A 72089-nucleotide genomic window follows, 5' to 3' on the forward strand; every position below is an offset into this window, starting at 1 on the left:
AAACTGAAATATTCGTCCGTACAGGGTGTCTTTTTCAAGCTTGGATGTACATAAGGAAGATAGGAACGTTCCCTTAAAAATGTGGTGTCGCAGTTGCCACCATGCTCGGATTTTTTAATTATTTATTTAACGGTGTTATAACTCCGTCTATAAATTAGCCATTTGCTTAAAATACATTTTTAATCCTACACTTGTAACCGTATTCCACCCCTCTGCTTTTGAGCCACCAATTTCCAATCGCTGTTTGCTAACTTCCACAGCAGATTCATTCACATGAACATTGTTATCTCTAAACCTATATGGCATCAGGAAGGATGACTGTGCCTGCATTGACATCCGCATGGATACGATCACGTTCGAGTATAAGATGTTCAAATGTTTCTAGAGTTACCACATACTGCTCATGTGTCTTCTTTTTTAAACTGCTTTTCGTAAATTTCGTAAGAATCGGGCTTACTACTTAACTGTAACGCCCTCTATAATGTATTTAGGAGATTTCTATTCTTGCCCACCTATGTGCCCACCTCATAATGATCAAGAGGGAAACTCAGTGCCTGAGATCCCTTTTATTCTTTTTCATAAGGTCTGTGACTGCCACTTCAAGGGTTCGAATCGAAAGCACCGCTTGACAGATATGCACGAAGAGTGAAGTAACTTCTGAAAGGACAGATTGTTGCCTGGGTAATCGTTGTGTCTGATTAGAAGCCGGTTAACGCAGCGATGCGATTCTCCATTGGCTTCCCTTACGTAGCAGATCCCAGCTTAGCGTCCCACATAGTGAATCCCTGTTTTCTTCCGAGTATTGGGAGAGTTAGGTGCTTCTAACTGAAATTTCGTGTCTCCGCACGACGAGTTTGGTTCGCCTTAGTACGGCCGATTCGGCACGTAGAACTTGTTTTTTTTTTTTTTGCGATGGGTCCGAGGCACTTCAGGTACTTTCTTGCATCGAATGTGCCTGCTTTCAGACCCATATTGAAGACCCAGGCACTACCCTACAAGCACAAAATAACATAGGGCTGAGAAAATAAAGGAATAATAAAACACTGAAATAGTTCGATAGAATCATCCCTTGATGATCGAGGAAAGTCTAAAGCGTCTGTTGGCCGCGTAGAACTTGCACTATACAACAGTAGTGGCTTTTCATTGACACATGCGGAACTAAGACTAAAGATTAATGGGGAAAAGTCAGTAACACCTGCGTGCTTCCCGCAGTTAGTTATTATTTGTTTTTTTTTCACCTATACCATGTGCAGACACACAGGACAATAGGCTCAGTTCTTTGAGTAATCCATATGCTAGCGGCAGGTTGCTCTTAACGAGTGCTTCGGTGCAGCCGTTGCCGCTAGAGCTCGCCTTCGCAACCGGCGCTCGCCGCTGCACTGACCTACAAGCACAGTCAAGAAAGGAATTGCGCAAGGACTCTTTGTATGTATAGTATACGCTTGAAGGCCGCTCGCATCGGCGTCGGTGGTTCAGTGGTAGAATACTCGCCTGCCACGCGGGTGGCCCGGGTTCGATTCCCGGCCGACGCAGTTTTTTTTATTTCGTCACGCTTGAGAATGGTGCTTCTAACGACTGGCGGGAATTACTCTCACGTATTCGAAACATGAGAATTCGAGGTCGAAGGGGGCTGAAATTACTTCGAACTGTGCGGATATAGTGCCTAGAATATCACTATAGTGCGGAGTTCGAATTAAAGGGACGCCATTCAGCAGCAGCAGCAGCAGCTGATGAATTACGTAGCGCTAGTAGACGCATTAGAGCAGAGGCGAGGCAGGTAAGTTGAAGCCCCTGAGGTTTGAAGCGCTTTAGAGGAAGTAGGCAAGCCATGAATGCTGGGCAACGTGCGTACAGAACACTGGGAAGCGAGTGCACTGCCATCTATAGGCGGTTCCCGCTTGGAAAGGTTGATCACGGGCGATAACAGCACGCGGCTCGTGCACACGGAACCATCCCAGTCTGATAACACTGCGCTCAAGACAATCAACTGAAAGGTAGCCGTAGGGATAGTGGCATAGAGTAAATATGCCAATTCTAGGAACAAAGCGAGCGCCTATCGTACTCCGCGAAGCACGCCCCTTTCACTAACCGGGGTGCAAACCATGTTGGCTACGTCTTCTGACAGCGAACCACTACTCTGAGAACAAAATACAGGGGAGTTTTAATCAGGCAGCATTAATCTCCTCAGATCACATGATCCTTGAATTAGATGTGGGCTGCACGCATTCAGAACGACTCAGCGTCCATTTTAGATTTATTTCTTTTATCCGATGGACTGCTTCGTCGTGGTCCAGAACAGCAAATCGTGGAAGGTATATCAGATCACAAGATGATAAGATTAGTCTTCAAACTAAACATTGTTCTTAAATGCAGGAAGCATAAACGTGCATTTCCAAATTTTTCACATGCTGATGACGTTGGCATTTTGGATGCGTTGGACGGCTTCTTTTCTAACTTCCTCTCTCTTTCCGAGACATGTCGGGTGGACCGCTTATGGCTAATCTTTAAGAGTTTGGTGTTAAAGTGTATAAATGATTTCGTACCATGTACTCAAAAAATTGTACACAACACAAATCCCTGGATGTCCAAAGAGATTGTGCGCTTAAAGCGGAAAACAAAAAGACTTAGAAAACAAACCCGGAAGTTTCCCTCTCATTCTAATATGGCGGGTTCGATCCCGGCCGCGGCGGCTGAATTTCTTTGGAGGAGAAATTCTAGAGGTCTGTGTACTGTGCGATGTCAGTGCACGTTAAAGAACCCCAGGTGGTCGAAATTTCCGGAGCCCTCCACTACGGCGTCTCTCATAGCCTTAGTCGCTTTGGGACGTTAAACCCCATAAACCAAACCAAACTAAACCTTCTAATATGCTGAAGCTTTCAGACATGCGCCTTCAGCTGAAGGGCTGCATAAGAAAAGCAAAATATAATTATCATAATGTAACCATGAAAACTTTCCTTGTCTCATCCCCTGCCAAGTTCTGGCGGCATTTTAAACCCAGAAAAGACCAATTCTGTAGTATGTGTATCGACGGTGCGACTGTGACTGACAAGTCCCATATTGCGAATGCATTCAACAAATTTTTCTGTTCTATATATTTACGTTTGATGACGGCAAAAGACCACATTTTGCATGCCATGGTAACAACTCCGCTATCAGTGATTTATCCATATCAGAACAAGGCGTCTTATCGCTTTTACTGAACATCGATACAAAAAAGGCACATGGAACTGACGGGATCCCAAACGCCTTCCTGTACAGGTACGCAGAGTGGTGCTCCAAATACTTATCTGTTATTTTTAGAATGTCCCTATCTCAAGCAGCGCTTCCAGTTGACTGGAAGTATGCGAAAATTGTATTATTATGATTGTATTATTTATCAAGAAATTAAAAACTCGAATGACTAATCTCAACTAAATTCTTCACTAGCTCAAATAGAAAACTGGTGCTCAACGTGGCAAATGAAAATAAACAGGAAGAAAACGGTAACAATGACAGTAACACGCAAAAGAAAACCCCTCCTATTTCCCTATTCCGTCAATGGACACCCGTTATCTTCCGTTAAAAGCTGTAAATACTTAGGTGTAATCCTCACCTCAGATCTCAGATGGAATGAACATGTTTCATACATTACAAAAAAAGGCTATGCAGAAACTAGGTTGCATGAGAAGAACCCTGCGCAATTCTACACAAGAGATAAAACTCCTTGCCTTCAAAACTTTTATCAGACCCGTTCTTGAATACGCTTCTGTAGTCTGGGATCCGTGCACTCAATTAAACATTACCAAACTCGAAAGCATCCAAAAAAAGGCAGCTCGATTCATCTATAGCTCATATAGTTGGCGTACCTCAGCAACTGCACTTGTGGAAAAAGCTACCTTAGAACCACTACAGTTGCGACGGTATTATGAACGAATGAAATACATGCATCTACTGTACAATAGTAAGCTAGGTATAGAAAGTAGCATTTATATCGAACCTGTTATACGGTGATGTACACGGTCAAATAATTCCAAAAAATTAAAAGAATATATGTGCCGAACAGATACCTTTCAAAATTCCTTTTTTCCGAGAACCCTCCGTCAGTGGAACGCTTTGCCTTCTGAAGCTGTGGAATGCCCGACTGTCGAATCTTTCTTATCAAAATTGAAGTGCATCAGTTAGCTCAACCTAAGCGTTTTTGGTTCCCGCTATTGATATTGCTTTGTGGTTGGCATTATTGTGATTGCTGACGGATCAGCGTATGTCTACCGTTAGTGTTTATTTCCTAAAGCGTTCTATGTGTTCTTGTGTTATGTGCCAGTGTTGTTTCTATATGCCTGAACAGCGCGAGCTTGTACAAAGCATTTTTCTTTCTTATTTTTTTCTTTTTTTTTTCTTCTCGGTGTCAATCTGCTCAAGCAGGCGGATGACACCACTGTTATCATTATCATGTCTTGTAGCGCTTTTTGGTACTTTCTTCACCATGTATGCTCACTCCTGCCAAAGGCCTTCTGCGAAGGCTGGCAGTACCTCTGAAAAAAAAAAATACCGTAATGGCCGCTATTACTGTGAAAACGCAGGTTACCGAGAACATTTCTGCCTCTTTTTTCTTTTATGATTACGGCGCCTAGAGGTATAAAAATAACTTTGTTGCGATAGATTTCTGTTCAATCTTCGATCTACCTTCAAATAACAAATTTATGCTTTAGTACATAAGCTCCTGCTTTCATCCCGATCGTGCATGATGAGCGTATGAACGTTAAAATAGTAAGCCTTTGCTGCCCTTCAATTCAGCCCATTTAAAACGTGTCGAAAGAGCGACTGTCATTGTTTTGCTTTTCTGCCTAGTGGACTCGAAAAGAAACATGGACTTTAATTTCTTGACTAAAAAGAAGGTGCTGCGTAGCCAGAAATGTATTCTGTACGAAAAAAAAAAAAACTCTTAGAACGCTCCGAGTTTGCGCCGACGCAGAGCGCGCAACTGCATGGCCTCAGTACAGTCGCCTCGTTGCAACCTGGAGTAGCATGCCAGACTCTCAACCAGGGCGACCTCTCCTGTATTCATTAAAGTCTCTCTCTCTCTCTTTCTCAGCGCAACTTGAGCAGGTATAAAGCATACAGGGATGATAAAATATTTATGGCTACCACGCACTTGGATAGTCAAATATATCCAATGGACTCTCATTCTTTCAAGCGCGTCCGTGGACTCATAAATCTGAGCCACAGTACTGCTGCTTGAGGGCATACACTTGGTCCAAAGTAACAATGCACCGACTATGCACTTTGGTCAAAGTGCCGGACAGCCATACCGTTCCGCCAAATGCTATGAAGTCCAACAACTGGTCGCATTTCATTACTTCATTACATCTGGTTCAACTGCTAGGAAACGAATTCTCCGTGCTGTCAACGGTACGTCTTTCTCCAGCAGAATGTCCCACTAGAGTGCAGTATCTCAGCAATCGTAAAAGAGGTGCTCTGCTATAACTGGCTTTCTAGAAAGCGGACATTTCGATCACGCCGGGACGAAAATACCATGATACTCTAGCCAAGTATTGGCCGGTAAGAGTTCAGCTTGTAAATTAAAGAAGAATGTATTAAAAACTTTTGAAATAAAGTGCGAGAGGTGCATCTGAAGTTTTTGTCCTTTGCGTGGCGAACGGGACGCAATCTTGCAAAGAATCGCGTCGCTATTATAGAGTCTACTCTTTGTTTATTAACTGCTCGCGCTTTTTTTTTAGAAGCTTCCTATTCATTAAGATCTCTATTTATTCAGTACAGTGCAATAATGCCTGTGCAAGGACACCAATCACGAATTTAGGAGAAAATTTTTCTGTAGCGTCCTGTGCAGCACATCCCAAAACAAAATCTCGTCTTTGCAGTCTATAAAATCATGTTCAGTTGTTTCCGGCACATTGCACAAGCGGCAGTTTACAAAAGACATAAAAATGTTTTTCCTATTGAGCCACGTGTTGACAGGTAGAATTTCAGTGTGTTTTATTTTGCAGAAAAATGTTTTGGTGCAAGGATAAATTGACATTTTACGCACTCGCCTTAAAACATCTTCAACCATGAGCCCGAAGTAGACATGCTGAGCGATACAGTGGCGGCGGGAAGTGGTCTCGCTGAGCGGCCTTTAAAGGGGATCTGTTTGCGCAGCCACGGGTTCGACTCCCAATCATTGATATTGATTCAATTAATTTTCCTCTTTTTCATGCTTTGACCTCTACCTCAGCTGCGGCTCAAGTTTACACGTTCCGCGATTGAAGGCCCAGGTCCCGTAGGGAAGCTTTCGCTTCAATATCAGCATGACAGTGTTTGCTGACAGCCTGACAAAACTCTGCCATACTTACAGAAGACAAAAACCCAGACACAAGACTTTTAATGGCGCATGAATATTCAGCAAGACCATATGCCTATTACTCACCGGATAGATGAGAATTTTACCGCCGTCATAAGGAGTCGTCCTGACCAGGAAAACAGATTTTTTTATTTTTCAGATTTTTTAATTAACGATTATGTATTAACTAACTTTTTATCGCTAACTTCATATCAAGATCTTCAATGTAAAAGTTGTGGGGCAAGTTGAGAAATTCGAGTTTTACTTTTTTTCTTCAAAGTAAATTTGCATTGACTCTTTTTTTTAGTTTGAAATAATACCAGCTGGTTTTAAAAAAATATCACGTTATTGTGGCCTTGCTTCGCGACGTTAGCTCCCTCGAACGATCTTAAAGACCTCGCGCCAGATTGAAGGAACTCGATAACGCAAAGCAACCGCGTATAACCATTTCACCTGTAACAGCGATGTTTCTGCGGTGAGAGTGGGCACTTCGCTTCGTTAAAACCACGACGTTGAACCATGGGCGCGACCACGATGGACATCAAGAAGTTATCTCAACTATGTGGTCGAACGGCGGGCGAGTTCACGCTTCCGCTGCAGTATCATGATTACATCAAAGCGAAGTGTCTGTGCTCATCAAAGGATGGTCGCAGGGAGTGGTGGCGTCTTAAGTATACGCCTCTAAAAAAGAGACGACGCCAAAGCTACTTTAAGAAAGCAGGTGAAATAGACATTTATCAACATGCCATACAAATTTGACATTGAAAATCTTGCTTTAAAGTATAATTGTTCTGAATGGCTAATTTGCCTTGGTTAAATAACCTGCCAGTAATCGCTTAAAAAGAAAGTTTACCAGGTCCAGAACACTGCTTACAACCCTGCACTAAAGTGAAATATCCGTTCGTACAGGGCGTCTTTTTCAAGCTTGGGTTGGATATAAGGAAGATATTAGTCGCTGTTGCAACCATGCTCGGCTTTTTTTATTATTTATTTAATGGTGTTAGAACCAAGTCTATAAATGGGCCATTTGCTTAATATACATTTTTAACCCTACACTTCTAACCTTATGTCACTCCTATGCTTTTGAGCCACCAATCTTCCAATGGCTTTCCTCTGACTTCCACTGCAGATTCAGTCACATGAACATTGTTATCTCTAAACCTATATGGCCTCAGGAAGAGTGACTGTGCATGCATCAATATCCGGATGGATACCATCACATTCGAGTATAAGATGTTCAATTGTTTCTACAGAGTTACCACAGACTGCTCATGAGTCATCGTCTTTTTTAAATTGCTTTTCGTAACTTTTCGCAAGAATCGGGCTTACTACTTATTTGTAACGCCCTCTATAATGTATCTAAGTGATTTCTATTCTTGCCCACCTCATAATGATCAAGAGCGAAACTCAGTGCCTGAGATCCCTTTTATTCTTTTTTATAAGGTCAGTGACTGCAACTTCAAGGGTTCGAATCGATAGCACCGCTTGACAGATATGCACGAGCAGTAACCTCTGAAAGGACAGATTGTTGCATGGGTAATCGTTGTGTCTTATTAGAAGCCGGTTAAAACAGCGATGCGATTCTCCATTGGCTTCCCTTACGTAGCATACCCCAGCTTAGCGTGCCCACATGGTCAATAAGTTCTTCTGAGTGTTTGGAGAGTTAGGTGCTTCTAACTGAAATTTCGTGTCTCCGCACGACGAGATTGGTTCGCCACGGCATATTCGGCACGTGGAACTTTTGTTTTTTTTGCGAATGGTTAGAGGCACTTCAGGTACTTTCTTGCATCGAATGTGCCTGCTCTCAGACCCATATTGAAGACCCAGCTGCTACCCTGCAAGCACAAAATAACGTAATGGTTGTGAAAAAAGCGAAAAAGTAAAATACTGAAATAATGCGATAAAATCATCCCTAGGAGATCCAGGAAAGTCTAAAGCGTCTGTTGGCCGCGTAGAACTTGCACTGTACAACAGTGGTGGCTTTTCATTCGCACATACGGAACTAAGGCTAAAGATTAATGGGGAAAAGTCAGTAACACCGGCGTGCTTCCCGCAGTTAGTTATTATTTGTTTTTTTACCTATACCATGTGCAGACACACAGGACAATGGGCTCAGTTCTTTGAGTAATCCGTATACGGTAGCGGCAGGCTGCGCTGAACGAGCGCTTCGGTGCAGCCGTTGCCGCTAGAGCTCACCTCCGCAGCCGGCGCTCGCCGCTGCACTGACCTACATGCACAATCAAGAAAGGGATTGCGCAAGAACTATTTCTATGTATGGTACACGTTTGAAGGCCGCTCACATCGGCGTCGGCGGTTCAGTGGTAGAATACTCGCCTGCCACGCGGGTGGCCCGGGTTCGATTCCCGGCCGACGCATTGCCTTTTTTTTTATTTCGTCACGCTTGAGAGTGGTGCTTCTAACGACTGGCGGGAATTACTCTCACGTATTCGAAACATGAGAATTAGAGGTCGAAGGGGGCTGAAATTATTTCTAACTGTGCGGACATAGTGCCTAGAACAACACGTTTTGGCGGGCTAGTTGGTCAAGCATCTTGAACAAACAGCGCAAACAAAGATGATCACAAAAGACAAGAAAACGGACGACACGGCGCTGACACTGCGCTGACATCAGCGCCGTGTCGTCCGTTTTCTTGTCTTTTGTGCTCGTCTTCGTTCGCGCTGTTTGATCAAGATGCCTAGAATATCACTATAGTGCGGAGTTCGAATTAAAGGGACGCCATTCGGCAGCAGCAGCTGATGAATTACGTAGCGCTAGTACGAATTGCGTTCTATGAATTACGTAGCGCTAGAGCAGAGGCGAGGCAGGGAAGTTGAAGCCCCTGAGGTTTGAAGCGCTTTAGAGGAAGTAGGCAAGCCACGAATGCTGGGCAACGTGCGTACAGAACTCTGGGAAGCGAGTGCACTGCCATCTATAGGCGGTTTACGCTTGGAACGGTTGATCACGGGCGATAACAGCAAGCGGCTCGAGCACACGGCACTATCCCCGTCTGGTAACACTACGCTCAAGGCAATCAACTGAAAGGTAGCCGTAGGGATAGTGGCATACGCCTGTCGTACTCAAGAAGCACGCGCCTTTCACTAACGATGGTGCAAACCATATTGGCTACGTCTTCTGACAGCGAACCACTGCTCTGAGAACAAAATACAGGGGAATTTTAACCAGGCAGCATTAATCTCCTCAGATCACATGATCCTTGAATTAGATACGGTAGTGGCCGCTATTAATGTGAAAACGCAGGTTACCGAGTACATTTCTTCCTCGTTTTTTTTTTTATGAATATGGCGCGTACAGGTATAAAAATAACTGTTGCGATAGATTTCTGTTCCTTTTGCACATTTCTTTGTGCAAGCGTTGTGGCATTGTCGTGATACAAAGAGGGGGGAGAGAAGATTGAGATCAATCTTTTTAAGCTTATGGTTTGGTTTAGCTCCGAAAATTTCGACCACCTGGTGTTCTTTAACGTGCACTGACATCGCACAGTACACGGGCCTCTAGAATTTCTCCTCCAAAGAAATTCTAGCCGCCGCGGCCGGGATTGAACCCGCGTCTTTCGGGACAGCAGCCGAGCACCATAACCACTGAGCCACCGCGGCGGCTTTTTAAGCTAATGACTTAAGTGAAGTTCTGGGCCTTGTGCACTCTGGCAACATTGATCGCCTGCGTGAGCTGTCGATTGATGTTGAAAACATCTATTAATTACTGCCTTGTAGTTTGTTACTAAGCTGCGTTGAACTTATTGACCTGTTTGGAAGTTTGGCATTTGAAAACTCAGCAGGGATCACAGCTAGCAGTTTTCTAGATCTTTTTATCATATTACCTAATAACTACGTATATTCTGGTAAGTGATATGTGCCTGCTCTTGTGTCGCCCCGATACCAAGTGACCTCTTTTTAGTAAAACCAGATCAGTCGGTCAAGAAATACTTAGACAATATGCAGGTAGCGACATTTAGATACGAAGTTGGCTCACTGATTTTTATTGACAGTCTCCAACGTTCATTTGAATCCAGGAATTTTAAAATATTTTCACTGCTCCGACTAAGGCTTAAATTGCTTGTTTTAATCTTCGATCTACCTTCAAATAACAAGTTTATGCTTTATTACAAAAGCTCCTGCTTTCACCCCGGTCATGCATGTTGAGCGTATGAACGTTAAAATAGTAATCCTCTGGTGCCCTTCAATTCAGCCCATTTGAAACGTGTCGACAGAGGAACTGGCATTGTTTTGCTTTTTTTGCGTAGTGGGCGCGGAAAGACACATGGACTTCAGTGGCTTGGCTGAAAAGAAGGTGCTGCGTATCCAGAAATGTATTCTCTACGAAAAAAACCAAAAAAACTTACGTTCCGAGTTTGCGCCGACGCAGAGCGCGCAACTGGCCTCAGTACAGTCGCCTCGTTGCAACCTGGAGTAGCATATGCTATTCTCATAACCAGGCATACCTCTCCTGTATTCATTAAAGTCTCTTTCTCTCAACGCAACTTGAGCAGGTACAAAGGATACAGGGATGATTAAATATTTATGGCTACCACGCACTTGGATAGTCAACCATATCTAATGGACTCTCATTCTTTCAAGCGTGTCCTTGGACTCATAGTTCTGCGCCACAGTCCTGCTGCCTCAGGACATACACTTGGTCCAAAGTAACAATGCACCGACTGTGCACTTTGGTCACAGTACCGGGCAGCCATACCGTTCCGCCAAATGCTATGAAGTCCAACAACTGGTTGCACTTGATTACTTCATTACATCTGGTTCAACTGCTAGGAAACGAATTCTCCGCGCTGTCAACGGTACGTCTTTCTCCAGCAAAATGTCCGACTAGAGCGCAGTATCTCAGCAATCATGAAAGACGTTCTCTACTACAGCTGTCTTTCTAGAAAGCGGGCAGTTCGATCACGACGGGACGGAAGCACCATGATACTCTAGCCAAGTTTTGGCCGCTAAGGTTTCAGCTTGTAAATTAGATAAGAATGTATTAAGAACTTTTGAAATAAAGTGCGAGAGGTGCATTTGAAGTTTGTCCTTTGCGGGGCGAACGGGACGCAATCTTGCAAAGAATCGCGTCGCTATTGTAGAGTCTACTCTTTGTTTATTAACTGCTCGCGCTTTTTTTTTTGAGAAGCTTCCTATTCATTAAGATCTCTATTTATTCAGTACAGTGCAATAATGCCTGTACAAAGACACCAATTACGAATTTAGGAGAAAATTTTTCTGCAGCGTCCTGTGCAGCACATCCCAAAACAAAATCGCGTCATTGCAGTCTATAAAATCATGTTCAATCGTTTCAGGCACATTGCACAAGCGGCAATTTACAAAAGACATAAAAATGTTTTTCCTATTGAGCCACGTGTTGACAGGTAGAGTTTCAGTGTGTTTTATTTTGTACAAAAATGTTTTGGTGCAAGGATAAATTGGCATTTTACGCACTCGCTTTAAAACATCTTCACCCGTGAGCCCAAAGTAGACACAACGATGCAGTGGGGCGGGAAGTGGTCTCGCTGAGCGGCCTTTAATGGGGATCTGTTCGCGAAGCCGCGGGTTCGACTCCCAGTCATTGATATTGATTCAATTAATTTTTCACTTTTTCATGCTTTCACCTCTAGCTCAGCTGTGGGTCATATTTACACGTTCCGCGATTGAAGGCCGAGGTCCCGGTAGAAAAGCTTTTGTTTCAATATCAGCATGAGAGTTGCTGCTGACAGCCTGAGCAAAATGAGCCATACTTACAGAAGACAAAAACCCAGATACAAGACTTTTAATGGCGCATCAATATTCAGCAAGACCAGACCTATTACTAACCGGATAGATGAGAATTATGCCGCCGTCATAAGGAGTCGTCCTGACAGGGAAAACAGATTTTATGCGAAGCATATTGCTAGAGCTACCACTCACGCCGTCGCCGTGGGACCCCCACGTGACATCGGATGAGAGAGCCGGCCTCCACCTCGCGCCGTCGCCGTGGGACCCCTAGCCGTCACGCCACGTGACACCATGACGTGACACCACGTGACATCGGATGAGAGAGCCGGCCTCCACCTCGCGCCGTCGCCGTGGGACCCCTAGCCGTCACACCCGCGCATTCCCGCGCATTTCGAACGCGCGTTCACACTCGGTGTAGGTGAAACGCTCGCTCCACCGGGCAGGCAGACGCGGCTTCCGTGGCAATCCAGGCGCTCACCCAACGCGCGTCTCGGGGTTAGTCGGCGTTCCGCTGTAGCCATGCCGTTGTCTTCCCCCACGACGCAGGCTTCTAGTGGTTGTATTAAAATGACCAAGTATTAAACCAAGGAAAGCCATGTATTACCAAGCCTAGCCACTAATATGCTTCGCATTCCCCAGGCTTAGCCAAGCTGAGCCTCACAATTTTTTAATTCATGATTATATGTTAGCTAACTTTTTATCGCTAGCTTCAAATCAAGATTTTCAATGTAAATTTGTGGGGCAAGTTGAGAAATTCAATTTTTACTTTTTTTTCTTCAAAGAAAATTTGCCACGTTTCTTTTTTTAAGTTTCAAATAATACCAGCCGGTTTTAAAAAATGTCACGTTACTGTGGCCTTGTTTCACGATGTTAGCTCCTCGAACGACCGTCGCGCCAGATGAAGGAACTCGATAGCGCAAAGCAACCGCGTAGAAACATTTCATCGGTCACAGCGATTTTTGTGCAGTGAGCGCGGGAACTTCGCTTCCTTTAAACCACGACGTTGAACCATAGGCGTGACCACGATGGACATCAAGGAGTTTTCTCAACTATGCCGTAGAACGGAGGGCGGGGTCGCGCTTCCACTGCAGTATCATGATTAGATCAAAGCGAAGTGTCTGTGCTCATCAAAGGATGGTCGCAGGGATTGGTGGCGTCTTTAGTATACGGCTCCAAAAAAGAGACGACGCCAAAGTTACCTTAAGAAAGCAGGTGAAAGAGACATTTATCAACATGCCGTACAAATTTGACATTGAAAAGCTTGCTTTAAAGTATAATTGTTTTAAATGGCTAATTTGCCTTGGTTAAGTAACTTCCAGTAATCACTTAAAAAGAAAGTTTACCAGGTCCAGAACACTGCTTACAACCCTGCACTAAAGTGAAATATCCGTTCGTACAGGGCGTCTTTTTCAAGCTTGAGTTGGATATAAGGAAAATAGGAGCGTCCCCTTTGAAACGGTGTGGTCGCTGTAGCCATCATGCTCGGCTTTTTAAATTATTTATTTAACGGTGTTATAACTCCGTCTATAAATTAGCCATTTCCTTAAAATACATTTTAAACCCTATACTTCTAACCTTATGTCACTCCTCTGCTTTTGAGCCACCAATCTTCCAATCGCTTTCCTCTGACTTCCACCGCAGATTCAGTCACATGACCATTGTTATCTCTAAACCTATATGGCCTCAGGAAGAGTGACTGTGCATGCATCAACATCCGGATGGATACCATCACGTTCGAGTATACGATGTTCATTTGTTTCTACAGAGTTACCACACACTGCTCATGAGTCATCGTCTTTTTTAAATTGCTTTTCGTAACTTGTCGTAAGAATCGGGCTTACTAATTAAAGGAAGGAAGCGTGTCGCATGTGCAACAGGGGTAATCTACAAGAGTCCCCTCAGTTGTGGGCGTTTTTATATTGGAAAAACCGGTAGGTGCTTAAATGATCGCTTGAGAGAACACGCGCGTTCCTTGGGGGAGACGGGGGGTTCGAATCTGCCTGTTCATTGCCGCAGGTGTCGGGGTTGTTGCCCTAATTTCAGCCAGACCCAGATTGTTGGAAGAAGGAAGGGGCAGCTTGAGAGAGAGATTGTTGAGGCCATTGCCATCTTGCGCTCGCAACCGGATGAATGCGTTAGCTCGCCTTCGGTTTCCATCCTCCAAAAAGAACTGGGTTTCCTTGACAGGTAACAGGTTGGGTTGCTTCCTTTTGACGTTCTTTTCCTTCTTTTGTCTTGTGGTTTTCATGCTTCCACATGCGGTCGACGGTTTAACACTTCTGATATCTGTAGATTGTGACTCGCATGATGAGCATTGCATAACTTCAATGTGCATTGTTGTCAGTTAGGTCTCGTTATCTGCTGCTTTTCATTCATTCTTTTTTACCTGATTGTAAGATCACACGTGCCTCTGTCTTTAAAAAGCCATGAAGTTTCAAATAAAATTTTAGTTGCAAGTACCGCCCTGTGTCGTCTTCTTTCTCTGTCCCGTGTCCGCTGCGGTGTTTAGCTCCTTCATGTCTCACCAACTGGCCTACACATCTACCCTCCTAACTTACTACTTAACTGTAACGCCCTCTATTGTGTATTTAGGTGATTTCTATTCTTGCCCGCAAAACTCAGTTCCTGAGATCCCTTTTTATTCTTTTTCATAAGGAACTCTGCAACTTCAAGAGTTCGAATTGAAAGCACCGCTTGACAGATATGCACGAGCAGTAACCTCTGAAAGGACAGATTGTTGTCTGGGTAATAGTGGTGTCTGATTAGAAGCCGGTTAATACAGCGATGCGATTATCCATTTGCTTCTCTTACGTAGCATATCCCAGCTTAGCGTGCCCACACGGTAAATCCCTGTTTTCATTTTAGTATTTGGAGTGTTAGGTGTTTCCAACTGAAATTTCGTGTCTCCGCACGACGAGATTGGTTCGCCTTAGTACGGCCGATTCGGCACGTGGAACTTTTTTTTTTTTTTTGCGAAGGGCTCAAGGCACTTTAGGTACTTTCTTGCATCGAATGTCCCTGCTTTCAGACCCAAATTGAAGACCCAGCTACTACCCTGCAAGCACAAAATAACGTAATGGCTGAGAAAATAGCGAAAAAATAAGACACTGAAATAATGCGGTAAAATCATCCCTAGGAGATCCAGGAAAGTCTAAAGTGTCTGTTGGCCGCGTAGAACTTGCACTGTACAGCAGCGGTGGCTTTTCATTCGCACATACGGAACTAAGGCTAAAGATTAATGGGGAAAAGTCAGTAACACCGGCGTGCTTCCCGCAGTTAGTTATTATTTGTTTTTTTTTATCTATACCATGTGCAGACACACAGGACAATCGGCTCAATTCTTTGAGTAATCCATATGCTAGGGGCAGGCTGCGCTGCACGAGCGCTTCGGTGCAGCCGTTGCCGCTAGAACTCACCTTCGCAACCGGCGCTCGCCGCTGCACTGACCTACATGCACAGTCAAGGAAGGAATTGCGCAAGAACTATTTCTATGTACAGTACACGTTTGAAGGCCACTCACAACGGCGTCGGTGGTTCAGTGGTAGAATACTCGCCTGCCACGCGGGTGGCCCGGGTTCGATTCCCGGCCGACGCATTGCCTTTTTTTTATTTCGTCACGCTTGAGAATGGTGCTTCTAACGACTGGCGGGAATTACTCTCACGTATTCGAAACATGAGAATTAGAGGTCGAAGGAGGCTGAAATTACTTCGAACTGTGCGGACATAGTGCCTAGAACAACACGTTTTGGCGGGCACTATAGTGATATTCTAGATGCCTAGAATATCACTATAGTGCGGAGTTCGAATTAAAGGGACGCCATTCGGCAGCAGCAGCTGATGAATTACGTAGCGCTAGTACGAATTACGCTCTATGAATTACGTAGCGCTAGAGCAGAGGCGAGGCAGGGAAGTTGAAGCCCCTGGGGTTTGAAGCGCTTTAGAGGAAGTAGGCAAGCCACGAATGCTGGGCAACGTGCGTACAGAACTCTGGGAAGCGAGTGCACTGCCATCTGTAGGCGGTTTACGCTTGGAACGGTTGATCACGGGCGATAACAGCAAGCGGCTCGTGCACACGGCACTATCCCCGTCTGATAACACTACGCTCAAGGCAATCAACTGAAAGGTAGCCATAGGGATAGTGGCATAGAATAAATATGCCAATTCTAGGAACAAAGCGAGCGCCTGTCGTACTCCGCGAAGCACGCCCCTTTCACTAACCGTGGTGCAAACCATGTTGGCTACCTCTTCTGACAGCGAACCACTACTCTGAGAACAAAATACAGGGGAGTTTTAATCAGGCAGCACTAATCTTCTCAGATCACATGATCCTTGAATTAGGTACCGTAATGGCCGCTATTACTGTCAAAACGCAGGTTACCCCCTTATGTAATGCCCCTCACCGGGCCTTTAAGGAAAATAAATGAAATGAAATGAAATTTATGCCTCGTTTTATGCTTTATGATTACGGCGCCTAGAGGTGTAAAAATAACTTTGTTGCGATAGATTTCTGTTCAATCTTCGATCTACCTTCAAATAACAAATTTATGCTTTAGTACATAAGCTCCTGCTTTCATCCCGGTCGCGCATGATGAGCGTATGAACGTTAAAATAGTAAGCCTTTGCTGCCCTTCAATTCAGACCATTTAAAACGTGTCGAAAGAGCGACTGTCATTGTTTTGCTTTTTTGCCTAGTGGACGCGAAAAGAGACATGGACTTTAATTTCTTGACTAAAAAGAAGGTGCTGCGTAGCCAGAAATGTATTCTGTACGAAAAAAAAAAACTCTTAGAACGCTCCGAATTTCCGCCAACGCAGAGCGCGCAACTGTGACCTCAGTACAGTCGCCTCGTTGCAACCGGGAGTAGCATGCCAGGCTCTCAACCAGGGCGACCTCTCCTGTATTCATTAAAGTCTCCCTCTCTCTCTTTCTCAGCGCAACTTGAGGAGGTATAAAGCATACAGGGATGATTAAATATTTATGGCTACCACGCACTTGGATAGTCAAATATATCCAATGGACTCTCATTCTTTCAAGCGCGTCCGTGGACTCATAAATCTGAGCCACAGTACTCCTGCTTGAGGGCATACACTTGGTTCAAAGTAACAATGCACCGACTATGCACTTTGGTCACAGTGCCGGGCAGCCATACCGTTCCGCCAAATGCTATGAAGTCCAACAACTGGTCGCATTTCATTACTTCATTACATCTGGTTCAACTGCTAGGAAACGAATTCTCCGTGCTGTCAATGGTACGTCTTTCTCCAGCAGAATGTCCCACTAGAGTGCAATATCTCAGCAATCCTAAAAGAGGTGTTCTGCTATAACTGACTTTCTAGAAAGCGGACATTTCGATCAAGCCGGGACGAAAATACCATGATACTCTAGCCAAGTTTTGGCCGGTAAGGTTTCAGCTTGTAAATTAAAGAAGAATGTATTAAAAACTTTTGAAATAAAGTGCGAGAGGTGCGTCTGAAGTTTTTGTCCTTTGCGTGGCGAACGGTACACAATCTTGCAAAGAATCGCGTCGCTATTATAGAGTCTACTCTCTGTTTATTAACTGCTCGCGCTTTTTTTTAGAAGCTTCCTATTCATTAAGATCTCTATTTATTCAGTACAGTGCAATAATGCCTGTGAAAAGACACCAATCACGAATTTAGGAGAAAATTTTTCTGTAGCGTCCTGTGCAGCACACCCCAAAACAAAATCGCGTCTTTGCAGTCTATAAAATCATGTTCAGTTGTTTCCGGCACATTGCACAAGCGGCAGTTCACAAAAGACATAAAAATGTTTTTCCCATGAGCCACGTATTTACAGGTAGAGTTTCAGTGTGTAATTTATAGAAAAAATGTTTTGGTGCAAGGATAAATTGGCATTTTACGCACTCGCTTTAAAACATCTTCAACCATGAGCCCGAAGTAGACAGAGCGATACAGTGGGGGAGGGAAGTGGTCTCGCTGAGCGGCCTTTAATGGGGATCTGTTTGCACAGCCGCGGGTTCGACTCCCAATCATTGATATTGATTCAATTAATTTTTCTCTTTTTCATGCTTTGACCTCTAGCTCAGCTTCGGGTCAAATTTACACGTTCCGCGATTGAAGGCCCAGGTCCCGTAGGGAAGCTTTCGCTTCAATATCAGCATGACAGTGTTTGCTGACAGCCTGACAAAACTCTGCCATACTTACAAAAGACAAAAACCCAGACACAAGACTTTTAATGGCGCATGAATATTCAGCAAGACCATATGCCTATTACTCACCGGATAGATGAGAATTTTACCGCCGTCATAAGGAGTCGTCCTGACCAGGAAAACAGATTTTTTTATTTTTCAGATTTTTTAATTAACGATTATGTATTAACTAACTTTTTATCGCCAACTTCATATCAAGATCTTCAATGTAAAAGTTGTGGGGCAAGTTGAGAAATTCGAGTTTTACTTTTTTTCTTCAAAGTAAATTTGCATTGACTCTTTTTTAGTTTGAAATAATACCAGCTGGTTTTAAAAAATATCACGTTATTGTGGCCTTGCTTCGCGACGTTAGCCCCCTCGAACGATCTTAAAGACCTCGCGCCTTCCCTGTAACCATTTCACCTGTAACAGCGATGTTTCTGCGGTGAGAGCGGGCACTTCGCTTCGTTAAAACCACGACGTTGAACCATAGGCGTGACCACGATGGACATCAAGAAGTTATCTCAACTATGTGGTCGAACGGCGGGCGAGTTCACGCTTCCGCTGCAGTATCGTGAATACATCAAAGCGAAGTGTCTGTGCTCATCAAAGGATGGTCGCAGGGAGTGGTGGCGTCTTAAGTATACGCCTCTAAAAAAGAGACGACGCCAAAGTTACCTTAAGAAAGCAGGTGAAACAGACATTTATCAACATGCCATACAAATTTGACATTGAAAATCTTGCTTTAAAGTATAATTGTTTTGAATGGCTAATTTGCCTTGGTTAAATAACCTGCCAGTAATCACTTAAAAAGAAAGTTTACCAGGTCCAGAACACTGCTTACAACCCTGCACTAAAGTGAAATATCCGTTCGTACAGGGCGTCTTATTCAAGCTTGGGTTGGATATAAGGAAGATATTAGTCGCTGTTGCAACCATGCTCGGCTTTTTTTTATTATTTATTTAATGGTGTTAGAACTAGGTTTATAAATAGGCCATTTGCTTAAAGTACATTTTTAACCCTACACTGCTAACCTTATGTCACTCCTCTGCTTTTGAGCCACCAACCTTCCAATCGCTTTCTTCTGACTTCCACCGGAGAATCATTCACATGAACATTGTTATCTCTAAACCTATAAGCCTCAGGAAGAGTGACGGTGCCTGCATCAATATCCGGATGGATACTATCACATTCGTGTATAAGATGCTCAAATATTTCTACAGAGTTACCACACACTGCTCAAGTGTCATCTTCTTGGTTAAGGTTTTAAAGAATAGGGCTTACTACTTAATTGTAACTCCCGCTATAATGTATTTAGGTGATTTCTATTCTTGCCCACCTCATAATGATCAAGAACGAAACTCAGTGCCTTAGATCCCTTTTATTCTTTTTTATAAGGTCAGTGACTGCAACTTTAAGGGTTCGAATCGATAGCACCGCTTGACAGATATGCACGAGCAGTAACCTCTGAAAGGACAGATTGTTGCATGGGTAATCGTTGTGTCTGATTAGAAGCCGGTTAAAACAGCGATGCGATTCTCCATTGGCTTCCCTTACGTGGCATACCCCAGCTTAGCGTGCCCACATGGTCAATCCCTGTTTTCTTCTGAGTGTTAGGAGAGTTAGGTGCTTCTAACTGAAATTTCGTGTCTCCGCACGACGAAATTGGTTCGCCTTAGTACGGCCGATTCGGCACATGGAACTTGTTTTTTTTTTTTTTTGCGAAGGGTGCGAGGCACTTCAGGTACATTCTTGCATCGAATGTGCCTGCTTTCAGACCCATATTTAAGACCCAGCTACTACCCTGCAAGCACAAAATAACGTAATGGCTGAGAAAATAGCGAAAAAATAAGACACTGAAATAATGCGGTAAAATCATCCCCAGGAGATCCAGGAAAGTCTAAAGTGTCTGTTGGCCGCGTAGAACTTGCACTGTACAACAGTGGTGGCTTTTCATTCGCACATACGGAACTAAGGCCAAAGATTAATGGGGAAGAGTCAGTAACTCCTGCGTGCTTCCCGCAGTTAGTTATTATTTGTGTTTTACCTTTACCACGTGCAGACGCACAGGACAATGGGCTCCGATCTATGAGTAATCCGTATACGCTAGGGGCAGGTTGCGCTGCACGAGCGCTTCGGTGCAGCCGTTGCCGCTAGAGCTCACCTGCGCAGCCGGCGCTCGCCGCTGCACTGACCTACACGCACAGTCAAGAAAGGAATTGCGCAAGAACTCTTTCTATGTATAGTATATGCTTGAAGGCCGCTCACATCGGCGTCGGTGGTTCAGTGGTAGAATACTCGCCTGCCACGCGGGTGGCCCGGGTTCGATTCCCGTCCGACGCATTGCCTTTTTTTTATTTCTTCACGCTTGAGAATGGTGCTTCTAACGACTGGCGGGAATTACTCTCACGTATTCGAAACATGAGAATTAGAGGTCGAAGGGGGCTGAAATTACTTCGAACAGTGCGGACATAGTGCCTAGAATATCACTATAGTGCGGAGTTCGAAATAAAAGGACGCCGTTCGGCAGCAGCAGCTGATGCATTACGTAGCGCTAGTACGAATCACGTACTATGAATTACGTAGCGCTAGAGCAGAGGCGAGGCAGGGAAGTTGAAGCCCCTGAGGTTTGAAGGGCTTTAGAGGAAGTAGGCAAGCCACGAATGCTGGGCAACGTGCGTACAGAACACTGGGAAGCGAGTGCACTGCCATCTATAGGCGGTTCCCGCTTGGAACGGTTGATCACGGGCGATAACAGCACGCGGCTCGTGCACACGGCACCATCCCAGTCTGATAACACTGCGCTCAAGGCAATCAACTGAAAGGTAGCCGTAGGGATAGCGGCCTAGAGTAAGTATACCAATTCTAGGAACAGAGCGAGCGCCTATCGTACTCCGCGAAGCACGCCCCTTTCACTAACCGGGGTGCAAACCATGTTGGCTACGTCTTCTGACAGCGAACCACTACTCTGAGAACAAAATACAGGGGAGTTTTAATCAGGCAGCATTAATCTCCTCAGATCACATGATCCTTGAATTAGATACCGTAATGGCCGCTACTACTGTGAAAACGCAGGTTACCGAGAACATTTCTGCCTCTTTTTTATCTTTTATGATTACGGCGCCTAGAGATGTAAAAATAACATTGTTGCGATAGATTTCTGTTCAGCCTTCGATCTACCTTCAAATAACAAATTTATGCTTTAGTACATAAGCTCCTGCTTTCATCCCGATCGTGCATGATGAGCGTATGAACGTTAAAATAGTAAGCCTTTGCTGCCCTTCAATTCAGCCCATTTAAAACGTGTCGATAGAGCGACTGACATTGTTTTGCTTTTCTGCCTAGTGGACGCGAAAAGAAACATGGACTTTAATTTCTTGACTAAAAAAAAGGTGCTGCGTAGCCAGAAATGTATTCTGTACGAAAAAAAAAAAACAACTCTTAGAACGCTCCGAGTTTGCGCCGACGCAGAGCGCGCTACTGCATGGCCTCAGTACAGTCGCCTCGTTGCAACCTGGAGTAGCATGCCAGGCTGTCAACCAGGGCGATCTCTCCTGTATTCATTAAAGTCTCTCTCTCTCTTTCTCAGCGCAGCTTGAGCAGGTATAAAGCATACAGGAGTGATTAAATATTTATGGCTACCACGCAGTTGGATAGTCAAATATATCCAATGGACTCTCATTCTTTCAAGCGCGTCCATGGACTCATAAATATGAGCCACAGTACTTCTGCTTGAGGGCATACACTTGGTCCAAAGTAACAATGCACCGACTATGCACTTTGGTCACAGTGCCGGGCAGCCATACCGTTCCGCCAAATGCTATGAAGTCCAACAACTGGTCGCATTTGATTACTTCATTACATCTGGTTCAACTGCTAGGAAACGAATTCTCCGTGCTGTCAATGGTACGACTTTCTCCAGCAGAATGTCCCACTAGAGTGCAGTATCTCAGCGATCATAAAAGTGGTGCTCTGCTATAACTGGCTTTCTAGAAAGCGGACATTTCGATCACGCCGGGACGGAAGCACCATGATACTCTAGCCAAGTTTTGGCCGGTAAGGTTTCAGCTTGTAAATTAAAGAAGAATGTATTAAAAACTTTTGAAATAAAGTGCGAGAGGTGCATCTGAAGTTTTTGTCCTTTGCGTGGCGAACGGGACGCAATCTTGCAAAGAATCGCGTCGCTATTATAGAGTCTACTCTTTGTTTATTAACTGCTCGCGCTTTTTTTTAGAAGCTTCCTATTCATTAAGATCTCTATTTATTCAGTACAGTGCAATAATGCCTGTGCAATGACACCAATCACGAATTTAGGAGAAAATTTTTCTGTAGCGTCCTGTGCAGCACATCCCAAAACAAAATCGCGTCTTTGCAGTCTATAAAATCATGTTCAGTTGTTTCCGGCACATTGCACAAGCGGCAGTTCACAAAAGACATAAAAATGTTTTTCCCATGAGCCGCGTGTTTACAGGTAGAGTTTCAGTGTGTAATTTATAGAAAAAGTGTTTTGGTGCAAGGATAAATTGACATTTTACGCACTCGCCTTAAAACATCTTCACCCATGAGCCCGAAGTAGACAGAACGATGCAGTGGGGGAGGGAAGTGGTCTCGCTGAGCGGCCTTTAAAGGGGATCTGTTCGCGAAGCCGCGGGTTCGACTCCCAATCATTGATATTGATTCAATTAATTTTTCTCTTTTTCATGCTTTGACCTCTAGCTCAGCTTCGGGTCAAATTTACACGTTCCGCGATTGAAGGCCCAGGTCCCGTTGGGAAGCTTTGGCTTCAATATCAGCATGACAGTGTTTGCTGAAAGCCTGACAAAACTCTCCCACACTTACAGAAGACAAAAACCCAGACACAACACTTTTAATGGCGCATCAATATTCAGCAAGACCATATGCCTATTCCTCACCGGATAGATGAGAATTTTACCGCCGTCATAAGGAGTCGTCCTGACCAGGAAAACAGATTTTTTTATTTTTCAGATTTTTTAATTAACGATTATGTATTAGCTAACTTTTTATCGCTAACTTCATATCAGGATCTTCAATGTAAAAGTTGTGGGGCAAGTTGAGAAATTCGAGTTTTACTTTTTTTCTTCAAAGTAAATTTGCATTGACTCTTTTTTTTAGTTTGAAATAATACCAGCTGGTTTTAAAAAAATATCACGTTATTGTGGCCTTGCTTCGCGACGTTAGCTCCCTCGAACGATCTTAAAGACCTCGCGCCTTCCCTGTAACCATTTCACCTGTAACAGCGATGTTTCTGCGGTGAGAGTGGGCACTTCGCTTCGTTAAAACCACGACGTTGAACCATGGGCGCGACCACGATGGACATCAAGAAGTTATCTCAACTATGTCGTCGAACGGCGGGCGAGTTCACGCTTCCGCTGCAGTATCATGATTACATCAAAGCGAAGTGTCTGTGCTCATCAAGGGATGGTCGCAGGGAGTGGTGGCGTCTGAAGTATACGCCTCTAAAAAAGAGACGACGCCAAAGTTACCTTAAGAAAGCAAGTGAAACAGACATTTATCAACATGCCATCCAAATTTGACATTGAAAATCTTGCTTTAAAGTATAATTGTTTTGAATGGCTAATTTGCCTTGGTTAAATAACCTGCCAGTAATCGCTTAAAAAGAAAGTTTACCAGGTCCAGAACACTGCTTACAACCCTGCACTAAAGTGAAATATCCGTTCGTACAGGGCGTCTTTTTCAAGCTTGGGTTGGATATAAGGAAGATATTAGTCGCTGTTGCAACCATGCTCGGCTTTTTATTATTATTTATTTAATGGTGTTAGAACTAGGTTTATAAATGGTCCATTTGCTTAAAATACATTTTTAACCCTACACTTCTAACCTTATGTCACTCCTCTGCTTTTGAGCCACCAACCTTCCAATCGCTTTCTTCTGACTTCCACCGGAGAATCATTCACATGAACATTGTTATCTCTAAACCTATAAGCCTCAGGAAGAGTGACGGTGCATGCATCAATATCCGGATGGATACCATCACATTCGAGGATAAGATGTTCAATTGTTTCTACAGAGTTGCCACACACTGCTCATGAGTCAACGTCTTTTTTAAATTGCTTTTCGTAACTTTTCGCAAGAATCGGACTTACTACTTATTTGTAACGCCCTCTATAATGTATCTAAGTGATTTCTATTCTTGCCCACCTATGTGCCCACCTCATAATGATCAAGAGTGAAACTCAGTGCCTGAGATCCCTTTTATTCTTTTTCATAAGGTCTGTGACTGCCACTTCAAGGGTTCGAATCGAAAGCACCGCTTGACAGATATGCACGAAGAGTGAAGTAACTTCTGAAAGGACAGATTGTTGCCTGGGTAATCGTTGTGTCTGATTAGAAGCCGGTTAACACAGCGATGCGATTCTCCACTGGCTTCCCTTACGTAGCAGATCCCAGCTTAGCGTCCCACATAGTGAATCCCTGTTTTCTTCCGAGTATTGGGAGAGTTAGGTGCTTCTAACTGAAATTTCGTGTGTCCGCACGACGAGTTTGGTTCGCCTTAGTACGGCCGATTCGGCACGTAGAACTTGTTTTTTTTTTTTTTTTTGCGATGGGTCCGAGGCACTTCAGGTACTTTCTTGCATCGAATGTGCCTGCTTTCAGACCCATATTGAAGACCCAGGCACTACCCTACAAGCACAAAATAACATAGGGCTGAGAAAATAAAGGAATAATAAAACACTGAAATAGTTCGATAGAATCATCCCTTGATGATCGAGGAAAGTCTAAAGCGTCTGTTGGCCGCGTAGAACTTGCACTGTACAACAGTGGTGGCTTTTCATTGGCACATGCGGAACTAAGGCTAAAGATTAATGGCGAAGCGCCGGTAACACCTGCGTGCTCCCCGCAGTTACTTATTATATTTTTTACCCCTCCCAAACCATGGGCAGACGCAGAGGACAATAGGCTCAGTTCTTTGAGTAATCCGTATACGCTAGCGGCAGGTTGCGCTGAACGAGCGCTTCGGTGCAGCCGTTGCCGCTAGAGCTCGCCTCCGCAGCCGGCGATGCACTGACCTACACGCACAATCAAGAAAGGAATTGCGCAAGAACTCTTTCTATGTATAGTACACGTTTGAAGGCCACTCGCATCGGCGTCGGTGGTTCAGTGGTAGAATACTCGCCTGCCACGCGGGTGGCCCGGGTTCGATTCCCGGCCGACGCATTGCCTTTTTTTTATTTCGTCACGCTTGAGAGTGGTGCTTCTAACGACTGGCGGGAATTACTCTCACGTATTCGAAACATAAGAATTAGAGGTCGAAGCGGGCTGAAATTATTTCGAACTGTGCGGACATAGTGCCTAGAACAACACGTTTTGGCGGGCTAGTTGGTCAAGCATCTTGAACAAACAGCGCAAACAAAGACGAGCACAAAAGACAAGAAAACGGACGACACGGCGCTGACACTGCGCTGACATCAGCGCCGTGTCGTCCGTTTTCTTGTCTTCTGTGCTCGTCTTCGTTCGCGCTGTTTGTTCAAGATGCCTAGAATATCACTATAGTGCGGAGTTCGAATTAAAGGGACGCCATTCGGCAGCAGCAGCTGATGAATTACGTAGCGCTAGTACGAATTGCGTTCTATGAATTACGTAGCGCTAGAGCAGAGGCGAGGCAGGGAAGTTGAAGCCCCTGAGGTTTGAAGCGCTTTAGAGGAAGTAGGCAAGCCACGAATGCTGGGCAACGTGCGTACAGAACACTGGGAAGCGAGTGCACTGCCATCTATAGGCGGTTTACGCTTGGAACGGTTGATCACGGGCGATAACAGCAAGCGGCTCGTGCACACGGCACTATCCCCGTCTGATAACACTACGCTCAAGGCAATCAACTGAAAGATAGCCGTAGGGATAGTGGCATACGCCTGTCGTACTCAAAAAGCACGCGCCTTTCACTAACAATGGTGCAAACCATATTGGCTACGTCTTCTGACAGCGAACCACTGCTCTGAGAACAAAATACAGGGGAATTTTAACCAGGCAGCATTAATCTCCTCAGATCACATGATCCTTGAATTAGATGCGGTAGTGGCCGCTATTAATGTGAGAACGCAGGTTACCGAGTACATTTCTTCCTCGTTTTTTTTTTTTATGAATATGGCGCGTACAGGTATAAAAATAACTGTTGCGATAGATTTCTGTTCCTTTTGCACATTTCTTTGTGCAAGCGTTGTGGCATTGTCGTGATACAAAGAGGGGGGAGAGAAGATTGAGATCAATCTTTTTAAGCTTATGGTTTGGTTTAGCTCCGAAAATTTCGACCACCTGGTGTTCTTTAACGTGCACTGACATCGCACAGTACACGGGCCTCTAGAATTTCTCCTCCAAAGAAATTCTAGCCGCCGCGGCCGGGATTGAACCCGCGTCTTTCGGGACAGCAGCCGAGCACCATAACCACTGAGCCACCGCGGCGGCTTTTTAAGCTAATGACTTAAGTGAAGTTCTGGGCCTTGTGCACTCTGGCAACATTGATCGCCCTCGTGAGCTGTCGATTGATGTTGAAAACATCTATTAATTACTGCCTTGTAGTTTGTTACTAAGCTGCGTTGAACTTATTGACCTGTTTGGAAGTTTGGCATTTGAAAACTCAGCAGGGATCACAGCTAGCAGTTTTCTAGATCTTTTATCATATTACCTAATAACTACGTATATTCTGGTAAGTGATATGTGCCTGCTCTTGTGTCGCCCCGATACCAAGTGACCTCTTTTTAGTAAAACCAGATCAGTCGGTCAAGAAATACTTAGACAATATGCACGTAGCGACATTTAGATACGAAGTTGGCTCACTGATTTTTATTGACAGTCTCCAACGTTCATTGGAATCCAGGAATTTTAAAATATTTTCACTGCTCCGACTAAGGCTTAAATTGCTTGTTTTAATCTTCGATCTACCTTCAAATAACAAGTTTATGCTTTATTACATAAGCTCCTGCTTCCACCCCGGTCATGCATGTTGAGCGTATGAACGTTAAAATAGTAATCCTCTGGTGCCCTTCAATTCAGCCCATTTGAAACGTGTCGACAGAGGAACTGGCATTGTTTTGCTTTTTTTGCGTAGTGGGCGCGGAAAGACACATGGACTTCAGTGGCTTGGCTGAAAAGAAGGTGCTGCGTATCCAGAAATGTATTCTCTACGAAAAAAAACAAAAAAACTTACGTTCCGAGTTTCGCAGACGCAGAGCGCGCAACTGGCCTCAGTACAGTCGCCTCGTTGCAACCTGGAGTAGCATGCTATTCTCATAACCAGGCATACCTCTCCTGTATTCATTAAAGTCTCTTTCTCTCAACGCAACTTGAGCAGGTACAAAGGATACAGGGATGATTAAATATTTATGGCTACCACGCACTTGGATAGTCAACCATATCTAATGGACTCTCATTCTTTCAAGCGTGTCCTTGGACTCATAGTTCTGCGCCACAGTCCTGCTGCCTCAGGACATACACTTGGTCCAAAGTAACAATGCACCGACTGTGCACTTTGGTCACAGTACCGGGCAGCCATACCGTTCCGCCAAATGCTATGAAGTCCAACAACTGGTTGCACTTGATTACTTCATTACATCTGGTTCAACTGCTAGGAAACGAATTCTCCGCGCTGTCAACGGTACGTCTTTCTCCAGCAAAATGTCCGACTAGAGCGCAGTATCTCAGCAATCATGAAAGACGTTCTCTACTACAGCTGTCTTTCTAGAAAGCGGGCAGTTCGATCACGACGGGACGGAAGCACCATGATACTCTAGCCAAGTTTTGGCCGCTAAGGTTTCAGCTTGTAAATTAGATAAGAATGTATTAAGAACTTTTGAAATAAAGTGCGAGAGGTGCATTTGAAGTTTGTCCTTTGCGGGGCGAACGGGACGCAATCTTGCAAAGAATCGCGTCGCTATTGTAGAGTCTACTCTTTGTTTATTAACTGCTCGCGCTTTTTTTTTGAGAAGCTTCCTATTCATTAAGATCTCTATTTATTCAGTACAGTGCAATAATGCCTGTACAAAGACACCAATTACCAATTTAGGAGAAAATTTTACTGTAGCGTCTTGTGCAGCACATCCCAAAACAAAATCGCGTCTTTGCAGTCTATAAAATCATGTTGAATCGTTTCAGGCACATTGCACAAGCGGCAATTTACAAAAGACATAAAAATGTTTTTTCCTATTGAGCCACGTGTTGACAGGTAGAGTTTCAGTGTGTTTTATTTTGTAGAAAAATGTTTTGGTGCAAGTATAAATTGGCATTTTACGCACTCGCTTTAAAACATCTTCACCCGTGAGCCCGAAGTAGACAGAACGATGCAGTGGGGGCGGGAAGTGGTCTCGCTGAGCGGCCTTTAAAGGGGACTTGTTCGCGCAGCCGCGGGTTCGACCCCCGATCATTGATATTGATTCAATTAATTTTTCACTTTTTCATGCTTTCACCTCTAGCTCAGCTGTGGGTCATATTTACACGTTCCGCGATTGAAGGCCGAGGTCCCGGTAGAAAAGCTTTTGTTTCAATATCAGCATGAGAGTTGCTGCTGACAGCCTGAGCAAAATGAGGCATACTTACAGAAGACAAAAACCCAGATACAAGACTTTTAATTGCGCATCAATATTCAGCAAGACCAGGCCTATTACTAACCGGATAGATGAGAATTATACCGCCGTCATAAGGAGTCGTCCTGACAGGGAAAACAGATTTTATGCGAAGCATATTGCTAGAGCTACCACTCACGCCGTCGCCGTGGGACCCCCACGTGACATCGGATGAGAGAGCCGGCCTCCACCTCGCGCCGTCGCCGTGGGACCCCTAGCCGTCACACCCGCGCATTCCCGCGAATTTCGAAGGCGCGTTCACACTCGGTGTAGGTGAAACGCTCGCTCCACCGGGCAGGCAGACGCGGCTTCCGTGGCAATCCAGGCGCTCACCCAACGCGCGTCTCGGGGTTAGTCGGCGTTCCGCTGTAGCCATGCCGTTGTCTTCCCCCACGACGAAGGCTTCTAGTGGTTGTATTAAAATGACCCAGTATTCAACCAAGGAAAGCCATGTATTACCAAGCCTAGCCACCAATATGCTTCGCATTCCCCAGGCTTAGCCAAGCTGAGCCTGAGCAATTTTTTAATTCATGATTATATATTAGCTAACTTTTTATCGCTAGCTTCAAATCAAGATTTTCAATGTAAATTTGTGTGGCATGTTGAGAAATTCGAGTTTTACTTTTTTTTCTTCAAAGAAAATTTGCCACGTTTCTTTTTTTAAGTTTCAAATAATACCAGCCGGTTTTAAAAAATGTCACGTTACTGTGGCCTTGTTTCACGATGTTAGCTCCTCGAACGACCGTCGCGCCAGATGAAGGAACTCGATAGCGCAAAGCAACCGCGTAGAAACACTTCATCGGTCACAGCGATTTTTGTGCAGTGAGCGCGGGAACGTCGCTTCCTTTAAACCACGACGTTTAACCATAGGCGTGACCACGATGGACATCAAGGAGTTTTCTCAACTATGCCGTAGAACGGAGGGCGGGGTCGCGCTTCCACTGCAGTATCATGATTAGATCAAAGCGAAGTGTCTGTGCTCATCAAAGGACGGTCGCAGGGATTGGTGGCGTCTTTAATATACGGCTCCAAAAAAGAGACGACGCCAAAGTTACCTTAAGAAAGCAGGTCAAAGAGACATTTATCAACATGCCGTAAAAATTTGACATTGAAAAGCTTGCTTTAAAGTATAATTGTTTTAAATGGCTAATTTGCCTTGGTTAAGTAACTTCCAGTAATCACTTAAAAAGAAAGTTTACCAGGTCCAGAACACTGCTTACAACCCTGCACTAAAGTGAAATATCCGTTCGTACAGGGCGTCTTTTTCAAGCTTGAGTTGGATATAAGGAAAATAGGAGCGTCCCCTTTGAAACGGTGTGGTCGCTGTAGCCACCATGCTCGGCTTTTTAAATTATTTATTTAACGGTGTTATAACTCCGTCTATAAATTAGCCATTTGCTTAAAATACATTTTAAACCCTATACTTCTAACCTTATGTCACTCCTCTGCTTTTGAGCCACCAATCTTCCAATCGCTTTCCTCTGACTTCCACCGCAGATTCAGTCACATGACCATTGTTATCTCTAAACCTATATGGCCTCAGGAAGAGTGACTGTGCATGCATCAACATCCGGATGGATACCATCACGTTCGAGTATACGATGTTCATTTGTTTCTACAGAGTTACCACACACTGCTCATGAGTCATCGTCTTTTTCAAAATGCTTTTCGTAACTTTTCGTAAGAATCGGGCTTACTACTTAAAGGAAGGAAGCGTGTCGCATGTGCAACAGGGGTAATCTACAAGAGTCCCCTCAGTTGTGGGCGTTTTTATATTGGACAAACCGGTAGGTGCTTAAATGATCGCTTGAGAGAACACGCGCGTTCCTTGGGGGAAATGGGGGGTTCGAATCTGCCTGTTCATTGCCGCAGGTGTCGGGGTTGTTGCCCTAATTTCAGCCAGACCCAGATTGTTGGAAGAAGGAAGGGGCAGCTTGTGGGAATCCTGACTTTCCGCCGTTGCCGTTGCTCGGCTGTTCCGGCTTCCCGCGTTGTTTCTCCTCTTTCCCTTGCTCCCGCCTCAGGCGGTGGAGAGGCGGCTGGGTGACTAATCACTGCCATTTAGCCACAGCTCCGCCCCGGCTCCCCAAGGGCCTTTGCCATTGGCGCCTTTTGGCGGGAATCCGGGACCCGCTCTGGGCGGCCGCGCACCGCGCGACCGTCCGAGCGGGGCCCAGAGAGAGATCCCTCCGAGACAGCGTAAGGTGCGTACGCAACTGTTTTGTCCCTGCCGGCCTTTGCCGCTCGGACCAGTGCATATACTCGAGCTCGCCCGCACGTGTCCTCTGACCTGCAGCGGCTCGAGCCTGTCCAGCGGGGTCCAGCGACCTCCGACAGGCGTACCTTGCGTTGATTGCCCACTCTCTCTCGCAACCGGCCCAACGGTCGACACGAGAGGGAGATCACAGCACTGCCGCGGGGACATTCTCCTGCAGCGGCGTGCTAGCGGCACGCATTGCTCGAGTCGCTTCGTGCGCGCAGCGGAGCCTTGCTCCTCGCGCGCCCCCGGGACGGGGTGACGATTGAGTGTGTGTGTACTGCTGAAGGACGACGTGAATAAACGTCTCCTTTGTGAACTTGGAGGCCTATTTCTTTGCGGCGAATCGCTCTCCTCCCAGCGGAGGTTGAGTGCACCGCATCGGTGTCCCAGTGGTGTGTGGTGACGGCTGATCGGGGCCCTTGGCTCGCGCGAAGCTCGAACCCGTGGTGGGTGGTGGCCTGTGTCCACTTAGAAACCCACAAGCTTGAGAGAGAGATTGTAGAGGCCATTGCCATCTTGCGCTCGCAACCGGATGAATGCGTTAGCTCGCCTTCGGTTTCCATCCTCCAAAAAGAACTGGGTTTCCTTGACAGGTAACAGGCTGGGTTGCTTCCTTTTGACGTTCTTTTCCTTCTTTTGTCTTGTGGTTTTCATGCTTCCACATGCGGTCGACGGTTTAACACTTCTGATATCTGTAGATTGCGACTCGCATGATGAGCATTGCATAACTTCCATGTGCATTGTTGTCAGTTAGGTCTCGTTATCTGCTGCTTTTCATTCATTCTTTTTTACCTGATTGTAAGATCACACGTGCCTCTGTCTTTAAAAAGCCATGAAGTTTCAAATAAAATTTTAGTTGCAAGTACCGCCCTGTGTCGTCTTCTTTCTCTGTCCCGTGTCCGCTGCGGTGTTTAGCTCCTTCATGTCTCACCAACTGGCCTACACATCTACCCTCCTAACTTACTACTTAACTGTAACGCCCTCTATTGTGTATTTAGGTGATTTCTATTCTTGCCCGCAAAACTCAGTACCTGAGATCCCTTTTTATTCTTTTTCATAAGGAACTCTGCAACTTCAAGAGTTCGAATCGATAGCACCGCTTGACAGATATGCACGAGCAGTAACCTCTGAAAGGACAGATTGTTGCATGGGTAATCGTTGTGTCTGATTAGAAGCCGGTTAAAACAGCGACGCGATTCTCCATTGGCTTCCCTTACATAGCATACCCCAGCTTAGCGTGCCCACATGGTCAATCCCTGTTTTCTTCTGAGTGTTTGGAGAGTTAGGTGCTTCTAACTGAAATTTCGTGTCTCCGCACGACGAGATTGGTTCGCCACGTCTGATTCGGCACGTGGAACTTTTTTTTTTTTTTTGCGAATGGTTAGAGGCACTTCAGGTACTTTCTTGCATCGAATGTGCCTGCTCTCAGGCCCATATTGAAGACCCAGCTGCTACCCTGCAAGTACAAAATAACGTAATGGTTGTGAAAAAAGCGAAAAAATAAAACACTGAAATAATGCGATAAAATCATCCCTAGGAGATCCAGGAAAGTCTAAAGCGTCTGTTGGCCGCGTAGAACTTGCACTGTACAACAGTGGTTGCTTTTCATTCGCACATAGGGAACTAAGGCTAAAGATTAATGGGGAAAAGTCAGTAACACCGGCGTGCTCCCCGCAGTTAGTTATTATTTGTTTTTTTACCTATACCATGTGCAGACACACAGGACAATCGGCTCAATTCTTTGAGTAATCCATATGCTAGCGGCAGGTTGCTCTTAACGAGCGCTTCGGTGCAGCCGTTGCCGCTAGAGCTCGCCTTCGCAGCCGGCGCTCGCCGCTGCACTGACCTACACGCACAATCAAGAAAGGGATTGCGCAAGGACTCTTTCTGTGTATAGTACACGTTTGAAGGCCACTCGCATCGGCGTCGGTGGTTCAGTGGTAGAATACTCGCCTGCCACGCGGGTGGCCCGGGTTCGATTCCCGGCCGACGCATTGCCTTTATTTTATTTCGTCACGCTTGAGAGTGGTGCTTCTAACGACTGGCGGGAATTACTCTCACGTATTCGAAACATAAGAATTACAGGTGGAAGGAGGCTGCAATTACTTCGAACTGTGCGGACATAGTGCCTAGAATAACACGTTTTGGCGGGCTAGTTGGTCAAGCATCTTGAACAAACAGCGCAAACAAAGACGAGCACAAAAGACAAGAAAACGGACGACACGGCGCTGACACTGCGCTGACATCAGCGCCGTGTCGTCCGTTTTCTTGTCTTTTGTGCTCGTCTTCGATCGCGCTGTTTGTTCCAGATGCCTAGAATATCACTATAATGCGGAGTTCGAATTAAAGGGACGCCATTCGGCAGCAGCAGCTGATGAATTACCATAATACAACATTTTGGGCGAGTTGGTTACATACATTCATTATTACAGCGCAAAGACGGCACAGCGCTGTTGTGTCCCCTTCTTGTTCTGTGCCGTCTTTGCGCTGTAATAATGAATGATGAATTACGTAGCGCTAGTACGAATTACGCTCTATGAATTACGTAGCGCTAGAGCAGAGGCGAGGCAGGGAAGTTGAAGCCCATGAGGTTTGAAGCGCTTTAGAGGAAGTAGGCAAGCCACGAATGCTGGGCAACGTGCGTACAGAACTCTGGGAAGCGAGTGCACTGCCATCTATGGGCGGTTTACGCTTGGAACGGTTGATCACGGGCGATAACAGCAAGCGGCTCGTGCACACGGCACTATCCCCGTCTGATAACACTACGCTCAAGGCAATCAACTGAAAGGTAGCCGTAGGGATAGTGGCATAGAGTAAATATGCCAATTCTAGGAACAAAGCGAGCGCCTATCGTACTCCGCGAAGCCCGCCCCTTTCACTAACCGGGGTGCAAACCATGTTGGCTACGTCTTCTGACAGCGAACCACTACTCTGAGAACAAAATACAGGGGAGTTTTAACCAGGCAGCATTAATCTCCTCAGATCACATGATCCTTGAATTAGATACGGTAGTGGCCGCTATTAATGTGAAAACGCAGGTTACGGAGTACATTTCTTCCTCGTTTTTTTTTTTATGATTATGGCGCGTACAGGTATCAAAATAACTTTGTTGGGATAGATTTCTGTTCCTTTTGCACATTTCTTTGTGCAAGCGTTGTGGCATTGTCGTGATACAAAGAGGGGGGAGAGAAGATTGAGATCAATCTTTTTAAGCTAATGGTTTGGTTTAATTTATGGGGTTTAACGTCCCAAAGCTACTCAGGCTATGAGAGACGCCGTAGTGAAGGGCTCCGGAAATTTCGACCACCTGGTGTTCTTTAACGTGCACTGACATCGCACAGTACACGGGCCTCTAGAATTTCTCCTCCAAAGAAATTCTAGCCGCCGCGGCCGGGATCGAACCCGCGTCTTTCGGGACAGCAGCCGAGCACCATAACCACTGAGCCACCGCGGCGGCTTTTTAAGCTAATGACTCCCTTAGTATGCAAAACTTAAGTGAAGTTCTGGGCCTTGTGCACTCTGGCAACATTGATCGCCTTCGTGAGCTGTCGATTGATGTTGAAAACATCTATTAATTACTGCCTTGTAGTTTGTTACTAAGCTGCGTTGAACTTATTGACCTGTTTGGAAGTTTGGCATTTGAAAACTCAGCAGGGATCACAGCTAGCAGTTTTCTAGATCTTTTATCATATTACCTAATAACTACGTATATTCTGGTAAGTGATATGTGCCTGCTCTTGTGTCGCCCCGATACCAAGTGACCTCTTTTTAGTAAAACCAGATCAGTCGGTCAAGAAATACTTAGACAATATGCAGTAGCGACATTTAGATACGAAGTTGGCTCACTGATTTTTATTGACAGTCGCCAACGTTCATTGGAATCCAGGAATTTTAAAATAATTTCACTGCTCCGACTGAGGCTTAAATTGCTTGTTTTAATCTTCGATCTACCTTCAAATAACAAGTTTATGCTTTATTACATAAGCTCCTGCTTTCACCCCGGTCGTGCATGTTGAGCGTATGAACATTAAAATAGTAATCCTCTGGTGCCCTTCAATTCAGCCCATTTGAGACGTGTCGACAGAGCAACTGGCATTGTTTTGCTTTTTTGCGTAGTGGGCGCGGAAAGACACATGGACTTCAGTGGCTTGGCTGAAAAGAAGGTGCTGCGTATCCAGAAATGTATTCTCTACGAAAAAAACAAAAAAACTTACGCTCCGAGTTTGCGCCGACGCAGAGTGCGCACCTGGCCTCAGTGCAGTCGTCTCGTTGCAAGCTGGAGTAGCATGCTAGGCTCATGACAAGGCAGACTTCTCCTGTATTCATTAAAGTCTCTTTCTCTCAACGCAACTTGAGCAGGTACAAAGGATACATGGATGATTAAATATTTATGGCTACCACACACTTGGATAGTCAACCATATCTAATGGACTCTCATTCTTTCAAGCGTGTCCATGGACTCGTAGCTCTGCGCCTTAGTACTGCTGCCTCGGGACATACACTTGGTCGAAAGTAACAATGCACCGGACAGCCATATCGTTCCGCTAAATGCTATGAAGTACAACTGGTCGCACTTGATAACTTCATTACATTTGGTTCAACAGCTAGGAAACGAATTCTCCGTTGCTGTCAATGGTACGTCCTTCTCCAGCAGAATGTCCCAATAGAGCGCAGTATCTCAGCAATCATGAAAGACGTGCTCTGCTATAGCTGGCCTTCTAGAAAGCGGACAGTTCGATCACGACGGGACGGAAGTACCATTACACTCTAGCAAAGTCTTGGTTTGGTTTGGTTTTATGGGGTTTAACGTCCCAAAGCGACTCAGGCTTTGAGAGACGCCATAGTGGAGGGCTCCGGATAATTTGGACCACCTGGGGTTCTTTAACGTGCACTGACATCGCAGAGTACACGGGCCTCTAGAATTTCTCCTCCAAAGAAATTCGACCGCCGCGGCCGGGATCGAACCCGCGTCTTTAGGGTCGGCAGCCCAGCACCATAACCACTGAGCCAACGCGGCGGCCTACTAGCCAAGTCTTGGCTGGTAAGGTTTCGGCGTGTAAATTAAAGAAGAAAGCATTAAAAACTTTTGAAATAAAGTGCGAGAGGTGCATTTGATGTCTTTGTCCTTTACGTTGCGAATGGGACGCAATCTTGCAAACAATATCGTCGCTATTGTAGAGTCTACAACTTGCTTATTAACCGTTCACGCTTTTTTCGACACGCTTTTTATTCATTAAGATTTCTATTTCTTGAGTACAGTGCAATAACGCCTGTACAAAAACACCAATCACGAATTTAGAAGAAAATCTTTCTGTACAGTCCTCTGCACAACATCCCAAAACAAAATCTCGTCTTTGCAATCTATAAAACCATGTTGAATTGTTTCAGGCACATTGCACAAGCGGCAGTTTACAAAAGACATAAAAATGTTTTTCCTATTGAGCCACGTGTTGACAGGTAGAATTTCAGTGTGTTTTATTTTGCAGAAAAATGTTTTGGTGCAAGGATAAATTGACATTTTACGCACTCGCCTTAAAACATCTTCAACCATGAGCCCGAAGTAGACAGAACGATACAGTGGGGGCGGGAAGTGGTCGCGCTGAGCGGCCTTTAAAGGGGACTTGTTCGCGCAGCCACGGGTTCGACTCCCAATCATTGATATTGATTCAATTAATTTTTCTCTTTTTCATGCTTTGACCTCTAGCTCAGCTGCGGGTCAAATTTACACGTTCCGCGATTGAAGGCCCAGGTCCCGTAGGGAAGCTTTCGCTTCAATATCAGCATGACAGTGTTTGCTGACAGCCTGACAAAACTCTGCCATACTTACAGAAGACAAAAACCCAGACACAAGACTTTTAATGGCGCATGAATATTCAGCAAGACCATATGCCTATTACTCACCGGATAGATGAGAATTTTACCGCCGTCATAAGGAGTCATCCTGACCAGGAAAACAGATTTTTTTTACGTTTCAGATTTTTTAATTAACGATTATGTATTAGCTAACTTTTTATCGCTAACATCATATTGCCACGTATCATTGTAGCGCCCGTTCGTTCGCGCAAGGCCGCAGAAAAGGGGTGTTATCATTTTTGTTCGTGACGCGAGAAGCGACCGGACTTATCTCGATTGTTCACAGCCATGAACAGCTGCATCTACGTGTATCTAGATTACTCTAGATGATCTCGACCTGTTATCTCGAAGTTTCCTTGCCGGCTTTAAATTGAACGATACCCCGAGCAGCGCCAATTGGTAGTTCGACGACTGACGAGCACGTTTGTTGCTTACGCCGCCGCCGAGAGACTCAGTTCTTTTGCGGGCCCAAGTCAGCCTAAATAAACAGCTTCATTTCCAAGACTGGCTGGTGTCTTCCTGACCGCTGGACTGCCGTCACTACAACGTGACAATATCAAGATTTTCAATGTAGAAGTTGAGGGGCAAGTTGAGAAATTCGAATGTTACTTTTTTTCTTCAAAGTAAATTTACCATGGTTCTTTTTCAGCTTGAAATAAAACCAGCGAGTTTTAAAAAAAATGTCACGTTATTGTGGCCTTGCTTCGCGACGTTAGCTCCCTCGAACGATCTTACAAACCTCGCGCCAGATTGAAGGAACTCAGTAACGCAAAGCAACCGCGTATAACCATTTCATCTTTAAGAGCGATGCTTCTGCGGTGAGCGCGGGCACTTCGCTTGGTTAAAACCATGACTTTAAACCAAAGGCGTGACCACGATGGACACTAAGAAGTTATCTCAACTGTGTCGTAGAACGGCGGACGGGATCTCATTTCCTCTGCAGTATCGTGAATACATCAAAGCGAAGTGTCTGTGCTCATCAAAGGATGGTCGCAGGGATTGGTGGCCTCTTTAGTATACGCTTCCAAAAAAGAGACGACGCCAAAGTTGTCTTAAGAAAGCAGGTGAAACAGACATTTATCAACATGCCGTACAAATTTGACATTGAAAATCTTGCTCTAAAATAAAATTGTTTTGAATGGCTAATGTGCCTTGGTTAAATAACCTGCCAGTAATCACTTAAAAAGAAAGTTTACCAGGTCCAGAACACTGCTTACAACCCTGCACTAAAGTGAAATGTCCATTCGTACAGGGCGTCTTTTTCAAGCTTGGGTTGGATATAAGGAAGACAGGAACGTCCCCTTTGAAACGGTGGTGTCGCTGTTGCCACCATGCTCGGCTTTTTTAATTATTTATTTAATGGTGTTAGAACCGAGTCTATAAATGGGCCATTTGCTTAATATACATTTTTAACCCTACACTTCTAACCTTATGTCACTCCTATGCTTTTGAGCCACCAATCTTCCAATGGCTTTCCTCTGACTTCCACCGCAGATTCAGTCACATGAACATTGTTATCTCTAAACCTATATGGCCTCAGGAAGAGTGACTGTGCATGCATCAATATCCGGATGGATACCATCACATTCGAGTATAAGATGTTCAATTGTTTCTACAGAGTTACCACACACTGCTCATGAGTCAACGTCTTTTTTAAATTGCTTTTCGTAACTTTTCGTAAGAATCGGGCTTACTACTTAACTGTAACGCCCTCTATAATGTATTTAAGTGATTTCTATTCTTGCCCACCTCATAATGATCAAGAGCGAAACTCAGTGCCTGAGATCCCTTTTATTCTTTTTTATAAGGTCAGTGACTGCAACTTCAAGGGTTCGAATCGATAGCACCGCTTGACAGATATGCACGAACAGAAACCTCTGAAAGGACAGATTGTTGCCGGGGTAATCGTTGTGTCTGATTAGAAGCCGTTTAACACAGCGATGCGATTCTCCATTTGCTTCCCTTACGTAGCAGATCCCAGCTTAGCGTGCCCACATGGTAAAACCCTGTTTTCTTCTGAGTATTTGGAGAGTTAGGTGCTTCTAACTGAAATTTCGTGTCTCCGCACGAAGAGATTCGTTCTCCTTAGTGCGGCCAATCCGGCACGTGGTACTTTTATTTTCTTTTGTGAAGGGTCCGAGGCACTTCAGGTACTTTCTTGTATCGAATGTGCCTGTTGCCGACCCATATTGAAGACCCAGCTACTACCCTACAAGCACAAAATAACATAGGGCTGACAAAATAACTGAAATAGTGCGATGAAATTACCCCTAGGTGATCCAGGAAGGTATAAAGCATCTATTGGCCGCGTAGAACTTGCACTGTACCAGAGTGCTGGCTTTTCATTCGCACATACGGAACTAGTGCCGGTAACGCCTATGTGCTCCCCGTAGTTACTTATTTTTTTTTACATCTCCCATACCGCGTGCAGCCGCACAGGACAATGGGCTCAGTTCTTTGAGTAATCCATATGCTAGCAGCAGGCTGCGCTGCACGAGCGCTTCGGTGCAGCCGTTGCCGCTAGAGCTCACCTGCGAGCCGGCGCTCGCCGCTGCACTGACCTACATGCACAGTCAAGGAAGGAATTACGCAAGACCTCTTTCTATGTATAGTATATGATTGAAGGCCACTCACATCGGCGTCGGTGGTTCAGTGGTAGAATACTCGCCTGCCACGCGGGTGGCCCGGGTTCGATTCCCGGCCGACGCAGTTTTTTTTTTTTAACGCTTGAGATGTTGCCTTCGAAACAAGAGAATCAGAGGTCGAAGGGATATGAAATTGTTTCGAACTGTGAGCCGTTCAAATTAAAGGGACGCCACTCGGCAGCAGTGGCTGATGCATTACGTAGCGCTAGTAGACGCATCAGAGCAGAGGCGAGGCAGGGAAGTTGAAGCCCCTGAGGTTTGAAGGGCTTTAGAGGAAGTAGGCAAGCCTCGAACGCGGGCAGCGTAAGTAGCGCACTATGGGAAGTGAGTGCACTAAGCTTACAGCTGTCGATCACAGGCGATAACAGCACGCGGCTCGTGCACACGACACCATACCGGTTTAGTGGCATAGAGTAAATATTCAAATTCTCGAAAAAAAAGTCCGTCACCGTCTTGAAGACGTTGGAGTAACGAGCGCTAGCTGTTTCGTTTACTAAAATTGATATGAATGAGATTAAAAGGATGTACATCAATGGAAATACGAATTTGTATGTTTATTTCCCCATATGATAAACACACTCACAAACATTTCACTTGTACTTATTGCGACCAACTATCACACAAAGCACTGCTTAACATTTTCACTGGCACCTTCAATAAATTCTTAACTTTACTGGTTAGGCGAACTGTCGTCTTCCATAACAGTTTCGTCGTTATCCATCGATTCACATTCTTCTTCTCGACTCTTCTTAATTAGCACAGACACCGTCTTGTGATCAGTAAAGTAGATATAGGTACGGAGCTTATTCGATCCGCGACGAAATCCGCCCCCCTTCCAACGAAGTCAGAGAAAACCAAGTCCAACGCAGTTCCCCACTGGCTGGTCGGTTCGTTAACGCCTGATTCTAGTTTCAGCCCGAATAAGTCTTCTATTCTTGAGTAAAAACTGCTTTCTTTGCGATTTAAATCACCCACGAGTAACGCAGGCAGACTTCCATTCGTGGAAACACACTTGGATACGACGGCGATGGTATCTTGTATGCCCACATTGGCATACACTCTGCCACGTACCTCTCTGCGAACAAAATGCAGGGGCGTTCTCATCAGACAGCATTAATCTCGTCAGATCACGTGAACCTAGAAGGTACGGTAATGGCTGTTATTTCCATGAAAACGCAGATTACGGAGAACATTTCTGCCAGGTTTTTTCATGATTATGACGCCCACAAGTATAAAAATAACTGTTTGTTGCGACAGATTTGTGTTCTTTTTGCGCATTTCTTTCTGCAAGAGTTGTTGCAGTGCCATGATACAGAGAAGAGGGGATAGAGGGTATTGAGATGAATATTTTTAAACTAATGACTCCTTAGTGTAAAAAATTCGAGTGAAGTTCTGGACCCTGTGCAGTCTGACAACATTGATCGCCTTCGTGTGCTGTCGATTGATATCGAAAACCTCTATTAATCACTGCCTCGTTGCGTTGAACTTGTTTACCTGTTTGGAAGTGTGGCATTTCAAAACTCAATAGCGATCATAGCTAGCAGTTTTCTATACCTTTTGTCATATTACCTAAGACCTACATATATTCTGTTAAGTAAAAAGTCCCAACTTCAAAAGGAGGTGATATGTGTCTGCTCTTGTATCGCCCCGATATCAAGTGACCTCTCTTTAGCTAAACTACATCAGTCATTCGAGAAATATTTAGACAATATACAGGAAGCAAAGATTTTTAGATACGAATTTAATTGACAGCGGCCATCATTCCTTGGAATCTAGGGATTTAAAACATTTTCAGTGCTCAGACAAAGGCTTGAATTGCTTGTTTCAACCTTCGAGCTACCTTCATATAACAAGTTTATGCTTTAATACATAATCTCCTCCTTTCACCCCGGTCGTGCATGTTGAACGTATGAAGGTTAAAATAGTAAGCCTTTGTTGCCCTTCAATTCAGCCCATTTGAAACGTGCCGAAAGAGTGACTGTCCTTGTTTTGCTTTTTTTTGCCTAGTGGGCGCGAAAAGAAACATCAACTTCAGTTTCTTGACTTAAAAGAAGGTGTTGTGTAACCAGAAATGTATTCCGTACGGGGGAAAAAAAACTGCCGTATGCTCCGAGTTGGCGCCGACGCAGAAAGCGCAACTGGTCTCAGTACAGACGCCTCGTTGCAAGCTGGAGTAGCATGCTAGGCTCATGACAAGGCAGACTTCTCCTGTATTCATTAAAGTCTCTCTCAACGCAACTTGAGCAGGTACAAAGGATACAGGGATGATTAAATATTTATGGCTACCATGCACTTGGATAATCAACCATATCTAGTGCACTCTCATTCTTTCAATCGTGTCCATAGACTCATAGTTCTGCGCCACAGTCCTGCTGCCTCAGGACATACACTTGGTCAAAAGTAACAATGCACCGACTATGCACTTTGGTCACAGTGCCGGGCAGCCATACCGTTCCGCCAAATGCTATGAAGTCCAACAACTGATAGCAGTTGATTACTTCATTACATCTGCTTCAACTGCTAGGAAACGAATTCTCCGTGCTGTCAATGGTACGTCCTTCTCCAGCGGAATGTCCCACTAGAGCGCAGTATCTCAGCAATCATGAAAGACGTGCTCTGCTATAGCTGGCTTTCTAGAAAGCGGGCAGTTAGATCACGACGGTACGGAAATGCCATTATACTCTAGCCATGTTTTGGCCGGTAAGGTTTCAGCTTGTAAATTAAAGAAGAAAGTATTAAAAACTTTTGTCAATAAAGTTCGAGAGGTGTATTTGAGGTTTTTGTCCTTTGCGTGGCGAATGGGACGCAATCTTGCAAAGAATCGCGTCGCTATTGTAGAGTCTACTCTTTGTTTATTAACCGTTCACGCTTCTTTTGAGAAGCTTTCTGCTGGTTAAGATTTCTATTTATTGAGTACAATGCAATAACGTCTGACCAGGTAAAAAAATTCAGGGGGCACTTTGGCTCTCTAAAGTGCTCCAAGGTGAAAGCGTTTCCTGGCGCACTTTTGTTATTTTTCATATTTTTCATTTTACTATCTTTATGTGTTTCTTTTCGTATCTTTATTGTTTTTTATTTTTGTTATCTTTCATATTTGTTTTATTTTATTTTTATTTTTGTTCCTTACTTGTTTTTTCTTGTTTTTATTTTTATTTTTCATATGAATTTCTATTTAATATTTTCTTTATTGTTGTTTGTTGTCTTATTTTGTGGTCGTTTTTATTTCATAAATTTTTCATATTTTTTATTTTATTGTTATTTTTCTTTGCTTTTCTTAATTCCTTATTTATTTTTCCTTTCTTACCTTTATTTTTTTATTTCTTTTATTTCATTTATGAAACCCATGCATTCACTGGATGCGCCTTTATTCACGCTCAAACCTTGAGCCTTCGTGGCGGAGTGGTAGCGTCTCCGCCTCAAATGCCAAGGGCCCTGGTTAGGTTCCCAGCCTCGACGCAGTTTCTTTTCAAGTATAGTGACGCCGAAACGCGGACAAATCTGCTGACACGGCTGTTAACGACAGTATGAGGCATCAAAGGCTTTCGCCTTAATGCGTTTTCAGATATGATAGTTTGCCAACTGTTTTGTGAAAACCATTTGTACACGCCACTCCGCCAAAGCACAGGTAGCAGCGCGGTAAATAGAATCTCATAAACTGTCATCGTCATCGACTGCGGTCTCCCTTCATGTAATGTACAGTCTTTGTCAAAAGTAACCAGGCTGCATGACTTTGCTTCTAAGTCGTTTATTTAAACTATTATGCCAGCCCTCAAGCTCTAAAGTCTCTGTATGGTAAGGAGAGCCCCTGTCCTCACTTCAAAAGAACTTTTTGATCTTTAGGAAAGCCGCTAGGCCTCCACTATACAAACGAGAAGCAAACCATGCAGCCTGGTTACTTTTGACAAAGACTGTACTTTCGTACCGCGCTTCGATCCACACGCTCGGCGGGAGTAGCGCTCGACTGGTCGGCAACGGCTTCTTAATGCGGACGCAGGCAATGGGAGGAGGAGGCTGAAGCAGAAAATCACCGCCCCAAACACGTGTATGACCTGGCCGAGGTTGATTCAAAGCGCGCAGCTAGCAGGGTGTATGGCCTGTCCTATTTATGCGCCACGCCGGCCCTGCCGGGGATAATTCTCGGCGACGCGATAGACTTCGTGAATGCTTAGAAAACGCAGCGCCATTGGTTGCAAAACTGCGTAGAATTTATTAAAGACTGTTATCCACTGGCACTTGAAATTTCGTTCTTTTCCTGCACAGCAATTACAACCTTTTGTTTTAGTATTATTCTGGCATCTGATTGCACCAGCTTTCTAGGCGTCATTCTGAATTCAACATTTAAATTTTCCACGCATGTCAATCATCTGAAAAAAAAAAAGCTGGAGTTCGGCATTACAGCACTCATTGAAGCTCGTCCACATTTTTCTCACAGCAAAGTCTTGCCCTTGTACTGTTATGCATTTCTTCAGTCACGTCATTTACGGCATTGTTGCATGGGTAAATACTTACCATTGACACTAATCGCTTGTAGAACTTTTACAAAGTCAGGCCATCCGCATTATCACATGGTGCTCTTTCTCTAATTAGTGCTTGTTCCAATTGTTAAAATACCCCAACGTCCTATCACCCCACCACATTTTTCAGTATGACCTTGGCATCACCTGCATTAAGCTAATAAGTCAAACCCCACATTTCCAACCTAGAAATCCAATCTTGTTGACTAACTTCAATTCCACTATATTAACAGCTAAAAACAATCTTCAACTTCCAAAAGTACGCAAAATTACGAAAAAATGCGTCATTTTTTTGCAGCCATTTCATTTTGGTACACATTATCATTTTCATAGAAAACCTCAGTATCTCTGTATGTTTTGAAGAATTAGCTGAAGGGCCTTTTGTTACTGAGGTTTTTTCTTTGTTTGTGTGCAATTTTACTAACAGGGTCATCATGAAGTTTGTTTCTGCGCGCAATTACTCGTATCTTGCTTCTTTGTGTGTTGCAACCAATCCTCTGATTTTACTATTATTTCTTTATTTCGTAATGATCTATCGAAGTTACCGGTATAGTAACAAAGAGTTTAGTTTATGGGCTTTAACGTCCCAAAGCGACTAAGGCTATGAGGGACGCCGTAGTGAAGGGCTCCGGAAATTTCGACCACCTGGGGTTCTTTAACGTGCACTGACATCGCGCAGTACACGGGCCTCTAGAATTTCTCCTCCAAAGAAATTCAACCGCCGCAGCCGGGATAGTAACAAAGAGGGTTAACTTTGGGACCGTTGCCTATACGGTTTATACGTGTGACAGTCATCCTGATAAGCACTGTGCGCGCGGCCGTCCCACTGATACGCGCCGAGATATGCGCTACGCCTTCCTTTCCCTCACCCAGTTCTCACATAAGTCATGTGACCGTTCTGGCTGTACATATTTCACGAAGGAACATTAAAAGGGGGCATTTCTTGGTCACCATCCCGAGCGTCTGTCTGACTGCTCTGACAATATAATAATAATAATAATAATAATAATAATAATAATAATAATAATAATAATAATAATAATAATAATAATAATAATAATAATTTTATTTCTGCCTCAAAAAGTGACAGAGGAGCTGCAGAAAAAGCTGTCATAGACAGCTTGACTGAGCCGCAGCCTCCTATACCGGGCAGCAGTGACAGGCGACGAGAAAAAAAGTAACAAAAAACAAAAGAGAACAATTCAGAGAAAAACACATTATTAACACCAAGAAAAATCTTACCTCTAGTTTGTACATGTGTGCAATTTACATGGTCATCCAAACATCATTGCATAAGTTAAGTATCTTTTAACGGTACAACAAAAGCACAATGAATCAAGCAATACAAATTAAAGAAAACAAAAAACACCACTTAGTGCAGTTTAAAGAAAAAAATCATTTTGTAACACAGTCTATGTATAAGCAACGCAGCTCACGATGAGTACAGGTAAACAAGTTAAAATTTGCAGATTTGTATGCGTTTAAAAGAGAAGGAAGTGTATATTGTAGGCGCTGTTTACCAGTATTTATGCGTGGTGTAGACACTAACCAGGTTTCAGGCTCTCTAAAAGGGTAACTCGCTGTTGTTGTACCAATATGTTGTACCACTTCTGTATTCAACAAATTGTGATATAGTTAGAAAAAAAATGCGCACCTGGAAAAAAGATTTCGCCTGTACTAAAGAACTGTCTGTAAACTTCCTATTCTTTTTTTTTAATGGTGCTCCCGGACAGCAGTATGAAGCGAGCGTTGAAGAAATGGCCGTATACGGAGCTCTGTGGCAAAGTGTAGCGATGAAACAGGCTGCAAAGGAAAGTACTTAGTACGTTGTGCGTATTCCAGCCAGTTTCGCCCGGTGTACATGCATTGCGAAAAACAGAAAAAAATGCATTAAGCCTCCAGCGTTCGCAAACTCTTGGTAGGAAACCAGAATTTATTTCGCAACCTTTTTCAATGTGCTCAGTGAAACATTTTTCGGTATAAAATAACAAAGAAAATGGTAAACGAAATTTATGAAGTGATGTTGAACTTTTTTTCTTGATGAATGTTTTGCCTTTCGTATTCATTTGCTATCTTTTTTGTGAGGCCATTTATTTGTTTAGCTATTAGAGTTTTGTGAGTGTGTCTAATGTTTTGTTATAAAGCTCCTTATAACTTGCTTCACGTGCTTCCTGGTCGACTTACAAGCACCGCGGGCTTAGGCTAACCGAAGACTCGTTCTGTAGAAACTACCCAGCGTAAGCATTTGTTTGATTGATTTGTTTTGATTTATTGATTTAATTTATTGCGCATTATGATCGGATTCGTTATGTAGGGCCTTTGTTTCCTGGTAAAATCCTATTTTGACTGATTTTTTACCCCAAGGACATTTTCTTAGAAGTTCAGTTTATTTCCTTAAAGACCCCTTAAAGACATAAAGGGTGGTGCTACGGATATAACATGAGGTTTGGTTTAATCTAACATCAGCTGCGTTAACTCTTGGTAGTATCTTGATGGACAGGTAATGGATGCGACTTGGTGGGAAAGGCCGTTCCAGTCGGATGCTGCTCGGGCAAAAAACGAGGCCGAGAATGCAGTGGTACGGGAGCGTGGACGAACAACTTGAAGCGGACGACCAGTGCGCTGGGATATGTGCATGCGGCGTACGATGTAGGGTGCTTCTTGCAATGAACTATTGAAGAATTTGTGAAAAAGGCAGAGACTAGCATTGCGCCGGCGATGGGAAAGAAGTGACAAGTTAATTTCAGCTTTTAAAGACGATACACTGATGTCATATGAGTATGCGGAATGAATGAATCTAACAGCGCGATTTTGAACTTGTTCGAGGTTAGCCTTCAGATAGTTTTGATGGGGATCCCAGATGGCTGATGCGTATTTAAGTTTAGGTCTTATCAGTGACTTATATGCTAGTAATTTTAAGTCTTTTGGTGCATGGCGTAAGCGCGTTTGAGGAAACCTAGTTTTTTGTTGGCCGATGAAATGATATTCACAATATGCGCATTCCAGGATAGGCTAGTTGATAGTGTGACGCCTAGGTACTTAAATGTTTGCACAGATTCTATTGGTAGGTTGTCTATAGTGTAAGCAGAACGAAAAGGTCTAAGACTTCGGGTGAATGACATGAGATTACATTTGTTAGGGTTAAGAGTCATTAACCACTGGTCGCACCTTTTTGTCTGAGACGTTAGTTACTGTACGATAAATAACGCAGTCGTCAGCAAATAATCGGATTGAGGAAGACACATGCAAGGGTAATTCGTTAATGTATATTAAGAAAATAAGAGGACCAAGGACGGACCCTTGTGGGACAACTGAGGTTACGGGTAGGGGGCTAGACGACTGGCTGTTTATGAGCACAGATTTTGTACGATTAGTAAGAAACTGTTCTAACCATCTTAAGACATGTGGGTGTAAATTTAAGAGGGAAAGTTTTAGCAGCAAGCGTCGGTGGGATACTTTATCGAATGCTTTAGCGTAATCTAAAAATACAGCGTCAGTCTGGATGTTACAGTCAAAATTTGCATGCAGGTCATGTAGTAAAAGTGCCAACTGTGTTTCACATGAAAATGCTTTTTTAAATCCATGTTGTGAAGAGTGAAAGAAGTTGCTAGTATCTAAGAAGTTCATAATTTGCCAGTATATGACATGCTCCATGATCTTGCACGGAACGCTGGCTAGTGAGATGGGACGATAATTCAAAGGGGAATTTTTATTACCTGATTTGTAGACGGGAACGACCTTTCCCACCTTCCAGTCGTGAGGCAAAATACCTGTAGACAATGACTGCGAAAATATGAGGCACAAAAATTTTGCAGAGGTATGTTTGGTATTCTTTACCATTTTCGAGTTGATTTCGTTGATGCCGGCTGATGATGAGAGTTTAATATTTTGAATTTGGGAAGCGACACCATCAACAGAGAACGGCCGCCGCGGTGGCTCAGTGGTTATGGTGCTCGGCTGCTGACCCAAAAGACGCGGGTTCGATCCCGGCCGCGGCGGCTAGAATTTCTTTGGAGGAGAAATTCTAGAGGCCCGTGTACTGTGCGATGTCAGCGCACGTTAAAGAACCCCAGGTGGTCGAAATTTCCGGAGCCCTCCACTACGGCGTCTCTCATAGCCTTAGTCGCTTTGGGACGTTAAACCCCATAAACCAAACCAAACCAGAACGTTGTGGCCGGCATGTTATTCGTTGTGTTTCTGGGAAAGGTAGACGCGGAAAGTAGGTCGGTATCCTTGGTAAATACAGATGAAAATGCGTGATTAAACATGTCTGCACTGTCAGCATCTGCGATTATTTCATCACATTCGTTAGCGAGAATAACTTCACTGGGCTGTTGGGGGTTTATTATTTTCAAAATTTTTTCTGGGTTGTGACGTAGAATGTTAGGCAAATCATTTCGGAAAAAAGAGTGCTTTGCGTCGCGGATAGCTGCTAGATAATCTTTTTCGGCTGCGTAGTATTTATTCCATGCTGAAGTGCTCGGTCTAAGTTTGGCTGCGCGGAAAAGTCTTTTTTTCTATTCGATTTATGGACCTTGTGAACCATGGTTTGTGGCGATTTTCATAAAAAGTGGTTTTCGGAATGAATTTGTTTGTTAGTTCGTGTACCATAGTTTTAAATATAATCCAGTTGTCCTCAGGAGATCTGTTATGAAATTATGCTTCAAAAGATGGAAAGAAGGCAGTTAGTTCATTATTTATGGCCTCATAGTTCCCTTTATCGCACAGGGCGATAGTTTTTTTGTGAGTGACACCTGGTGTTGGAGCAAAGGAAAATGTGGTATGGATTACCTTGTGATCACTAATCTCTGGTAGGAAACAAATAGACGTTAGGCTTTCCGGATGGTTTGTTAGTATCAGGTCTAGAATAGAGGCGGAGTTTTCTGCTGCACGTGTCGGCTCCGTAATGAGTTGCGTAAGGTTAGAATTAAGACATACGTCAAGAAAATAATTTGATTCAGTGTGTGGGTTTCTAAGTGGACACAGGCCACCACCCACCGCGGGTTCGAGCTTCGCGCGAGCCAAGGGCCCCGATCAGCCGTCACCGCACACACACTGGGACACCGCTGCAGCGCACTCAACCTCCGCTGGGAGGAGAGCGATTCGCCACAAAGAAATAGGCCTCCAAGTTCACAAAGGAGACGTTTATTCACATCGTCCTCTAGCAGATACACAAACACTCAATAGTCACCCCGTCCCGGGGGCGCGCGAGGAGCAAGGCTCCGCTGCGCGCACGAAGCGACTCGAGTAATGCGCACCGCTAGCACGCCGCTGCAGGAGAATGTCCCCGCGGCAGTGCTGTGATCTCTCTCTCGTGTCGACCGTTGGGCCGGTTGCGAGAGAGAGTGGGCATTCAACGCAAGGTACGCCTGTCAGAGGTCGCTGGACCCCGCTGGACAGGCTCGAGCCGCTGCAGGTCAGAGGACACGTGCGGGCGAGCTCGAGTAAGCACTGGTCCGAACGGCAAAGGCCGGCACGGACAAACAGTAACGTACGCACCTTACGCTGTCTCGGAGGGATCTCTCTCTCTGGGCCCCGCTCGGACGGTCGCGGGATGCGCGGCCGCCAAAACGGGTCCCGGTTTCCCGCCAAAAGGCGCCAATGGCAAAGGCCCTTGGGGAGCCGGGGCGGAGCTGTGGCTAAATGACAGTGATTAGTCACCCAGCCGCCTCTCCACCGCCTGAGGCGGGAGCAAGGGAAAGAGGAGAAACAACGCGGGCGGCCGGCACAGCCGCGCAAAGGCGACGGCGGAAAGCCAGATTCCCACAAGTGTTAGCAGCCGTTTGGGTCCGCCAATCAATATTTGGAAAGTTAAAGTCACCGAATGATAGATGTGCATTAGGGTGTGATGTATCAACGTCACAAAGAATTTTATTTAATTTTGTGCAGAAATCAGGGTTACTGTTTGGAGGGCGGTAGCAGACGCCCAGCAATACTGTTTGGGGCGAGGCTCGAATGAGAAGCCAAAGAATTTCCAGATCTGAGGCAAGGTTGATGGCGTACATGACAACTGCTGGCTTGCTGCTATTAACCCCCCCCCCCCCCCCCACCACTTCGTGTTTCTTTACGATCTTTGCGATAAATGTCAAAACCAGGAAAGTCTCTCTGTATTTCATGGTCGCTAACATCGTTGGTCAACCAGGTTTCTGTTAGGATGAGCAGGTTACTATCAGATGATGAGATGAGGTTGAATACGGTATCGCGTTTCGGAAGAAAGCTACGAATGTTGGTAAAGATAACGGAAAATGAAAGCTTGTGCTGAGGCGTAGGATGGGAACAGTTTTTTACCCTGGTATCGCGAGATGATAGCTATGAGATTTCTTTGACTGTTTCTGATGATGCATCGTAGTAATAGCGCTTCGGGCCAATGAAAAGGATTTTGAAAGGAAGGGCGAAAGCTACTTTTTTCTCTTTTGCAAACGCAACAAGGTGTTTGCGAGCAGTTCTCACAGGCCGTGAAAAATCTTCGCCGATACTAATATCGGTACCCTTCAACTTGCGTCCATTAGCCAAGATGAGCTTTTCAGTTTTGTGGTATGTGAGCTTTACGATGATTGGACGGTCTGTGCTGTCAGAATGGCGGCCGATGCGATGAGCACGTTCGATTTCTTTTGTGTCTAAATTTATGTTTAAAAGGGTATTGCATTGATCAATTATTAGTTGTTCCGATTGCGCAGAGGTTTCAGGTGGGTTTGTGTCGCGTATGCCGTAAAATATCAGGTTGTTTCGTCGGGATCGGTTTTCTATATCATCAATGCGGTTTTCTAAACTGCATATGAGCTGGTTAGTTTGGACTGTTCGACCTTTGACGCTGTCAATTTCTGTTTGTAGAGCCATTAGGTTTTCGTGCTGACTCTCTACTTGAGCCATCCTTTGGCTCAGATCAAGTATTTTCTTGTCTGTAGCTAGGAGTTGGTGCTTCAAATCTTGTATTTCCGCGATTAGAGTATCCTGACCGGCATTTAATTTCTGTAGTTCACTTAGCACGGCGGCATTATCGTTAGGGCCGGGGTTGGTTTCAATGTCCCCCGACAACAACAGCAATGAACGAATCACGGATACGCATTCAATTACAATGGCAAGGCACATCTGAGGGCTCGGTAGCTGTATCAAAGCGCAATTGCTAGATTTTTTAGAAAGGGATTCCATTTTACTAACCTGCATGGCGAAAACCATAGGGTTAGCTGGCAGTGTTGTGGCACAGCCACCGAGCCCACAGAGTGCTGCTGTTGTTGTTGTTGTTGTTTTGACTGAGAGAAGGATGAAAAGGAAATTGCACGGGCCTGCCTACTGGCTCGAGCCAATAAGCCACCACCGCTGCCACGTGCAGATAGAGGAGAGTTAAAAGATCAGAGGAAAGATAAAAAGGAAATAAAAGACGCGCGTGAAGGTCGATGTCCTTTTATATGCCGCTGATGGATTGCTGTCCCTGTCGCTTGGGCCGCCCAATGTCGGTCGAGTTCCCAGGCGTCTACTGCTGGTGCTTGCGCACGTGCTGCAGTGGCGATGACAGTCATGATGCCGGTCATGATGCCGCTCCGGCGCATGCCTCAATGGCACACACCAGTGCGAAGTCAGCAGAGCGGGCAACATGCAAGTGACTGCGGCGATGAGCACCTGCATGGCGAAAACCATAGGGTTAGCTGGCAGTGATGTGGCACAGCCACCGAGCCCACAGGGTGCTGCTGTTGATGTTGTTGTTGTTGTGACTGAGAGAAGGATGAAAAGTAAATTGCACGGGCCTGCCTACTGGCTCGAGCCAAGAGAGAGAGAGAGAGAGAGAGAAAACTTTATTGTCGGAAAAGAAGGGTTCCTGGACGCTTAGCAGAAGGGCCAGGTGGCCGTTAGCTGATAGCTGGCGGCGACCTCTTCGGCGCGCTCGATGGCTCCTGCCTGGACGGCGGGGTCCGAGCTACGCAGCACTTCTTCCCAGGCGTCTGGTGAGGGAGCTTCTACAAGAGCTTCCGGAGGAGAATCCTCCGGGCAGTCCCATAGCATATGATCGAGGGTGGCAGTGCTACCGCAGTGTTTGCAAGTGGGGTCTATGAGATCGGGGTAGATGTACGGGTTCGGGTAATGAAGTTTTCTCTGGGCTGCCGGTTTTTTGGGCGGGGGAGAAGGCGACCGATAGAGCTGGTCGGTTTGTGCGTTGCCAGCACCCCTTCTGCCAGCACCCCAACCAGACAGACTTCTGTCGAATGTTTTCTTTTGAGTTGTTGACTTTCCAGGGCAGCCCCCACCTGCTCATATTGCCAAAGGCGTAGTTCTGCTTACATGACGCTGACGGGAGCCTGTTCATGACCAAAGAAAAAACATTTTTTTTGGATACCGGGGAGAGCGTGGGGGAGCTTAATATTCAACTCTTTCCTGTGCTGCGAGCACAGTCCAGAGTCGAATATGTCGGCACCCTTCGAACTGTTTGTGAAAAGCTCCTGGCCCCCTTCCGCCCGCCGCCCTCAGTTTTCTGTTCTCTTCTGGTCACATTTTTGGCTGTGGCGTCGTATGTTTTTTTCTTCAGTGCCTTAGCAGCACTCGCTTGCACGATACTTTTAAGTGAAACGAAAAGTGTCGCCCTAGCTTGATTCTTATTAACTTTCAGTCGCGTGTACTGCTTTTCTTCTGTAGTTTTTTTTTTCTCGAGTGAAACGGTGACAATACTCAGACACATTCTATTTTATATCCCTTTCCCGAGTACATAAAAATTAATTTCCAACTGTACGTCCAACCAATCAAAAAGGTCCGGCAATTTGGTTGCCACCTCATATCCACTGCCGAAAATCGCCGCAACGTTTCATCACCGATGAGTTTCCCTCTCAATCTTGTAGAAGTAAATTACGTTGATGATGATTATTGAAGGGTGCTTGACGTCTTGCAGATTCGATATTGCTCGATCACGTAGCCAGACGACACTTCTGGAGAGGTTAACTTTTTATTACCAATTAATAAAACAAAGAAAGATACAAGCAAGGAGAAAACTTGTTTACATTTGACTGACCAGTAGCTTTACGTGACGAAACCAGCCCTCGGTCCCGCCCAAACACTTGATTTTAAACCCTATGACCCTGCCGTCGGTGAAGACAGTAACCAATGAGGTAACTCAATTCAATTTCAATTCAATTTATTCTCCAGTTATACACTGGAACGTTCTCCGGGCTAAAAGGACCGACTGGGCCTTGACTGAGTCCCGAAGACGTTTACAGAGCAGCGACAGGCAGTACATACGGAGAAATACTATACAATACAAAAGTTAAACAGAGTGTACACATATAAAAAGTACGTACATATATACAAAGCACACAAAAGAGGACACTTATACAGAGTTATATAACTACAAAATGCGAGGAACAAGGCAATTACAATTTACTAAAGTATTCGTGTAGCTTTTTACGCGAAAAGTTATTCATATCTTTATGGCGATTTAATATAACAGGTAGATTGTGCTTTATGGACTGCAATTTATAATTGGGGCGAAAATGAGGAACGAGCCAAGGGTCGGCGTTACGGGTAGCAACATTGTGTTCGTGGCGTGTCAATGAAGATACACGTTTAAAAAAAGATTGGAACTCTTTTGTGGAAAAGAGAAATGACTTCAAGATGCGATACTCATAAAAGTGATGAATTCGGATAATATTGTAGCCAGCAAAACTATCGGTGGTGGTCAAGCCAGGATCAATATTTGCGATGTGGCGCATAATTTTCTTTTGAAGGATACTGATTTTGTTTATGTTGGTTTGTGTTGTGGTAGCCCAAACTAGACCACCCACACTCACATCCACTCACTCGCACTCACGCGTATGATTACCGACACTCATATCCACTCACTCGCACTCACACTCACGTCCACTCGCACTCATGACAACTCACTCACACTCACAGACGTGAGTGTGAGTGTGAGTGAGGCGATATGAGTGCACTCATGAGTGAGTGTGCCGACCTATGGGTAAGAATGAGTTTGAAGTCTTCTCCAAGCCACCTCTTGGTGCTTGGAGAGTGACTTGTGCGGGGGAGGATAGATTCTTAGAGAGAGTTTGTAGAATTGGGTAATTTCGTGGTACGAAATCACTGCCTCTATCTCGGATCCCCCTGGACGTGAGCCCACCGCTCGGCCGACAAAACCTCGAGCGTGTTGGTGGGCTGCTTCGTTCCCTGGGTTCCCTGAATGGGCAGGAGTCCATACCAGTTCTATTTCTCGTTGCAGTGTAATATTTGTGAGGATGTTTCTAGCAGTTAGGGATATTCTACCGCGCGAGAAGATGCGTATGGCAGTCTTGGAATCACTGAGAATGATGTCAGCGTCAGTATTTGCTATGGCCAAGGCTATGGCCGCTTCTTCTGCTTGATCCGCGTACTTGACCGTGACTGAAGCCGCAGAGATGCACTCGCTTCTTCCTGCTATGAATTTGGATGCGCAGATAGCGAAGGCCCCTTGGATGAAATTATAATCGGCTGCATCGGTGTATACTGCTCCAGGATGATTAAGGTACTTTCTATGCAAAGCCCGCGCTCTGGCTCGTCGTCTGCCATCGTGGAAGCCCGGTAGCATATTTTTGGGGAGCGGTTTGATGACTAGTTTGTCGCGCACTCCTCGTAGTAGAGGGCCCGGTCGGTCAGACATGGGTTCAGCGTTTACGCCTATTCAATCTAGAATCTCCCTTCCCGCTGTAGTGTTGGCCAGTCTTTGGATGTGCATCGCCTTGTGTGCAGTGATGAGTTCTTGTACAGTGTTGTGTATACCCAAGGATAAAAATCTGTCCGTGGGTGTGTTTCCAGGAAGCCCTAGACCAGCTTTATATGCCTGTCTGAGTAACCTGTTTAATCTGCCAGTGAGAAGTCAGCAGAGCGGGCAACAAGCAAGTGACTGCGGCGATGAGCACCTGCATGGCGAAAACCATAGGGTTAGCTGGCAGTGATGTGGCACAGCCACCGAGCCCACCTGTGTTATGCTCGATTTTACTCGAAAATAAGAACTCTAGGAAACTAAGTTTCCGTATGGACAAAGCTGAAGACGTGGCAACAAATTAGCAAAGGTCTTGTGCGGACATCCAGAGGGTCGTTTTTGTCAACTCATAGTTTTAAACTTCTTTTAAGGCTTTTTATTTAGGACAGTGCTTAATTTGAGCCCTAGTTCGAACAGTACGTCTCGAAAGCGAGAAGCAAAAGCGCACGTTTTACTAGATGTTTTATTGTCATCACTGTATCAAGCGCTACTCACGCTAAAAGTGTCATCCTCCAAGACAATTCGGCGTTTTAAAATAGTCGCACGGACGTTGAAATAATGTTGTCGTAGTGTACAAATAAAACCACTAAGTGTTTCACGGTCGCAGAAGTGCTGGGAAGTAGGTGATGATGCGCGCGGCGAAATAATTAATATAAATAAGAAAAATATATCTTAGCTTATAGTAGGTTTGCAATGTAGCCTGTTAGTTCCATGCTGTCTACAAAAAAAAATGTGCAGAAAATAGAGCATTTTATGTGCTGCACGTGCTACAAAATATGACCCGAAAAAATCCGAACAGTGCAACTTTTTGCCGAAAAACCCGATTGATACCAGAATTGCGGGACATAAAATATCGCCCTATATTATCCTCTCCTCTCCCCTCCCCGCCCCCGCCTCTTCTATCGAATTCCGAAAGAAATAATCAGCTATAATAAAAATGCACGAAGCAGACATGAAGGACAACACGAGGAGGCACGAACAGGCAGACACGAAGCGCAGACTTCCAAATAGTTTTATTGCGTGAAGTAAGGGGTCTTATAGGGGTCGTTAATATGACAAAAAAAAACAAGAAACAACCCCAAATGAACTGAGCACGAGGGAGTGACACAAAATAATACAAGGTAGTAACAATTTCACGTGTTCATTAAGCCCGATAGATAGCCCGAACGTGCCCACCTAGGAATTCGATCTCTTTCCTCAATAAAGACAAAGAAGACGAGCTGACGCAGTTGGCTATGTAGGATGCCTCGACGGCTTCCCTCTCCGTTCTTGTTTTTGCCTTCGATAGGATTCCAGAAAAGGCGTACAACTATTGTTTTTGCAGTGTAGGGGAAGACTACTGCCCGTACCAGTCCGCATGGATTGTTTATGTTCTAGCGCGCTCATTAAAACAGCGGCCAGTTTGTGCTATGTAAAACGAGCCGCACGACAGGGGGATCTCGTAGATCACTTCAGAAAAGCATTTAGCGAACTTGCACCGCTGGTTTATGTTGCACTGGTTAGCATCCCTTTTTTCTTTGTTCAGTAGGGGGGCAATCCTTCTTGAGTTTGCAGATTGCTGAAAAAAAGACACGAGTCTCACACCTTCCTGCAACCTTCTTAATGTTGTGAGAGAGACAATGATAATATGGCATGACAACAGGTGGTTTTTGGTCTGTGCGTTTCTCTTTTCGTTCTGTATAGCTTGGAGCTTTTGAAGAAGGCTTTCGCATGTGCCGCGAATTAGGAGGAGCGGCTACCCTGCACAAAGTAGACGCTCGATTTGACAGTGAAAACTTGAAGAAACCACTCTTTCAGGTATACGTGGCGGTGGTGTCCACCTGCAAAAAACTGCTTTCGCACAGTATGTCGTGCTTACCAATGATGATCCGCCGGGCATTTTTTTAAAGCAAAAGCTTTACTACTTACACTTTCAGCCTTTGCCGTGGCGCGGCGGTGCCACCATTGACCTTTCGCATGACCTCTGTGTGACGTAATGTGTGACATCACGCCGAAGAGAAGGACGACCGACTCGCGCCGTCGCAAGCCGCGGCGGGGCCACCACCGGCGCCTAACTCCTCCGCTCTCCGCTAGGAGCGTAACAGATGTTGTGACGTCACGCCGAAGAGAAGGGCGACCGACTCGCGCCGTCGCAAGCCGCGGCGGTGCCACCACCGGCGCCTAACTCCCGCGCTCTCCGCTAGGAGCGTGACAGATCTGACGTCACGCCGAAGAGAAGGACGACCGACTCGCGCCGTCGCAAGCCGCGGCGGTGCCCCCACTGGCGCCTAACTCCTGCGCTCTCCGCTAGGAGCGCGATTGTGGCGTTACGCTGAAGAGATTAGGCTCGACTCACGTCGCTAGAAAGCAGTAGCTGTGCCAACCACCAGCGGCTTAACATTGCTTCGCGATTTCGTGCCGTCCGTGTGCGACGGCGGTGCACATGGACGGCGGCCTGACTGGACTGGATTGGATTAGATTAGATTAGATTACATTAGATTGGATTGTATAACAGATGCATCGCCACAAGTCTAAACACAAGAACCACCACCAGCTACACTTCCAGCTGAACCATGGCGTAGGTACGGATAGGTACGGAACCATGGCGTAGGTACGGGCACGGCAGCGCTACCAGGATGCGGTTCACCGACAATCCGTTCTTGTTTCTTCTGCAGCTTTTCTTGGCCCTGCTAGATCATGCCGGTGACAGAAGCATGAAGCTGCCTTCAAGAATGACTCACGGATCAGACACTGCCGACGTACGCCCACCAGACCAGCTACACGCGCCCACATGGGATCACCGATGGATTCTACAATCAGCGACCACATGCGCAGACCACTACATGCATCCGGGACAAGTGGCGACACCACCAGACTGGACTATATATTGCCACCCCACGCGCGCGGCGGCCACTGGGCACGGCAGCGCTACCAGGATGCGGTTCACCGACAATCCGTTCTTGTTTCTTCTGCAGCTTTTCTTGGCCCTGCTAGATCATGCCGGTGACAGAAGCATGAAGCTGCCTTCAAGAATGACTCACGGATCAGACACTGCCGACGTACGCCCACCAGACCAGCTACACGCGCCCACATGGGATCACCGATGGATTCTACAATCAGCGACCACATGCGCAGACCACTACATGCATCCGGGACAAGTGGCGACACCACCAGACTGGACTATATATTGCCACCCCACGCGCGCGGCGGCCACTGGGCACGGCAGCGCTACCAGGATGCGGTTCACCGACAATCCGTTCTTGTTTCTTCTGCAGGTGAGAAAACGCTACGGCGTTTGTATTCACTCTAACAACCCATTCTTGTTGGTGCTGCCGTGCCCGCGGCTGTTGTTTGATGTTACTGTAAGCTTGCGCAAACTGCTATTGTTGGGGGGTGATATCGAAGCCAATCCTGGACCAAACACAGCTCAGATACTTACGCAGCTTCAAGAAATTGCCTCAGACATAAAAGAAATAAAGGAGAAGCGGCTGGCGGACATAGACAATAAACTCGACGCTCTTGCTAGACTAGAGAAACAGGTCACTTCCTGCCAGGAGCAGGTCGCTCAGATGAGCGAAGTCATAGAAAGGTTAGAGGAAAGAATAGACGACTTGGATAACCGAAGCAGAAGATGTAATTTAATTGTCTATGGCCTATCGGAGAGAGAGGAAGAGACAAAGGAAACACTTAGAGAAAGGGTAAATAAAGATATTGTTCAGGATAAACTGGATCTCGACGCAGTGGCCATCGAGCGTATCCACCGTTTGGGGCAGCCTGCTGAAAACAAAACTAGACCTGTTATTATGAAGCTTTTAGACTACAGAGAGAAAGAATCAATACTGAAACGAGGGTTCAAGCTTAAAAATTCCGATCTGTCCATTGGCGAAGATTTCTCGCGGAAAATTAGAGATATTCGGAAAAAGTTGTGGGACAGCGCGAAGCCTAACCGGGACAATGGCGACAAAGTGTCCCTTTCCTTTAATAAATTGTACATTAATGGTCAAGCATTTGTCTGGGACAGTGAAAATGCAGTGAAAGTGCCGTTTGGGAAAAAAAACGACAAAGCAACTACCCCAGAAAGCCAAAACGACAACGTCTCCAGCCCCCGAATGACACGTCAAAGAGCAGAATCAAAAAAATAAAATTATTGAACATAAATGCCAGAAGTGTAGTGAATAAAGTAGAGCAGCTCGAAATTGTCCTCATTGACCAAGATCCAGATATTGTGGCTGTCACAGAAACGTGGCTCTCGAGTGATATTGGTAGTCAAGAAATCTTCCCTCCGAACTATTCAGTGATGCGCAAAGATCGGCTTTCCCGGGGTGGCGGCGTTGCATTATTGATAAAGAACCACTTTTCCTTTATCCCTCTGCCGGACATCCCGGGAGCAGAGGCAGTGTTTTGCAAGATTCTGTGTGATGGCGTCAGCATTGTCGTGGGATGTGTTTATCGGAGCCCCTCTTCTGGACATGATTGCTTGAGTGCTGTGCACGATTATATGCAGGTGCACGTACGGAACTCTAGACTAATCATCATGGGCGATTTTAACCTTCCGGATATTGACTGGGATACCTTGCACCATACTGATCCGGCCTCAGATGCACTCATTGATTTAATGCTGAATTTTAATCTTCATCAAACAGTCTCCCGTCCAACTCGCATACTAGGCACAGCAAAAAGCATTCTCGACCTAATACTTGTAAGCGAGAACTTCCCAACACACCAGACTAAGCTTGACATAATCGACGGAATTTCTGATCACAGTATACCAGTCTGCGAGCTACCACTCAATATTCTAATAACAACCCGCTCCTCCCAATCGACTGTAAGTAATTTTAATAAAGCCGACGACGCTAGTATATCAACCAATCTTGCACACGAGTTTCAGATGTTTGCCGAAGCAGCATCTGAAGCAAGCTCAGATGTAAACTCCCTCTGGCTTCAATTCAAGGAAATCATTTTTTTCTGTATATGCAGATATGTCCCCTCAAAAAACAAGCGCGTTAAAACCAAGAACCCGTGGATCACGCGAGAGGTCATTCATGCAAAACGCAAAGTGAAAAGGCTGCGTCGCTCTATTAAGTCCAAAGGTACTAACCCCGACAGAACACAAAAATTAGCCAGTGCAGTTGAAATCTTCAAGGATAAAATGACGAAATCAAAGGAATACTACTTTAGTGTTACGCTGCCTGACTTCCTTACATGTAGCCCACACAGGTTCTGGAACCACTTCCGCAATAGAAACACAGCAGGACACGAACAGACACCAGAGGAAAACAGTGCGAAGGCTAATTACTTTAATGACTTTTTTCAGTCCGTATTTACCACCGATAATGGCGTTATTCCCCAGATGGCAACAACCCGAACTTCAGATATAAGAGAAATAAACATAACTGATGACGGAATTTTCAATCTTCTCTTGAACATCGACCCGAAGAAAGCCAGCGGGCCAGATAACATACCCAATGCATTTTTGAAAAGATACGCCGAAGGGTGCAGCAAATATCTCGGCATAATATTCCGCAAATCACTTGCTGTGTCAAAACTACCGGATGACTGGAAGCTGGCGAAAATCATTCCGATCCATAAAGGAGGAGATATCAGTAGTGCATCAAACTTCAGGCCCATTTCACTGACTAGCACAGCATGTAAAGTCTTCGAACACATAATCTCAAAACATCTAACAGATTTTCTAGAGCATAATAAGTTGATATCACCTGACCAGCATGGTTTCCGCCGAGGGCTGTCTACTATCACTCAGTTAATCGAAGTCGTTCATGACTTGGCCCTCAGCATCGATACCTGCAGTCAAACTGATATATTACTACTAGATTTTTCCAAAGCGTTTGATTGCGTGTGCCATAACAAACTAATCGCAAAGCTGCAATGCATGATCGGGCGGGGGGAAGTTCTGGGTTGGATCAAAGAGTTTCTATCTAACCGTTCTCAATTTGTAATCTTTCAAAATATGCCTTCTAAAATAACCGCGGTCACTTCAGGAGTTCCGCAAGGCTCCGTTCTTGGCCCACTTCTCTTCCTTATCTATATTAACGATATAACCGCTCAGATTAAGTGTAACATTAAGCTATTTGCAGACGACTGCATCATCTACAGGAAAATAGAAAGTCCGGAAGACCACATTGCGCTTTCCCAGTCACTTGACGCTGTGGTGGATTGGTGTGACAAATGGCAGATGACCATTAATTCTAAAAAATCAGTGTGCATGTCAGTAACCAGGAAAAAAATATCCTCATCTTTCCCTTACAGCATTCACGGTACGCCACTCATGAAAGTCTCCCAGCATAAGTACCTCGGTATTACACTAACCGCTGACTTTAGATGGGACGTACACATCGCTAATGTAACATCGGCAGCATTACGAAAACTGTTTTTTTTTTGAGAAGATGTATCCGACTCGCACCAGCATCTACTAAACTCCTAGCATACAAAACTTTCATAAGACCTATTTTAGAGTACGCCCACACTGTTTGGTTTCCGGAATCAACCACTAACAAAGCAAAACTAGAAAAAATACAAAGAAAGGCACTACGGTTCATCCATAATAAATATAAGCGTACTGACTCCCCATCGAACCTTGCAGCTATTTCAGGACTCCCGACGCTATCAATGAGAGCAAAGCACGCGCGTTTAAAATTTTTATACCAACTGTTGCATAACGATTATAACATCAATGTGTCAAAATATATTTGCCCGTCCCAGACTCGACCGACACGACACAAACATGCACTCACTCTAACTGATTATTCCTATCGCACAGATGCACTTAAACATTCATTTTTTCCTGCAGCCATCCGAGAATGGAACAAACTGGATGCCTCGATTACTCATGCGCCGACCTTAACAACGTTCGCTACAAGGCTCGAGGCCGGTATTGCCGCAGAGTAACGCTCTCAGTGATGCACATGGGCCTCTGGGTATTGATAATCCGTTTCACTTCCGTTCCTTCTTGTCGTCTTAATCAGTGCGTCACCCCTTGCGTAGCCATAGTTTGTCTTCCTGGGTTCGATTGTCCGCTACCATTCAGCATTATTATTGTTTCCATCATATACGTATCTTGTATTGAGCGCCAAGGTTTTTTTTTTTTTTCTTTTCTTTCATTTTTTGTTTTCGCTTCTACGTGCATGTTGTTCACTGTTAGCCGTGTTTGATCACTTCATATGGTAACCTTGTCTGGAGCTGATTGTACATAGTTTGTCCGCAGGTAGACACTGTTCTACTAGATTTATCTTTGCATGTGTTCTTGCCGCATTTTGAAATTTCCTTGTGTTGTGTGATGTAGTTCTTGCCTCAGTGTAACTGTTGTGTATGCCCACCTGCTAGGGCCCCGTAAAGGGGCCTGCAGTATTGAAAATAAATAAATAAATAAATAAATTAAGGCGAAAGCCTTTAATGCCTCATACTGTCGTTAGCAGACGCGTCGGCAGGAGTGTCGACAGACGCGTCGGCGGCCGTGTCGACAGACGCGTCAGCAGCCGTGTCGACAGGCGCGTCGGCAGGAGTGTCGACAGACGCGTCGGCAGCCGTGTCGACAGGCGCGTCGGCAGGAGTGTCGACAGACGCGTCGGCAGCCGTGTCGACAGACGCGTCGGCAGATTGGTCCGCCTTTCGGCGTCACTGCTTAAAAGGGTCAAGGTTCCAGCATGAATAAAGGCGCATCTAGTGAATGCATGGGCTTCATAAATGAAATAAAAGGGGTAAAGTCAAGAAAAGGAAAATAAAAAATAAAAATAAGGAAATAAACAAAAATAAAAACAAAATAAAAATAAGATGTGAAAATAAAAATAAAAACAATAAAATTAAGAAAAGGACAAAAATACATAAAATCAAAATATGAAAAATTTAAAAGTGAATAAAAGCAAACAGTGGCCAGGAAACGCTTTCGCCTTGCAGCACTTTGGAGAGCCAAAGAGCCCCATGAATTTTTGCTTTCGCAATTACTGGGCTTAACCAAGCTAAGCCACAGCGAATTTTTTTCCTTTCTTCCTTGCTTTCCTTCTGTTTAAGTGCCTTAGCTAGACGTATAATATCTTCTTGGGCTTCTGCTCTTGTGTCGCTCAGCAAGCTGCATTTCACGGTCCAGGTCGCGAGCAAACTTGTCCCGTCGTAGACAGCTCCCGCAAGCCTCAGTGATTTCTGGTCTCGTCATCTTATCCTTATTGGCTGCTTACGTAATTTCCATTTCCTTTCTACTCTTTCTAGCCTTTGAAAAGCGAACACTCTTTAAACGGTGTAGCCGGATACAGACATGGGCATCAGCACTAGGTCGAGCCTATATGAGGGCGTCCTCACCCTCCACAAAAGTGTTCGCCGAGCTAAGTGGTTCCACCGCAACTGTGCCATGTTGCACGGGTAGGGGAGATGGGGATTAAAAGAAGAGAAAAGACAGGCGAAAATGGGGGGGGAGGCAGAGCATCGCAAGCGCGTGGTTGACCGGGGAGAAGCAGTTGATGAAGATGTGGGCGAGGGGGGAGGTTGTGGAAGGCGCCATCGGACGTGGTTAAGGAAAGGGGGGGGGGGGGGGGGGTTGATGAATGGGAAGAGTAGAAAAAGCGGTCTGAATCTGAATGGCCGGTGGAGGGAGGGAAGGAAAATCACGGCGGGAGGAAGATTGGCGCAGGAAAGTTTGCGAAGGCCAGGATGAGGTAGGGAACCGGTGGCCAGGTCAGAGCGAGGGAGGAAAAAAGGTTTAGGATGAGAGTGTATCACTAATTTCGTCCCTGCCTTGGTCCTTCTTCAAGTTCCCCATCCGGGGCGCAGCCAACTGCAGTACACACCGCGGCGACGACTCACAGAAAACAACTATACGACGACTATATTGTAAACGCAGGCTGCACGGTCCGCGCAGCCCATTCACTTCGTGATGTGTACTAACTAAACACGAAACGAGAGAAGGCGGTTGAAAACACAACGGAACTAAGAGAAGTAGAGAAAAAGCTTCAACCAGCGACAAAGGAAAGCGCTGAGCTCTTGTTCAGCATTCACGGTCAACAACTTCTAATATTGCAAAATTGTAAGGTACTGTATGAAAATATTAGAGGTAATGGTCCTTTCTTCCGCTGTGTAGCAAAATCTTTCTTTAACAGTGTTTCCACGGCTCGAATCGGAAAACCTCTGCCGACTGCGCCAGCTTTCGTTGAAGGACGCTGCATTGCAGAGGGGTGGAAATTCTGGGGCGCGCAGCGTAGCGAGTTCAAAGCAGCGAACGCGAGACGCGTGCGGTAGTGGCGATTTTCATGAAATCGACGCCACGCTGTTGCAGCGCCGCGAACTATCCTAAGAGGGATCGGGAGCGGCGGAACCATATGTTTGATCCTTTGCGAGTGCTTCGTTGGCCCATTCGAATGTTTGCCATGGTCTTCCTAAAAATGGCTGAGGCTTAGCTTAGGTTAAGCCTAGTCAGATGCGAAGCATATTGTCGCCGAGTTGCATATCGAGCACGCCGCTTGGCTTGACGTTCTTCACGCTCTTCATCAGTCTGTGTAGCACGCCGCAACTTTTGCTTCTCATTCCAACGAGCAGCCCTGTCTCCAGGAGGAATCTCTATCCCGTGCACGCCTAGCAGAGACAGGCGCACCCCCTTGTATACCGCCGCTCCAGCATCACGTGTTCACTACAGCGCACCTAGCGGCAGAAGCAGGAAACACATTGGTCGCGACGCCTCGCGCGACGGCGCGAGCTGGGGCCCCGTTTCTCCTATGTCGTTACGTCACGCATCACGTGGTCCTCCTTGGTCGCGACGCCTCGCGCGACGGCGCGAGTTGGGCCCCCGTTTTTCATCTGCTGTGACGTCACGCATCACGTGGTATGACATGGAGGTCACGAAAGGTCAATGGTAACGACACCGCCGCGCTCGAGGAGCTGGGTTGGGCTATTTTAGTATGCTTCGCATAAAATTATTGGCAATTTTATCGACATCGACGCCACACCGCGGCCGCGCCATGTACTCGTCTAAGCGACAGATTGGCCCTGCGTGCTGCGTCGCAAGCGCCTTCGGATGTCGTCCACGGACCGTCGTGGCAAAAACAAAGCTCGGCAGCACTGCTGCGTGCCTGTTTGTACGCCAAGGAGATGGAGAATCCGTGAGGCAGCACTCAGTGTTTTCCCACTGCCGGCAGCCCGAAGAAAAGGCAGCTTTGGGTACAGAAACTGCGTACTGGCCGAAATTATTGCCGTGTCTCCTCTCCGGCACCTCTTTCTCGCTTCCTTCTTTCACTACCACCTTCCTCCCTTCCCTTACGGCGCGGTTCAGGTGTCCACCCAGATATCTGAGACAGATACTGCACCATTTCCTTTCTAAAAAAGAAAAAGAACCAATTCCAAGCCAGTCAGCGTCGATGGTCGTGCGTTCGTGGCATTTTCTTTCAGGGAGCAGAATTCAGTCTTCCAGGGGAGAACGCGGCGCCTTTATAGTTTTCTTTGATTTTAATTGAGATATCGGGGTGATAATCGCGGCTGAGTGCTGTAACTGCGGCCGCGATGCAACCGTAATGCTCGCAAAATTGTACCTCGTCGTAACCCAAGGTGTAATTAAAGCGCCGGCATTTTATTTTTTCGTCATTCTAAATACTCGCTTTTCACGGTCCGTAAATTAAAACTTCAAAGCGAAGTTACCGCAGCGGCGAGAATCGAGAGCACTTGGGAAAGTATGAGCCCGCGATTAAGCAACAAAAAATGATAAAGTGGTGCGTGGCGGGCCGAGTTAACTCGCCTGCAAGGGGTAGGTTTCCACGCTGGAACCGATCGGTAAACTGCACTTCATCCGTTTCACACATTAGAATTGCTTTACCGGAAAGCAGGAACTGGAGCCAGCATCTACTACTCGCGCCTCCGAGGGCGCACCCCGACTCGATGGCATCGAGTTCACGCCGCGACGTACATACGTGAGCAGGCTCGTATCGGAGCGCCCCTCTGTAGAACAAACGAAGCGAAATTTCTGCAGCCGGTACTTGGTTTCACGGTCAGTGCCTGCGCTGAAGCGAAGCTGCGTAGAAATAAAAGCAAGGAATGAGCACACTGCCCTTGACACAGGAATTGCGCGCTATGATTTGTTCCGCAGAACACCGCTGCAGCGTTCTAAACAAGTCTGCTCACTAATTTGCTATGTAGAAGGACGTTGCTACCTCAAGTGAAGTGTTGGCCGCACGTGAATGGTACAGGTGTTCATCATCATCATCAGCCTGACTAGCCCACTGCAGGGCAAAGGCCTTTCTCCCATGTCTCTCCAATTAACCCTTTGCTATGCTAGCTTCGGCCACCCCATCCCCGCAAACTTCTTAATATCATCCGCCCACGTATACCTTTCTGCCGCCCCCTGCTACGCTTCCCTCCTCTTGGAATCCACTCCGTTACCCTTAAGAACCAGCGGTTATCCTTCGCATTGCATGCCCTATCCAAGCCCATTTCCTTTTCTTTATTTCGGCTAGGATGTCATTAACCCACGTTTGTTCCCTCACCCACTCTGCCCGCTTCCGGTCTCTCAACGTTGTACCGATCATTTCTCTTCCCATATCTCGCTGCGTTGTCCTTAACTTAAGCTGAACCCATTTCGTTAGCCTCCACGTTTCTGCCCATGCATAGGTGAGTACCGGTAAGATACAGCTGTTGTATGCTTTTCTCTTGAGGGATATTAGTGAACTGTCATTCATGATCTGAGAGAACCTGGCATATGCGCTCCATCCCATTCTTATTCTTGTAGTTATTTCCCTCTCGTGATTCGGATCAACGGAGCAGCTGAACAGGTGTTCAGCTTGCTGAATGGAAATCCAAGCAGACTAAGGTCGAAAGCGAAGCCAGCGCGAATCATTTTTGCTTTCATCATCAAGCAGGGATTGCGCAAAGCCTTGCTTATACTTGGCAAAAGAGCGCGCATGGTAGCAGGACACAGACAATAACCCACAGACACAAAGAGCCCCTGACCACCCTCTGGTCGAAAACACTCTCTACCGCTCTTGGAGCGAGCCTCCTCTCCTTCCGTTCCCTCCTCGAGATTTTTCTCTCCCGCTCCTTGTCGAGTAGGCTCGGCAAGGCAAAACCACCCCTTCGTTCTCCGATGTTAGCCGGAGGCGTGGTGTCTGTGGAGTGCGTCACATGACTACGTCATGGCCCCGCCTTCTATAGAAATTCTTTTCTTGGTTTTTGCTACTGGGTCTATTCGAGGGGAGGGGGGGGGGGGCGCTGCGGGTTTCCTAACACCTTCTCTGTTTTGCTCTTTGGGTCCTCGCGGTGTTTCGCCGCTAGACTTGTTAGCGAGCGCATCCTTTCATACATCTGTTTGTCATTCCCAGTTAGCGAGCCATCGTTTCATTTTTTTCAAGCCTCCCCACCGTTTCACGAGCGGAGGGGCGGAAGTCGGTTGTGTTCGAAACACACGGCGAAGCGCGGACCCGGCAACCGCCCGTTTGCTTTTCTCCATGCGCGTTTGTGTTCTGTGTGTTTGTGTCTTTTCTCCGCTCCAAAGCCCATGCCATTCATTGGAGTCAAGGCGTACGCAAGATGCACGAAAAATAAGCGGTGTGTGTGCGGAGCGGTCAAGTGGGCGAGCGAGGGAAGGCTCCGCTGCACTAGTAATTAAAACCTTGTTTTGGGGGCTTGCACAGAAGAAAAAAACTGTGTGTGTGCCTCGTCTCTCCTTTGTCCCCGTCTTTTTGGCTGGTTTTTCTTAAGTATAATGTACCAACTAACCCAGATTTCAACTCTTCTGCAAAAAAACTGAGAAGGGAGCGCGCACGCAGGGCGTCTCGTGACGTGATCACGGCGAAGGGGGGGGGGGGGGGGGAACCAACTTACTCAATTTTACTATTTTTTACTTTTTATGGCTAAAGTTCAAGGCTGTCGCCCTACGCTCCATCTACAGTTTTTTTTGTGTTTGTTGTTCCTTCATGCGGGTTTGTAGGCATGTGCCAAAACAGAAGACGCCGCGGAAAGCGTTGTGCTGACGACGCGACGCCAAGGCTACGCCCAACCTTCTCCCGTCAGTCAGAACGATGCACCAATGGAGTGCCTTTAGCGAAAGTAACCCCCATGACGTCACGGGGGTTCAGAGTAGTGGGGCGGGGACGTTTTTGTTGAAGGAAAGAACGAGCGGGCTTTGATTTGAATTTTTGCAGCTTTTCGGGGAGCGCATGGCTCTAGTATTTTGCAGAGGTTATCTTCGATGCCTCATCTATGCAGTGGGCTTGTTTTTCAAAATTGTCCGGACCCTGGTCAGTAGCCCTTTAAGGATTCTGCATTGAGCGTTTGCTATTGTGTTTTACTTATACTTTGTTTTTCTTTCAGCATAGAAGATGAATTATTCACGTTTGATCTGTATGATGCTGTTTCCTCAGAGTACAGATTGTGTGGGGTGCTGAACCCAGTCAGGTGCGAGAACCTTGTGTTCTGGTTCCTTTAGCTTTGTTTAGTTTCTTGTACGTGGAAACTGAGAATAAGGCATGAACTTCAACTTCAACAGCGGGGTCATGAAAATCGGTAGACGAAATCTGCTGGGGGGCTTTCCTTGAGAGAAATCTGTTGCTTCGTTTGCGGAGTTCTATCCAACTATGGCGGTTTGTACACAGCGATGTAAATAAGAGTAATGCAGTGCAGTCGTTATCTTTGCCACATTCCTGAGGAAATTTCGCGCTCACGCGGTAAATGCTCAATTATGTACCTGCAAGCACACGAGTTATTTGCTAAACAAGCAGCTAATTTCGAAATCAACAGCCACAGGCTCTCTTCGCATTTCGAACGTATTCGAAAATCGCGAATGTCTCCGCGATGCTCCGCGATGCTCCGTCGACTCGAATGTCATCTGCGCTGAATGCCGTTGAAAAACTTCGAGTAGCAGTGCAAGTTCAGCAGTGCAGTCAAATAACATTCGGTTCAAATGTATTCGAAACGCCCGTGTAGAAACTTGTAGAAATTGAGGAGTAAACCCGATACGTGCATGCATTTTTATGACGTTCCCGTGCAGCAGAACTCAACACTGATGATACTGACATCGTTGAAAATGTCTTAGAGGCGGGCGGCGATCATGTGCAGTTCTGCTTGCACGGTGAACGCTCGCGGACACAGGCCAAGGACATATGGGCGTCTGGAACGGCGGGCAAGGGAGGGGGGGGGGGGGTTGTGCGGCTGCGCCTTGTACAATTTCGGATACTATATATATATATATATATATATATATATATATATATATATATATATATGAGAAGCCAACAGCCACAGAAACCAAGGGGCACAGGGGATTCTTTTTATTTATTTATTTATTTATTTGTGGGGTTGATAAATTTAGAATATTACTGAATATGTTATCACTTAAAGCTAATTGATTAGAAAAGCAGAAGAAAAAACAACCATATGCCGCCGGTGGGATCCGAACCCACGACCTCCGAACTACGCGTCCGGTGCTCTACCGCTGAGCTACGGCGACGGCTGTCAAATCTGCTTTCGGGGGTATTTATGTTTACAAATAACCTAACCTTGAGAGTGTTCATCAGCGCCACGAGCCCCTCATCCCCCTTCCCTTGTTTGCCTATATATATATACTGTATATATATATACACACACACGAGGTCTGTTAGAATAGTATCCGACCTTTTGCCAAATAAAAAAAAACTGGCATAACTGGAGCGTTGGAAACCTAATCACCTTCAAAGTAGTCTCCTTGGGACTCCACATACTTCTCCCAGTGGTGCTGCCATTGTTGGAAGTATTCCGGAAAGGCCTCTTTCGGAATAGAGTTTAGCTCAGCGGTCGTTGCAGCCATAGTGTCCTCTCTTGTCTGAAATCGCGCTCCTTTCAATAGCCTCTTGATTTTGAGAAACAGCCAGAAGTCACAGGAGGCCATATCAGGAAAGTAAGGAGTCTGTTGGACAACAGCAGTCTGGTTTTTCGCGAGAAAAGTGTGAATTTAGCGCGAGGAATGTGCAGGAGCATTGTCATGATGAATGCGCCAATTTCCTGTTGATCTCAACTTCGGCCTCTTGCGCCGCATAGCACCACGTAGGCGACGGAGGACATCCCAGTAGTATTCTTTTGGTCAATGTTTGCTTTTTGGGGTGCGTACGCGTGGTGTGCCACACAGAGGGAGTCAAAGGAAGCAGTCAGCACCACTCTGACATTGCTGCGCACTTGGCGGGCCTTCTTTCGTCTTGGTGACGTGGAATGCTGCCATTGTGACGACTGGGATTTGGTTTCCGGGTCGTACCTGTACACCCAAGACTCGTCGCCAGCGATTATGGTGTTGATGAAATCGGGGTCACTGTTTGTGGAATCCAGCATATCCTGTGAGACATCAACACAAAGCTGCTTTTGCTCCACCGTGAGCAGCTTCGGCGCGAATTTCGCCGCATCTTTCTCCATGGCCAAATTTTCGGTGATAATGGAATGTGCAGAAAAATTTCTCATGTCCACCTCTTCCACAATTTCTCGGATAGTCACACGATGGTCCCGCGTCACCACAGCGTTCACTTCGGCAATGACCTGGTCATTTCGGCATGTTGATGGCCGACCGGAGCGTGGCTCTCTCTGCACCGATGTGCGGCCGTCTTTAAACCAATTGTACCACTGCTTAATCTGTGTGCTGCTCATAGCATTGTCACCGAAAGTCGTCTGAATATTCCGAACGGTTTCCATTTGACTGTCGCCTAGTTTGTGGCAAAATTTGATGCAGTAGCGCTACTCCTGTTGCACCGCCATTTTCCTTGCAATAAAAAACCGACGAGAGCACTGCGCACTGCCTCACTCAAACGCTGCGTGCCAGTGACTGACGCTATCGGCAGGCGAGAAAAACTTTGTGCATGCGCACGAAGGTTCAAGGTAGGCTGGTGCAAGCGTGCTTGTTTTAAATCCCTCAGGTGTTCGTAAAAAAAAAATAAAGTCGGATACTTTTCTAACAGACCTCGTATATATATATATATATATATATATATATATATATATATAGTTCAGTTTTGGGAAGTCCAGTATTGGTAAAAATTTTCGGCTTCATCTATAGCGAAAAATCTTGACCACTTCGCTTATTAGGGAGAATGAACACCCTCCCGTGGCGTCGCATCTCTTTGTAGACCCTCTCGTCCCCCTCCTTTTAGTACAAAAATTCTATCACCTCAAGCCCCCAAACCTGATCCCTTAATCCGCCTCTCGAAAAGCTTGTAAGTTTGTACTGCACTCAGTTAGTCTGTACTGCACTCGGTGGTTACGGCACTCGGCTGCTGACCCGAAAGACGCGGGTTCGACCCCGGCCGCGGTGGCCGAATTTCGATGGAGGCGAAATTCCAGAGGCCCGCGTACTGTGCGATGTAAGGGCACGTTAAAGAACCCCAAGTGGTAGAAATTTTCGGACCCCTTCACTACGGCGTCCCTCATAGCCCGAGTCGCTTTGGGACGTTAAAACCACAATAAACCAAAAAAGTAAAAGGACGTCGAGGTCCAGAATACATCCGGCTGGTATATTTGTTGGATCAGGCCAAAAGAGTTATCCTGAGAACATCCTTAGTAGGTGTTTTCTGGGTTTTGGGTGTTTGGATCATTTGAGTATGCACTGATGGTAGTTTTTTTTTCTTTAGGGGGGGGGGGGGGGGGGTAGTTTCGCCGCTTCCCGCTCATTGTGCATGCGTCCTGGGATGTACGCACTCGTGGATTTCTGGTCACTGTTGTCATTTGCATTCGCTAAAAACTCGTGAATCCGCTCCACACAATCGCCGACATCGCACGCACAAACAGTGCGGACTCGCTAGGCCTATTCATCGTGGAAGGGGGACGGCGTCGACTAAAAGAGAAACTGTCCGGTGTCACGGCCGGTGACGAAGTGCGAACGTTTGAAATGTAGACGCTCGTTTCGCTTATTTGTAATTTAGATAGGGTAGAGACAATGCAGCTATTCGGCTCGTCGTTGAATCGATGTGAAGGTTTCGCACGGCCGTTGTTGCTGTTGCTTCAGCGACGGCTTCTGTCGATCAATCCACCGACCGCTGACGTCGCGCGTCGCCGTTCGTAATGCGTCACGCTACTCCCCTGTGACGTCACTCGTATTCACTGGCCGTTCCAAGTTCTTACATGATTAAGCATCTCGCAAGCGACGGGTCTCGATGGCGAAAAAGGGAATCTGAAGAGCGTTCGGAGCTGGATTAAACTAGCTTTTAAATGTTTCTTGCGCACAGTAGTCCACCAAAGGTGACCTTTACGTGCAGAGGAAACGCGTAACACGCTTTCTACAGCCTCGAAATTTGTCGTCTCACCCTCTTTAATGAATTACCGACCGCCATTTAAACTGGGCGTACCGGAGGAAACGCCCGTCATCACGCATGCTGGAGTCGTTTTGGGGC

The 72089-nt window shown here is 45.7% G+C and overlaps 1 protein-coding gene, 5 non-coding genes and 1 pseudogene across 6 annotated transcripts; 6 read left to right on the top strand and 1 right to left on the bottom strand.

The window, feature by feature from the left end:
- The first annotated feature begins 1461 nt into the window (after positions 1-1461).
- TRNAG-GCC (transfer RNA glycine (anticodon GCC)) lies at positions 1462-1532 on the top strand. The gene has a single exon. It is a non-coding gene; the product is annotated as a tRNA-Gly (tRNA).
- A 14028-nt stretch (positions 1533-15560) lies between these two features.
- TRNAG-GCC (transfer RNA glycine (anticodon GCC)) lies at positions 15561-15631 on the top strand. The gene has a single exon. It is a non-coding gene; the product is annotated as a tRNA-Gly (tRNA).
- Positions 15632-25328: 9697 nt separating this feature from the next.
- On the top strand, positions 25329-25399 carry TRNAG-GCC (transfer RNA glycine (anticodon GCC)). The gene has a single exon. It is a non-coding gene; the product is annotated as a tRNA-Gly (tRNA).
- Positions 25400-32977: 7578 nt separating this feature from the next.
- TRNAG-GCC (transfer RNA glycine (anticodon GCC)) lies at positions 32978-33048 on the top strand. The gene has a single exon. It is a non-coding gene; the product is annotated as a tRNA-Gly (tRNA).
- Positions 33049-39545: 6497 nt separating this feature from the next.
- TRNAG-GCC (transfer RNA glycine (anticodon GCC)) lies at positions 39546-39616 on the top strand. The gene has a single exon. It is a non-coding gene; the product is annotated as a tRNA-Gly (tRNA).
- A 6901-nt stretch (positions 39617-46517) lies between these two features.
- On the bottom strand, positions 46518-51701 carry LOC149370112 (uncharacterized; annotated as a pseudogene).
- Positions 51702-57461: 5760 nt separating this feature from the next.
- Positions 57462-58940, top strand: LOC149370113 (uncharacterized). The gene has a single exon (XM_089582589.1). It carries the CDS (start codon positions 57477-57479, stop codon positions 58902-58904), a length of 1428 nt encoding a protein of 475 aa, XP_089438715.1. The 5' UTR covers positions 57462-57476; the 3' UTR covers positions 58905-58940.
- Positions 58941-72089: the final 13149 nt, after the last annotated feature.

The sequence above is a fragment of the Amblyomma mixtum genome, chromosome 1, assembly GCF_055824585.1.
Source record: "Amblyomma mixtum isolate Tamu chromosome 1, ASM5582458v1, whole genome shotgun sequence".
Classification (NCBI taxonomy): domain Eukaryota; kingdom Metazoa; phylum Arthropoda; class Arachnida; order Ixodida; family Ixodidae; genus Amblyomma; species Amblyomma mixtum.

What these genes read in the sequence shown, in the direction of transcription:
- LOC149370113 (XM_089582589.1), top strand. Translation starts at nt 57,477, where the DNA reads ATGAAGCTGCCTTCAAGAATGACTCACGGATCAGACACTGCCGACGTA.